We start from the raw sequence: 72089 nt of genomic DNA, 5'->3' as shown, positions 1-72089 counted from the left end.
AAGATTCTTCCTTGCATTTAGATTTAAAATCGGCTTCAACCAGTAATTCATACTTCACATCAGGAGAGTACGGTTCGACTTCGAGATCAACTGGTTTCCAATCAGGAGAATGATTAACTATATCGGAGTCTGACGCGACGCCATCAATGATAACGTGTTTTTCCTCTTCAGTCTCGAGTCTCCTTTTCTCAAGTCAACGACGCATTTATTTATATTCAACAAGTCTTTCATCCTCAACTTTTCTCCTCTGAAGGATTTCATCAGTTCTTAGTTTATTTTCCTCCAAGATTGAATATAAGGAATGAGTACGACTACATACGGTATCCATACGATTAAGGGGCATACCCTGTATTATTCAATTTGCCGAAAAGAGCATCCAGTTTGGGGTGTGCATTTCCAAAAGTCTTCATTTTTGCTATTCTAATTATTCCGTGAGTCGGTTTCTCTGAAGAATCAGCGTTATAAATATGATTTGGAGATGTCATGATCTGTTAGGAAAAAGATGGAAAAACATATTTGAAATTAATAAAAAAATACAGGTACAAGAGAGTTTTATGAAGTAACAGATAACGAGGTAAGACTAGTTTTACCTACCACAATGCTTCCGCTAACAACCGGTGGTGATGATGCAAGAATGCTTCAAGGACTTCTTGTTTGTTGCACTAAAGATGATTAAAGCACCTACGAAGACAATCGAAGCATTGAAAGTTTAATTTTTTTGACTTAAATCGTGATTAATTCACGTGAAAATATTAAAATAATTTTTTCCCATGGATGAACCACCATGTGGCAGAGAAGGAAAAAAAAGTTTTTTTTTTAAAAAAAATACCGGAGTATGGTCGAAAGTATACCGGAAGTTTAACGGCCTATGAGAGCTCCGACGAGATTTCTCTCCTGCTGGTCGGACGTGGAAGACAAGGAAGGATCAGGTGCTGCTCTGGTCGGTGCTAGAAATGGAAAGAAGAATAAAAAAAATTAAAAGGATTTCACTCCCTTTTATATGGATTATAAATTGATTCAACTGTTCGAGAATTTCATCCAACAATCAATATTTTAATATTCGTCTAGCTACCAATATTTTATTAATTCAACTGTCAATTGCTCTGCAAAGCAATATTTCTCATGTTGATTCAACCATCAATATTCGAGAATTTCGAACTGATCCAGCTATCGACATTTTGTTGGTTCATCAACCAATACTCAGTTGATCCATCAACCAAAATTTGGTTCGTTAGTCGAGCATTATTTTAATATTATGATTGAAAAAGAGGGGGTCTAACAACACCATCCAATATTCGCTTAGCAATCTGTATGGACTAACTCCAAAATACTTTCTAGAGAATCAACTAGACAGTCAGACTCAATCTAGGTAAAAGTATCTCAAGGAGTTAATATCTCTCTCTTGTTTTGATTTATTCAAGCTAATAGAAATCAACGAGTCTTTAATCAAACACAAGGAATAACTTGGATGGTACCAAAGACCAATATCCAAGGATCAATCAATGACAATCAAGAACCAAAGGTTGGATTACTCTAATTGATGATCTAACACACAACCTGTATTATTTCAATTATAAAGATAAAACAATAAAATGCGAAAATTGAAATAACACAGACACCAAAAATTTTATTAACGAGGAAACCGCAAATGCAGAAAAACCCCGGGACCTAGTCCAGATTGAACACACACTGTATTAAGCCGCTACAGACACTAGCCTACTCCAAGCTAACTTCGGACTGGAATGTAGTTGAACCCCAATCAATCTCCCACTGATCCAAGGTACAGTAATGCTCCTACGCCTCTGATCCCAGCAGGATACTGCGCACTTGATTCCCTTAGTTGATCTCACCTACAACTAAGAGTTGCTACGACCCAAAATCGCAGGCTTTGACAATAAAAAAATCTGTCTCACACAGACAAGTCTATAAAAGGATCAATCTGTATCCCACAGATAAACCCTAAAGGTTTTTTTTTCTGTCTTTTGATAATAATCAAGGTGAACAGGAACCAATTCATAATCCGGTCTTATATTCCCGAAGAACAGCTTAGAGTTATCAATCACCTCACAACAATCTTAATCGTATGGTAACGAAACAAGATGTTGCGGAATCACAAACAATGAGACGAAGATGTTTGTGATTACTTTTTATATCTTGCCTATCGGAGATATCAATCTCAAGCCAATCAATCTGATTGTACTCGTACGATAGAAGATGCAAGATCAGATCACACAACTACGATAAAAGTAGTATCGGTCTGGCTTCACAATCTCAATGAAGTCTTTAAGTCGTAAACCTGGTTTTAGAACAAAAAAACCAAAGGTTAAAGGAGAATCGACTCTAGCACGCAAACTAGTATCACACGTAAGGTGTGGGGATTATTTTTGCACAATACTAGATGTCTCCTTTATATAGTCTTTCAAATCAGGGTTTGCAATCAATGTTAGCTTAGTAACAAAGCATTCAATATTCACCGTTAGATGAAAACCTGATTTACATTCAAGCTAATATTTCTCAACCGTTAGATCGAAAACTTATCTTGTTACACACACTTGACAATGCACGCTTCTTAGTTTGTTAACCATACCCAAACGTATGCACTTGTTGGTTCAACAATAGTTAACCAAAAGGTTATCCATATGAGCATTTCATATCAACCATGTTCTTCTTCACCATAACTAGTTCAAATGACTTCAAATGAATTAGTTAAAGAGTTGTTCAATTGCAAGGAAATCTTATGTAACACACAAGATACAATTGAAGCAAAGATGATTTGATTCACTTGAATCGGTTCATGAACTTTTATAGCCACGGTTTGCAAACTACATTCCTTAGTCTTTTTAAGTTTAAGTTCAGAAATTATATTCAGATATATAACCTCTTCAAGTTCGCAGACTATGTTCGCGGACTTAAATTACCGATCAGAGTTTACAAACTCCAGTAGAAATTCTCGGGTATGAGAATTTCGCCGGTTTTCGAACGGGGTTCGCGGACTGAGTTCGCGGACTTAGCTTTATGCAAGTAGTTTGTCAACTCCAGCAGAAATTCTCGGGATTGAGAACTTCGGCAGTTCGCGGTCTGAGTTGGCGGACTTGGCTCACGCCATTCTTCCGGTTCTCTTGATCAACAAAGTTCGCAAAATTTGGTTCAAGGAATAGGACTTATACATAAATGTGTTTCCACAACAATGCTCATGTCCACCATTGGTTATGTAATCTAAACTCTCATTTCAATTATTGAAACATTCTTAGAGGACGTTATATAGTTGTTACACCATTTCTCGTCAAAGAAATTTTCAAGATGAATGAAACATATCATACTTTCGTCACATGGTAAAGATAAACTTGATCGAAGCGAAAAGATTACCAACACATATTTCAAGATATAGATAGGCGAGGTATACTCGGCTCTAAATACCAAATGTGTATAATCCAAGTCTATATATATAGCATACGACTTCTTGTCTCAAAGTATATGATATAGAGTATATAGACTTTTGAGTGATAGATAAGTTCAAGTATTCAATACCTTTTTGTCGAGAAGTTCCACCGGTTCCTTGAGTAGTTCTTCTACTTGTATGATGCATCACCATGAAGTCCTTGCGCTCAACTACACTTTCTATCCTATTCCGAGACTTAGCTATAATAGACTAGAAATCAAGACTTATAGTTTTGATCACTAACATTGATAAACATTCTTGAGATAGCAACGCATGCGAGTTCGACCGAGCAATGATCTAACAATCTCCCCCTTTGTCAATTTTAGTGACAAAACTATCAATACATATGGAATAAAAAAATATAAAGAAACCTTAGTAGCTCCTATTCCACATGTCTAATCTTCAACATTCCTCGAAATCTTCGGCACTTCCAAGTACTCCAATGATCCCAAAGGTTGTAAGTTTAGCATCACCGCTGTTGAAGATCTGTAGCTATAACAATGAGAAAACATAGTTCTCGATCATTGTTATACAGTGTCATAGTATTATTACACGGTGTCAAAGTTCAATTGTATCACAACTTCAACAATAATACTATGGTGATATGTATCACTCCCCCTTAGTCAATACTCCATCTCACATGGGAACCACTCCCCCTTACATAATGATCCGAAAACCATATGTATTTGTAGTATGAACGACATATTAATTCTCCCCCTTTTTGTCAATAAAATTGGCAAAGGTACAAGAACGGGATCATAATGAAATTTCCGAGAGAGACATTTCGTGACAAAAGGAAAAAATACATACCAACTAATTTAGATGCAATCATAAAGCCAAAGCTAAATGCATTCATCAAGGAGTTTAAAAATACAAGATAACCTCTCAAATTCCACAGCCGCACACCCCTCAAGATATGACCATTAAGCACAAGTTCAAAAGAACTCTCCCACATTTGATGTCATTCCCGAAAGAACAACAAGAGCGACCTTAATTTCAAACGAAAAGAAGGATTTTTATTGGACACCAAAAACCATGAGAAAAATTTTCTATATCCAAAAAACTCAATCAAATTAATCACAAGTAAACCCATGATTAATTTAATCGGAATACAGAATCAAATTAAACACAGAAGGTGATCAATTCAATTGATTATGCTCAGCATAAGAGAACTTATGGAGACACGAAAAAAAAAACTCAATTATATTAATTACAAGAGAACCCATAATTAATCTAATTGGAATACACAACCAAACTAATCACAAAACTAATCAATTTAATTGTCATTTTTTTTGCTCGACATAAGAAAACTTACGGAGCAATAACTGTTAGAGCATTGCTCGGTCGAACTCGCATGCGTTGCTATCTCAAGTATGTTTGTCAATGTTAGTGATCAAAACTATAAGTCTTGATTTCTAGTCTACTATAGCTAAGTCTCGGACTAGGATAGAAAATGTAGTTGAGCTCAAGGACTTCATGGCGATTCATCATACAAGAAAAAGAACTACTCAAGGAACCAGTGGAACTTCTAGACAAAAATGTATGTGAAGACTTGAACTTATCTGTCACTCAAAAGTCTATCTACTCTATCTCCTACTTCTTGAGACAAAAAGTCGTATGCTATATATAGACTTAGATTATACACATTTAGTATTTCGGGCCGAGTATACCTCGCCTATCTATATCTCGAAATATGTGTTGGTAAGCATTTCTCTTCGACCATGTTTATCTTTACCTAGTGACGAAAGTCATGATATGTTTCAATCACTTTGAAAAAAAAATTGACGATAAATGGTGTAACAACTGTATAACGTCCTCTAAGAATCTTTCAATGGTTGGAATGAGAGTTTAGATTACATAACCAATGATGGACATAAGTATTTTTATGGAAACACATATGTTCATAGTCCTATCCCTTTAACCCAAGTTTGCGAACTTTGTTGATCAAGAGAAACCGGAAGAATGACTTGTTGCCAAGTCCGCGAACTGCCGAACTTCTCATCCTAAGAAATTCTGCTGGAGTTGACAAACTTGTTGCGTGAGTACCAGTCCGCGAACCCAGTTCGCAAACCGGTGGAAAGTCTTTGCCGAAATTTTCTTCTGGAGTTTGTAAACTCTGCCCGGTTGCTTAAGACCGCGAACCTAGTGTGCGAACTTAAGAAGGTTATATATCTAAAGATGATTTCTGAACATAAACTTATAAAGACTAAGGAATGCAGTTTGAAAACCGTGGCTATAAAAGTTCATGAACCGATTCAAGTGAATCAAATCATCTTTGCTTCAATTTTGTCTTGTGTAGTACATAAGATTTCCTTGCAATTGAACAACTCTCTAACTAGTTCATTTGAATTCATTTGAACTAGTTATGGTGAAGAAGAATATGGTTGGTATGAAATGCTCATATGGCTAACCTTTTGGTTAACTATTGTTGAACCAACAAATGTACACGTTTGGGTACGGTTAACAAACCTAGAAGCGTGCATTTCATTTTTGTATAACAATCTAAGTTTTCGATCTAACTATTGAGAAATATTAGCTTGAATCTAAATCAGGTTTTCATCTAACGGTGGATATTGTTTGCTTTATGACCAAGGCGAAATCCTGATTTGAAAGACTATATAAAGGAGACATCTAGTATTGTGCAAAACTAATCCCCACACTTCACGTGTGATACTAGTTTGCGTGCTAGAATCGATTCTCCTTTAACCTTTGGTTTTATTCTTCTAAAACCAGGTTATCAACTTAAAGACTTCATTGGGATTGTGAACTAGACCGATACTACTTTTATCGTAGTTGTGTGATCTGATCTTGCATCTTCTATCGTACGAGTACAATCATATTGATTGGCTTGAGATTAATATCTCCGATAGGCAAGATATAAAAAGTAGTCACAAACATCTTCTTCTCATTGTTTGTGATTCCGCAACATCTTGTTTCGCTACCATACGATTAAGATTGTTGTGAGATGATTGATTAATCTAGGCTGTTCTTCGGGAATATAAGACCGGATTATCAATTGGTTCCTGTTCACCTTGGTTATTATCAAAAGATGGAACAAAACCTTTAGGGTTTATCTGTGGGAGACAGATTGATCCTTTGATATACTTGTCTGTGTGAGACAGATTTGTTAATTGTCAAAGCCTACGATTTTGGGTCGTAGCAACTATTAGTTATGGGTGAGATCATCTAAGGGAATCAAGTGCGCAGTATCCTGCTGGGATCATAGGCGTAAGGAGTACAACTGTACCTTGAATCAGTGGGAGATTGATTGGGGTTCAACTACAGTCCAGTCCGAAGTTAGCTTGGAGTAGGCTAGTGTTTGTAGCGGCTTAATACAGTGTGTGTTCAATCTGGACTAGGTCCCGAGGTTTTTCTGCATTTTCCGTTTCCTCGTTAACAAAATTTCTGGTGTCTGTATTATTTCAATTTCCGCATTATTTTGTTTTATCTTTATAATTGAAATAATACAGGTTGTGCGTTAGATCATCGATTAGAGTAATCCAACCTTTGGTTGTTGATTGTCATTGATTGATCCTTGGATATTGGTCTTTGGTACCATCCAAGTTATTCCTTGTATTTGATTAGTACTTGCAGTTTCTGTTTGAGGAAATGAAATCAAATCAAGAGAGAGAGATATAAACTCGTTGATGTACTTTTAATTGATTGAGTCTTGTTGATTCTATTAAAAGTATATTCGAGTTTGTCCATAAAGATTGCTAAGCTAAAGATTGGGTGGTGTTGTTAGACCCCCGCTTTTTCAATTGGTATCAGAGCATGCAAACACGTTCAAGACCTTACAAGTCTGTGTTTGTAGCGATCTGACTCTATGGACAGAGGTGTTATCTCTATTAACGTGACACCAGTTTTCGATGGCTCTAATTACTTATGGTGGAAAATTGCTATGCAAGCTTTTCTTCAAGCGCGTGATTTTAAATCATGGGTATATATTGTTAATGGCTATGATGCTCCCGTTGTGGCAGTTGGAGATGTAAACGTTCCCAAGAATATTGGTGAATATAATCATGCTGAGATACTTGCTGCAAAGCAAAATTCCGACGGTTTGAATGCCATCATACATGCCATTATCCAAAATCTTCAGCACCATGTGTCAAATTGCACTAGGTCTAAAGATGCTTGGGATATCTTAGAAACCGTATTTGAAGGAAACTCCAGTGAAAAGGAATCTAGGCTTCAAAACCTTAATTCTGATTGGGTGAACCTTCGTATGACAGATGAAGATACATTTGATGAGTTTAATCACAGAGTGTCTGAAATTGTTAATGCATCTTTTGCATTGGGTAAGACTATTCCTGAAAAGCACATTGTGATGAAAATTCTCAGATCGCTGCCATCTAGATACGAGTCTAAGAAGCATGCCATCGTCGAGGGAAATAACCTTGATAATCTTTCTAGAAATACATTGGTTGGAAAGCTAAAGATCTTTGATCATGAGCATACATCCAAAATAGGAAAGGATGTTGCCTTTAAAGCACAGAAGAACACTGAGTTACTTGATAAAAGTAAAAGTGTTTATGTCTCTGAGGATGATCAGTCTGAGGGTGATTTTTCGGATGAAGATCTTGACGAATCAGTCTCCTTGATCACAAGACAGTTTAGGGATCTTCTATTGAAGAGAAGTAAACGATTTTCAAGAGACAAACCTAGGTCGTCAGATAAACCTCACAATCGCGTTCCTCCTAAAAACAGGGATGTTAACGAGGTTGATGACGAGGATATGCCTCAATGCTTTAAGTGTAAAGGTTTTGGTCATTTTGCAAACGAGTGCCCAAATCGTAGAAAATACACTGGGAACAAAGGTCTTGTTGTAACACTTGATGAGATGTCTGAGATCTATGATTCTGATGAAGATAGGAAATCAAGTGTTGGCCTTATATGTGAAAACATTGATTTTGATAATTGTAGCAATACACATATCAACCTTGATGGTTTCGGTGAAGAAGAGAATCCAATCAAGCTGGAAGAATCAATTGACCCAATCTTTGGAAACTCTGGTTGTAATGTTTCAGGATCTACTATGTGTCTGGCTGCTTTCACACCACAGATGCCTGAATACTATCCAAGTTTGACGTGCTCGTTTTGTTTTCAGAAGGGTCATGAACTATCAAGATGTTACAAGTACAAACATCAAGTGAGGCACGCCAACAAACTTCAACGAGGATCAAATCGATTGGCAGGTAAGCTTAAACTTGCTCAGAAGACTGCTGAGGTATGTAGGATTTTGTCTTCGTCTAAGAAGTTGGTTTCTAAAGACAAAATAAGACCATTAGAGAAGAAGGTATGGTCAAATCGCTTTTATAGACAAAAATTTGAGGATTCCTCTCAAGAGGAAAATGGTGGACAAATTGTTGTTCACCGCAGCATAAATTAATTGTGTTGTTTGGTAAATCTTGTCTCATGTGCCTGATCAAAAAGAGATAAGATTGTGTACCGCTCAGGCTTTAGGAAAAGTTTGTTTTTTTCCTAGGATTTTTTTTCCAATCTATAAAATAAAGTAAAGGGTTATTATCGACAATTCTACTCTTTATAGGGTTTAGAATTGGGCGTCCACGAACCTGTTTAAAGGTTGTGAAACCTACATTCCTTTTTCCTCTCTGATATCTTTTATATCTTAAGACTTCTTGATGAGATTGTGAATTTCACTCACAAAAACCAGTTGTTTATAATTGTTCTTTAAGAATCATGTCTTTGGATGGAAAAGATGTCAATATGATTGTTAAGCCATCAATCAAGGAAAAAGAGAAATCTCCAGTAACTCCTTCCTTGAAAAAAAAGGAGGAATACAAGAAAGCCAAGGGCTGTCCCTTCTAACTCTCAGAAGTTTTCTGATGTTCTTGATGGGTTGAAGGAAGTAATAAAGGAGATTAGTGAAATAAAGGCTTGTGTTTTAAGATCTTTGGAAATTCAAAAGGCCCTGGTTCAACATCATCAACCAAGACGGTTTTTTGGTATTGACTCCTTCCTCCACGAACCTTATATTCCGATGGCTGTTGACGACAAGGAGTTCGGGAATGATAAGGAATTTCTCAAAGATATTGTTGCCTAGTATGTCTTATTTTTGGTTTAGTTGGAAGAATAACTAGTGCTTGAATAGCAATGATTGTGACTATACATAGCTATTATTTTTCATCTTCTTGTTCTTTTTTAGGTTTATTGGTTTAAATTCTAAAAATATTTGGAGAATGATGGTTTGCAGTATTTAATATTTATGATTTGTTATATTGCAATTTGTTATGGGATATTGGTGTTTGCGTCCGTGAACTATATTGTCCGATATTTTGTTAAAAGTAAAGTCGTTCATGATCGGTATTCATGTATTGATTTAAGGATGAATATACTTTTGACATATACAAAAGTTAAGCCTATATTGTCAATTCTTTGATGGAAGATAGGTTAAAAAATCTTTTGTGTTCAAGGATTATGTCTATTAAATATCGTTATGCAAATAGTGATGGAAGATAGAATAAATCCTTGTGTATTCCACATTATTGATCTTCACTGATCCATACTTTATGTAATACTGTGAGGCTCCGTAATGTGTCTTATGTTGAGCATGATACAATCAAGTTGATTACTTTTTGATTAGCTTTGTTGGTTGTTCTGTAAGGTACTTTATGTTGAGCATTCTTGAACTAAATTAATCATCCTGTTTGGTTATTTAGTTATTGCTCCATAAGTCTTTTTATGTCGAGCAAAAGAAATGACAATTAAATTGATTACTTTTGTAATTAGTTTGGTTGTGTATTCCAATTAGATTAATTATGGCTTCTCTTGTAATTAACTAGTTGAGTATTTTCATACTCCGTAAGATTCCTCTTATGTTGAGTATATGAACGACTATCTTATTCATTTTCTAATGGTTATGTTAGTCGTATGCTCCGTAAGTTCTCTTATGTCGAGCATAATCAATTAAGTTTATCACTTTTGTGTTTAATTTGATTGCGTATTCCGATTAAATTAATCATGGGTTTACTGTGATTAATTTGATTGAGTTTTTGGATATAGAAAATGATTCTCATGGTTTTTGGTGTCCAATAAAAATCCTTTTTTTTTTCTTTTAAAATTAAAGTCGCTCTTGTTGTTCCCTTGGGAATGACATCTAATGGGGGAGAGTTCGTTTGAACTTGTGCTTAATGGTCATATCTTGAGGGGTGTGCGGCTGTGGAATTTTAAAGAGGTTATCTTGTATCATTAAACTCCTTGATGAATGCTATTAGCTTCGGCTATATGATTGCATCTAAATTAGATGGTATGTATTTTCTTTTAGTCATGAAATGTCTCTTACGGAAATTTCATTATGATCCCGTTCTTGTACCTTTGCCAATTTTATTGACAAAAAGGGGGAGAATTAATATGTAGTTCACACTACAAATACATATGGTTTTCGGATCATTGTGTAAGGGGGAGTGGTTTCCATGTGAGATGGGGTATTGACTAGGGGGGGTGATACATATCACCATAGTATTATTGTTAAAGCTGTGATACAATTGAACTTTGACGCTGTGTAATAATACTATGACACTGTATAACAATGGTCGAGAACTATGTTTTCTCATTGTTATAGCTACGGATATTCAACAATGGTGATGCTAAACTTACAACCTTTGGGATCATTGGAATACTTGGAAGTGACGAAGATTTCGAGGAATGTTGAATATTATACATGTGGAATAGGAGCTACTAAAGTTACTTTATCTTTTTTATATTCCATATGTATTGATAGTTTTGTCACTAAAATTGACAAAGGGGGAGATTGTTAGAGCATTGCTCGGTCGAACTCGCATGCGCTGCTATCTCAAGCATGTTTGTCAATGTTAGTGATCAAAACTATAAGTCTTGATTTCTAGTCTACTATAGCTAAGTGTCGGACTAGGATAGAAAGTGTAATTGAGCTCAAGGACTTCATGGTGAATCATCATACAAGAAGAAGAACTACTCAAGGAACAGGTGGAACTTCTCGATAAAAAGGTATGTGAAGACTTGAACTTATCTGTCACTCAAAAGTCTATCTACTCTATCTCCTACTTCTTGAGACAAAAAGTCGTATGCTATATATAGACTTAGATTATACACATTTGGTATTTCAAGCCGAGTATACCTCGCCTATATATATCTCGAAATATGTGTTGGTAAGCGTTTTGCTTCGACCATGTTTATCTTTACCTAGTGACGAAAATCATGATATGCTTCAATCACTTTGAAAATTGCTTTGACGAGAAATGGTGTAACAACTATATAACGTCCTCTAAGAATGTTTCAATGGTTGGAATGAGAGTTTAGATTACATAACCAATGATGGACATAAGTATTGTTGTGGAAACACATATGTGAATAAGTCCTATCCCTTGAACCAAAGTTTGCGAACTTTGTTGATCAAGAGAAACCGGAAGAATGGCTTGTTTCCAAGTCCGCGAACTGCCGAACTTCTCATCCCCGAGAAATTTTGCTGGAGTTGACAAACTTGTTGCGTGAGTACCAGTCCGCGAACCGGCGGAAAGTCGTTGCCGAGATTTTCTGCTGGAGTTTGTAAACTCTGCCCAATTGCTTAAATCCGCGAACCTAGTATGCGAACTTAAGAAGGTTATATATCTGAAGATGATTTCTGAACTTAAACTTATAAAGACTAAGGAATGCAGTTTGCAAACCGTGGTTATAAAAGTTCATAAACTGATTCAAGTGAATCAAATCATCTTTGCTTCAATTGTGTCTTGTGTAGTACATAAGATTTTCTTGCAATTGAACAACTCTCTAACTAGTTCATTTGAAGTCATTTGAACTAGTTATGGTGAAGAAGAATATGGTTGGTATGAAATGCTCATATGTCTAACCTTTTGGTTAACTATTGTTGAACCAACAAATGTACACGTTTGGGTACGGTTAACAAACCTAGAAGCGTGCATTTCATTTGTGTATAACAAGCTAAGTTTTCAATCTAACGGTTGAGAAATATTAGCTTGAATCTAAATCAGGTTTTCATATAACGGTGGATATTGTTTGCTTTGTGACCAAGGCGAAACCCTGATTTGAAAGACTATATAAAGGAGACAACTAGTATTGTGCAAAACTAATCCCCACACTTCACGTGTGATATTATTTTGCGTGGTAGAGTCGATTCTCCTTTAACCTTTGGTTTTATTTTTCTAAAACCAGGTTAACGACTTAAATACTTCATTGGGATTGTGAAGCCAGACCGATACTAATTTTATCGTAGTTGTGTGATCTGATATTGCATCATCTATCGTACGAGTACAATCAGATTCATTGGCTTGAGATTAATATCTCCGATAGGCAAGATATAAAAAGTAGTCACAAACATCTTCGTCTCATTGTTTGTGATTATGCAACATCTTGTTTCGATACCATACGATTAAGATTGTTGTGAGGTGATTGATTTATCTAGGCTGTTCTTCGAGAATATAAGACCGAATTATCAATTGGTTCCTGTTCACCTTGATTATTATCAAAAGACGGAACAAAAACTTTAGGGTTTTTCTGTGGGAGACAGATTGATCCTTTCATAGACTTGTCTGTGTGAGACAGATTTGTTTATTGTCAAAGCCTGCGATTTTGGGTCGTAGAAACTCTTAGATGTGGGTGAGATCAACCAAGGGAATCAAGTGCGCAGTATCCTGCTGGGATCAGAGGCGTAGGGAGTACAACTGTACCTTGAATCAGTGGGAGATTGATTGGGGTTCAACTACAGTCCAGTCTGAAGTTAGCTTGAAGTAGGCTAGTGTCCCTAGCGGCTTAATACAATGTGTGTTCAATCTGGACTAGGTCCCAGGGTTTTTATGCATTTGCGGTTTCCTCGTTAACAAAATTTCTGGTGTCTGTGTTATTTCAATTTCCGCATTATATTGTTTTATCTTTATAATTGAAATAATACAGGTTGTGCGTTAGACCATCAATTAGAGTAAATCCAACCCTTGGTTGTTGATTGTCATTGATTGATCCTTGGATATTGGTCTTTGGTACCATCCAAGTTATTCCTTGTATTTGATTAGTACTCGCAGTTTCTGTTTGAGGAAATCAAATCAAGAGAGAGATATAAACTCGTTGATGTACTTTTAATTGATTGAGTCTTGTTGATTCTATTAAAAGTATATTCGAGTTTGTCCATACAGATTGCTAAGCGAAATATTGGGTGGTATTGTTAGACCCCCGCTTTTTAAATAACTAAATAACCAAACACGATGATTAATTTAGTTCAATATTCTCGACATAACATATCTCTCGGAACACCAACTAAGCTAATAAATCAACTTGATTGTATAGTGCTCAACATAAGATGCATTACGGAGCCTCACAGTAATACATAAATATATGGATCCGGGATGATCAATACTGCGGAATACACGAGGATTCATTCTATCTTCAATCACTATTTGCATAATGACAATTAATAGACATAATCCTTGAAAACAAAAGATTTTAACCTATCTTCCATCAAAGATTGACAATATAGGCTTAACTTTTGTATTTGTCAAAAGTCCATTCATTCTTTTACCAGTACGTGAATACCGAACACGAACGACTTTACTTTTGACAAAGTATGGGACAAACATAGTTCACGGACGTAAACACGAATATCCCATAAAAATTGCAATATAACAAATCATAAAGATTAAATACTGCAAAACATCATCCTCCAAAAAGTTTTTAGAATTTAAACCAATAAACCTAAAAAAAGAACAAGAAGATGAAAAATAATAGCTATGTGTGGTCACAATCATTGTTATTCAAAGCACTAGTTATTCTTCCAACTAAACCAAAAAGAAGACATACTAGGCAACAATGTATTTGAGAAATTACTTATCATTACCGAACTCCTTGTCGTCAACAACCATTGGAATATAAGGTTCGTGGAGGAAGGAGTCAATACCAACGAACCGTCTTGGATGATGATGTCGAACCAAGGCTTCTGAATTTCCAAAGATCTTAAAACGCAAGCCTTTATTTCACTAATCTCCTTTCTTACTTCCTTCAACTCATCAAGAACATCGGAAAACTTCTGAGAGTTAGAAGGGACAGCCCTTGGCTTTCTTGTATTCCTCATCTTTATTTTCAAGGAAGGATTTACTAGAGGTTTCTCCTTTTCCTTGATTGATGGCTTAACAATCATATTGACATCTTTTCCATCCAAAGACATGATGCTTAGAGAACAATTGTAAACAACTGGTTTTTGTGAGTGGAATTCTCAATTTCATCAAGAAGTCTTACGATATAAAGAATATCAGAGAGGAAAATGGAATGTAGGGTTCGCAACCTTTAAACAGGTTCGTGGACGTCCAACTCTAAACCCTATAAAGAGTAGAATTGTCGATAATAACCCTTTACTTTATTTGATAGACAGGAAAAACAAACCAAAAAAAAAAAACTTTTCCTAAAGCCTGAGCGGTACACAATCTTATCTCTTTTGATCAGACACATGAGACAAGATTTACCAAACAACACAATCAACTTGTGTTGTGGTGAACAACAATTTTTCCACCATTTTTCTTTAGAGATGAATCCTCAGACTTCTGTCTATCAAAGCGATTTGACCACCTTCTTCTCTAATGGTCTTATTTTGTCTTTGGAAACCAACTTCTTAGACGAAGATAAAATCCTACATACCTCAGCAGTCTTCTGAGCAAGTTTAAGCTTCTTTGCCAATCGATTTGCTCTTCGTTGAAGTTTGTTGGCGTGCCTCACTTGATGTTTATACTTGTAACATCTTGATATCTCATGACCCTTCTGAGAACAAAACGAGCATGTCAAATTTGGATAATATTCAGGCATCGATTATGTGAACGCAGCTAGACACATAGTAGATCCTGAAACATTACAACCAGAGTTTCCAAAGGACGGGTAAATTGATTCTTCCAGCTTGATTGGATTCTCCTCTTCACCGAAACCATCAAGGTTGATATATGTATTGCTACAATTATCAAAATCAATGTTTTCACATAGAAGACCGACACTTGATTTCCTGTCTTCATCAGAATCATAGATCTCAGACATCTCATCAAGTGTTACAGCAAGACCTTTGTTCCTAGTGTATTCTGTACGATTTGGGCACTCATTTGCAAAATGACCAAAGCCTTTACACTTAAAGCACGGTGGCATATCCTCGTCATCAGCCTTGTCAGCATCCCTGTTTTTAGGAAGAACGCGATTGTGAGGTTTATCTGATGACTTAGGTTTGTCTCTTGAAAACCGTTTACTTCTCTTCAATAGAAGATCCCTAAACTGTCTTGTGATCAAGAAGACTGATTTGTCAAGATCTTCATCCGAAAAATCATCCTCAGACCGATCATCCTCAGAGACATAAACACTTTTACCTTTATCAAGTAATTTAGTGTTTTTCTGTACTTTAAAGGAAACATCCTTTCCGATTTTGGATGTTTTCTCATGATCAAAGATCTTTAGATTTCCAACCAATGTATTTCTAGAAAGATTAACAAGGTTATTTCCCTCAACGATGGCATGCTTCTTAGACTCGTATCTAGATGGCATCGATCTAAGAATTTTCATCACAATGTCCTTATCAGGAATAGTCTTACCCAATGCAAAAGATGCATTAACATTTTCAGACACTTTGTGATTAAACTCAACAAATGTATCTTCATCTGCCATATGAAGGTTCTCCCAATCGGAATTAAGATTTTGAAGTCTAAATTCCTTTTCACTAGAGTTACCTTCAAATACGGTTTCTAAGATATCCCAAGAATCTTTAGACCTAGTGAAATTTGACACATGGTGCTGAAGATTTTGGGTAATGTCATGTATGATTGCATTCAAACCATCGGAATTTTGCTTTGCAGCAAATATCTCGGCAGGACTGTATTCACCAATATTCTTAGGAACGTTTACATCTCCAACTCCCACAACGGGGGCATCAAAGCCATTAACAACATATACCCATGATTGAAAATCACGTGCTTGAAGAAAAGCTCGCATAGCAATTCTCCACCATAAGTAATTAGAGCCATCGAAGACTGGTGGTATGTTAATAGAGATAACACCTCTGTCCATAGAGTCGGATTGCTACAAACACAGACTTTTAAGGCCTTGAACGTGTTTGACTGCTCTTATACCAATTGAGAAAGCGGGGGTCTAACAACACCATCCAATATTACGCTTAGCAATCTGTATGGACTAAATCCGAAATACTTTCTAGAGAATCAACTAGACATTCAGACTCAATCTAGGTAAAAGAATCTCAAGGAGTTAATCTCTCTCTCTTGTTTGGATTTACTCAAGCTAATAGAAATCAGCGAGTCTTTAATCAAACACAAGGAATAACTTGGATGGTACCAAAGACCAATATCCAAGGATCAATCAATGACAATCAACAACCAAAGGTTGGATTACTCTAATTGATGATCTAACGCACAACCTGTACTATTTCAATTTACAAGATAAAACAATATAATGCGGAAATTGAAATAACATAGACACCAGAAATTTTGTTAACGAAGAAACCGCAAATGCAGAATAACCCCGGGACCTAGTCCAGATTGAACACACATTGTATTAAGCCGCTACAGACACTAGCCTGCTCCAAGCTAACTTCGGACTGGAATGTAGTTGAACCCCAATCAATCTCCCACTGATCCAAGGTATAGTTATGCTCCTACGCCTCTGATCCCAACATGATACTGCGCACTTGATTCCATTAGCTGATCTCACCCACAACTAGGAGTTGCTACGACCCAAAATCGCAGGCTTTGACAATAAAAAAATCTGTCTCACACAGACAAGTCTATCAAAGGATCAATTTGTCTCCCGCAGATAAACCCTAAAGGTTTTGTTCCGTCTTTTGATAAAATCAAGGTGAACAGGAACCAATTGATAATCCAGTCTTGTTTCCCGAAGAACAGCCTAGAGTTATCTATCACCTCACAACAATCTTAATCGTATGGTAGCGAAACAAGATGTTGCGGAATCACAAACAATGAGACGAAGATGTTTGTGATTACTTTTTATATCTTGCCTATCAGAGATATCAATCTCAAGCCAATCAATCTGATTGTACTCATACGATAGAAGATGCAAGATCAGATCACACAACTACGATAAAAGTAGTATCGGTATGGATTCACAATCCCAATGAAGTCTTTAAGTCGTTAACCTGGTTTTAGAAGAAGAAAACCAAAGGATAAAGGAGAATCGACTCTAGCACGCAAACTAGTATCACACGTAAGGTGTGGGGATTAGTTTTGCACAATACTAGATGTCTCCTTTATATAGATTCAAGTTAATATTTCTCAACCGTTAGATCGAAAACTTAGCTTGTTACACACACTTGACAATGCGCGCTTCTAGGTTTGTTAACCATACCCAAACGTATGCACTTTTTGGTTCAACAATAGTTAACCAAAAGGTTAGCCATATGAGCATTTCATATCAACCATGTTCTTCTTTACCATAAATAGTTCAAATAACTTCAAATGAACTAGTTAGAGAGTTGTTGAATTGCAAATAAATCTTATGTACTACATAAGACACAATTGAAGCAAAGATGAATTGATTCACTTGAATCGGTTCATGAACGTTTATAGCCACGGTTTGCAAACTGAATTTCTTAGTCTTTTTAAGTTTAAGTTCAGAAATCATCTTCAGATATATAACCTCCTCAAGTTCGCAGACTAGGTTCGCGTGCTTATGTTACCGGACAGAGTTTACAAACTCCCGTAGAAATTCTCGGGTATGAGAACTTCGCCGGTTCGCGGACTGGGTTCGCGGGCTGAGTTCGCGGACTTAGCTTTATGCAAGTAGTTTGTTAACTCCATCCGAAATTCTCGGGTTTGAGAACTTCGAAAGTTCGCGGACTTGGATCACGCCATTCTTCCGGGTCTCTTGATCAACAAAGTTCGCAAACTTTGGTTCAAGGAATAGGACTTATACATAAATGTGTTTCCACAACAATGCTTATGTCCACCATTGGTTATGTGACCTAAACTTTCATTTCAATCATTGAAACATTCTTAGAGGATGTTATACAGTTGTTACACAATTTTTCGTCAAAGCAATTTTCAAGATGATTGAAACATATCATGACTTTCGTCACATGGTAAAGATAAACTTGATTGAAGCGAAAAGTTTACCAACACATATTTCGAGATATAGATAGGCGAGGTATACTCGGCTCGAAATACCAAATGTGTATAATCCAAGTCTATATATATAACACATGACTTCTTGTCTCAAAGAGTAGGAGATAGAGTAGATAGACTTTTGAGTGATAGATAAGTTCAAGTCTTCACATACCTTTTTGTCGAGAAGTTCCACTGGTTCCTTGAGTAGTTCTTCTACTTGTATGATGAATCGCCATGAAGTCCTGGAGCTCAACTACACTTTCTATCCTAGTCCGAGACTTAGCTATAATAGACTAGAAATCAAGACTTATAGTTTTGATCACTAACATTGAAATACATGCTTGAGATAACAACGCATGCGAGTTCGACCGAACAATGCTCTAACAATGATCTCTCATGACACATGGATTGAGATGAACCTTCATTATCATTCAACAATTATTTTCATGCGACTTTCTGTCAAGTGCTTGACGCACCAACATACTGGTTTATGATCGATCCATCAATCTCATTACCCATACTTATCAATCCAAACCATTCAACTATCATTGCTGATTCGGATAGCATAATGATATGTCACGATCATTAGTGACCTAATTCAACATTCATGGTCCACAAATTACTGTCTCAGAAGATACTTCATTCTTCATATATCATAACCCTTCTATTCATCTGTTAAGACTCATAGTCTAACTAGGTTAAAGATTGACCACACATAAAATACGTCTGCAAGAATTTCACATGAGACATCAATTAATGTCACATGGGGGGATATTCACTAGGTTACGTAAGAGATTTCGCCTAATTAGGTTACTCTCCTCTCCAGGTGAGTATTACGAATAGAACTACTAGTCGGTTTTCCACACTGACTACATGCACTTCATTTTTTTGATTTTATAAAGTAACAAAAGAAAATCAACCAAAATCAACTAGAAGTGAGAATTAACCAAGACCTCCCCCGAAAAAACTCTGTTAAGTTGAAAAAACAAACTTAGAATGAGAATGACTAACTAATATAAATAAACTGAGGTTAAAGTAGCTCTATCTAAATATGCTGAATGGAGTCAGAATCGTATCGAGGTCTTGCCGTGTTTTTATTGCCCAGTTAGAGCAGTTCCTATGGAATGAACAAACCATCAAGTTTGTTGATTTTGATCCCACATGGACTCAACAAACATGAAAAATGGATGTTCAAACCAACAAATTTGTTGGTTTTTTCATTGAGTTGGATGATGTAGCACGCTTGATGAAAGTCCAGGAGATCGTGTTACAAACGGGCGAGCATTGTACAAACGCAGGCGATTAAAGAACTATCGTGGCGAGCATTGTACAAACGCCAAGTACAACTCCCGATTTTTTAATACTTTTTTAACCTATTTTATCTCACCTAAATATTATATTTTATCTTCGGAAATGATATTCAGCTCTCCACTTAGAGCTCTATTCACCACTCACTGCTAGGTGTCACAAGAGTAGTGGTTCAGGGATATTCAGCTAGGACCCGCCATGCAGTAAAAGGGTACACCATTTGAAAGATGTATGGCTTAGATGTTGTTGAGCTGTGAGTAGAGTGGTGTTTTAGAGCAATGAATAGCACCACCGTTTTATCTTTATCCTACAAAACATTTTATATAAAAAAGAAATATTAATGGGCCCTGGAAACCAAAAATCTGATCATTTTGCTCTAGTTTTCCATAGTGAAAAACACAACTTGTTCATCCACGTGGCTCAACGAAAAAACTTATTTTTTTTGTTTTTTTTTTGTTGATCGCCACAAGAATTACCGTTAGCCGATGGTCTTATTTTTGCCAATTTTGCAACTTTCTGCTTGACCCTAAATCACACAAGAAGAGCTCTCACGTGTACCAAACCGAATCATATTCGTCCAAATACGTAATCAACCTTATCTGAAATCAGATCGTTGATTCATTATCTAATCAAATCACCACTTCCATGACGTCACATAGAAAGTACTATCGAGAATCCAACGGTTTAACATTGCATCAACAAAAACCAAAAAATTAGGGTTTTACATGAACAGGAATACCAATATATAAGCATTACGGTCCGAACAGCGCCATTGCGGTGCATTTTGGCTGCCCTCAATTCCACTCTCGTTAGGATCTCCATTTTTGCTCCCTCTCCTACCTATACTATCCATAAAATCTAAAAAAAAACCAGAAAAATCTACAAAATTAGGTTTACAGTAGTCAAGTTACTTATCGGAATTTCTTGTTTTGGAGTATCATTTTTTAAGGGTTGAAGTTATTTTTTCCTTCTAGGATTTGAGTCAAATAAGGAGGAGAGGGAAGAAAAAAAATCAGAAAAAGAAAAAGAAAAAAAGTTTGAGAAATGGCTGCTCAAGTGCAAGTTGTTCAACCACAACCACCACTAGCTGGACCAAATGGAGCTGGAAATACTGGACAATTTCAATCAACATCTTTGTATGTTGGTGATCTTGAAGTGAATGTAACTGATTCACAGCTTTATGATATGTTCAGTCAACTTGGTGCTGTTGTTTCTGTTCGTGTTTGTAGGGATTTGAGTACCAGAAGATCCCTTGGTTATGGCTATGTTAACTATAGCAATACCCAAGATGGTTAGTCTCTTTCCATTTTTTTGTTTAACCTAGAAATTTGTTTGGATAGTGTTTCATTGTATTGTTAGGTAATTTAACTCAATGTTGAGTGAATAGCACTTGTTTTCAGGAACTTTAGATTTTTTTAGTAGTAGATTTCATGGTTTATTATGGAATGTAGCATTGGTTTCCTTGTTGTGGTAGACTGGTAGTACTTTAATTAGACTAACTTAATTATAGTTCTGGCGTGGCCTTGTGATTTTCCTGCAGATGTGGTTATGTTGCTTATATTCTGCTATTATGAAAAGAGTAGGTCAATTTAGTTGTAGGGTATTTTTCAGTGGCTCATTATAATGCTGTCGAGAATTCGATTGATAGTGGAATTGACTGAGTGGTTTCTGGTGATTAACTTGAACAGTTACATTTAACATTCCATTTGTGCAAGGGCTAATCTATGCGTAAATATTTTATTTTGAAAAGAACAGGTCAATGTAGTTGCAAGGTAATTTTCAGTAGCTCCTTGTAATGCCGTTTAGGAATTAGGATTCAATAGATAGTGGACTTGGCCGAATGGTTTCATCAGACATTGGTGTTTTATATCAACTTAAACACTAACATCTGACATTCCATTTATGCAAAAACTATTCATTGCGTTAATATTTTTATTTTAGCTACCCGATACAAGAAATGTTTTGGTGGTAACTTAAAGGAAAAAACAGAAAATGGGGCAAGGAAAACAGAATTAGCTATGTTAGATTACTTAGAAAACTTTCTAAATTTTGAACTATCTTTTTCGAATTTTTTTCCCTGCAATATAAGAGATTATTCAGCACCCAAATGCACAAAATTGGGCATGCTTTTATGTGTTTGTTCTGACTTCTGATCAGCTTCTTCTTTTTGTTTACAGCTGCAAGGGCATTGGACGTGCTGAACTTTAATCCTCTCAATGGGAAGCCTATCAGAATCATGTATTCTCATCGTGACCCTAGCATTCGTAGAAGTGGGACTGCCAATATCTTTATCAAGGTATTTCATCATATACTGCAAGTGAATATTTAATGAAACTCGTAACGTTCTGCACTTGTGTCAAAATTTATGTAGTTATTTTTCCAACTCGTCTTTTATTCTATTTTAATAATGTTTCAGAATCTTGACAAAGCAATTGACAACAAAGCACTACATGAAACATTTTCTGCTTTTGGAAACATTCTGTCCTGCAAGATAGCCACTGATGGTTCTGCCCAGTCTAAAGGTTATGGATTTGTGCAGTATGATACTGAGGAAGCTGCCCAAAAGGCCATAGATAAGCTTAATGGTATGCTACTGAATGATAAACCAGTTTTTGTTGGACCTTTCCTTCGTAAGCAGGAAAGAGACATGTCATCGGACAAGGTAAAGTTCAACAACGTCTTTGTGAAGAATCTTTCCGAGTCGACAACAGATGATGAACTTAAGAAAGTATTTGGTGAATATGGCACCATTACTAGTGCTGTCGTGATGAGGGATGCGGATGGAAAATCAAAATGTTTTGGGTTTGTCAATTTTGAGAATACAGAGGATGCTGGTGTGGCTGTTGAGGCTCTTAACGGTAAGAAAATTGAAGATAAGGAATGGTTTGTTGGGAAGGCACAGAAAAAGAATGAAAGGGAGAATGAACTAAAGGAAAAATTTAACACTATGAAGGAGACAGTAGACAAATTTCAAGGGGTCAACTTGTATGTGAAGAACTTGGACGATAGTGTTGATGATGACAAGCTTAGGGAACTGTTTGTTGAGTTTGGAACCATTACATCATGCAAGGTCCGTAATTTGGGAATTGAATAGAAAATGTCTCTTTATTGTTATCTTTTCTTGTCTTCCTTTTGTGTCTGGGACGTATAGGCTGCTTTCTATAATTCTTTTGTTATGGTATTATTAGGTTATGCAAGACCCTAATGGTATTAGCAGAGGTTCGGGATTTGTTGCCTTCTCAACACCTGAGGAATCATCTCGAGCTGTAAGTTTTATATATTTGCTTGTATCATTCTATAATTTGGCAATTAGGTGATACCTTAATTATCTGTATGTCTATATTGTAGCTTGCGGAGATGAATGGCAAGATGATTGCAAGCAAGCCTCTTTATGTTGCACTTGCACAGCGAAAAGAAGACAGGAGAGCTAGGTTGCAGGTAAAACCTATTTTGTTGAGTGAATGCGTAATGGATACAATTATATAATTTTCTTGGTGATATATGCTGTCTACCCTTTCATTAGCAATGTGTTACCATTGTTCATGCTTCTAAGAGCTGCAATTTAATTATTCGTTTATCGAGTCTAGGCATTAAGTTGTTGATATTCTAGGGACTTGTTTTGTTCCGTTCTTTCCTTGGTTGCTTTCTTTTTTCATCTTTTAGATTTGTATTTTTCAAGTTCGAGTAGGTTCTACTCTACCTACCCATAAATGTCTTTTCTAGCAGCATGGTGCTGCCATGAACGTTTAATCAGAGGCTATTTTGGTTTGTAATATTATAACTCAGAATGTCTGAAGTTAAGGACATGTCAGATCCGTGGGCAATGACTTGTTCACGTGGTACTTTACTGCATGATGTTAGAGCTTGTGTTTTTTATAGTTGTCAACTTTGTGGGAAGGTAGCTAGGGTGGAAGGTATCGACTGATTCTGTTTCTTAGGTTATCTTGTTATATTAGGTCATGTTTTAACGAAATTTGCTAATTGCTTTCGCAGGCACAATTTTCACAAATGCGGCCAGTAGCGATTGCGCCTTCTGTTGCTCCTCGTATGCCCATGTATCCACCTGGTGGTCCAGGACTTGGGCAACAAATATTTTACGGTCAAGGCCCCCCTGCTATCATGCCTCCTCAGGTAAAACCTAGTTTGCTTCTTCCACATTTGTGACTAAGTTGGTCATTTGGTCAGTATGATTGCACAATTACATTAGCATCTGTTTTTACCTATGTTGTCAAGGGTAGATGATAGGCGCTTTAGCATACAAATAAAGGTTTCAAATGAGATGATAATTGTTGATCAATTAATGTTGTTTCCTTACTCGTAATCTGACTGGGCAGTAAAAATAAATCCTCATTCGTGCACTGTAACATGTTTGAATATGTATGGCACTGTCTGTCTGTGATGCCCTAACATCCTGTTTCCTGTATAATGTATATATTTCCAGCCTGGATTTGGATACCAGCAGCAGCTGGTTCCTGGAATGAGGCCTGGTGGCGGTGGAATGCCAAACTTCTTTGTCCCAATGGTTCAGCAAGGTCAACGCCCTGGAGGCAGACGTGGCGGAGCAGGGCCTCTGCAACAACCACAGCAGCCAATACCACTCATGCCTCAGCAGGTCCGTGGTTGTATAAAGATAACATATATTTTGCATTGGGAGTTGCAAGCTGGTAATTATGTTCATTAACGATTCTAATTTTGCATGTGCAGATGCTACCAAGGGGTGGTCGTATGTACCGATACCCTCCTGGCCGTAACATGCCTGAAGGTCCAATGCCAGGCGTTGCTGGAGGCATGTTGTCGGTTCCATATGACATGGCTGGAATCCCAATGAGAGATGCTGTTTCACAACCTATCCCTATTGGTGCCCTAGCTACTGCGCTTGCCAATGCATCACCTGATCAGCAGAGAACTGTATACCAACTGAACCTAGTACTTGTAGATATTCTTTTACATAATAATTACACTGTGCGGATTGGTGTGAAATAGTCTGTCCGATGTTTTACACTTTTACTTGTGTTTTTGTAGATGTTGGGAGAAAGTTTATACCCATTGGTTGATCAGCTGGAGCATGAAATGGCTGCTAAGGTGACAGGAATGCTTTTGGAGATGGATCAGACTGAAGTTTTGCACCTTCTGGAATCTCCTGAAGCACTCAAAGCGAAAGTAGCAGAGGCAATGGAGGTACTGAGGAACGTTCAGCAGCAACAGCAACAAGCTAGCAGTCCCACTGATCAACTAGCTTCACTGTCCTTGAATGAAACCCTCTCCTCTTGATGACTTAATTTAGAGGATGAGGTTCCAACTTTTAGGTTTAAGTACCCTTCTTGTTGGAGACTGAGATTTTAGGAATAAACATTTTAGACATGGCATTGACAAGTAGAGCTTGAGTTGCTTTTCACAGAGGGCTCTGGATTTTTGATAGACTGCCAATGTTTTTGTTCCTTGTTTCTTATCTTTAGTTGGTAGCAGTAGTAATAGGATGATTTCTGAAGCTTGTCACAGATTTTTTTTTATGACAATGTTGGGATTTGTTTAATTGGATTTTATTTGCCACTTTTAAATGTTTTGCTCTTATTTTATTTTTTTTATTATTGTTATTATTTTAAGCTAAGAGTATCATTATTATTATTTTCCTATTAACTTTCTTACAACCTTTAAAATAGAAACCCAAAATCACACATGAAGTTAACAGGAGCAAAATCTTGTTTGAGGTGGAGGCGTGAAGCTGTGGAATCTCTCCTTATAAAAGACCTAAATGCATCTGTGATGTAGTAGTCATTTTCACCGACAACTAGCAAACCAGTGATAGTAGTAGTACTCTTGAATGTAGGGCTACCCATGTGAATATGTGATAGTACTTGCACATCAACTACAACTAGTAAACCAATCACATACCTCTCTTCACAGAACTCGGAGACTTTTGTCATAACATAAGAAGATCCAATCCTAATGCGATTCTAGTTGCATTAAGTTATTCTGTTCATTTGCCCTTCTAAGGGTCACTCCAGTCTCTTTCGTGTCTTGTCAAAGCGACTCAAGCGCCTTATAGGTCATATAAGAAGAATTATCACCTACAATCACCTGCAAATGAGACATAAACCGGCCAACATTAAATTTGTTACACCAGTACTACTACTATCCCAACAACCTACACATATATTACTGTATGTGCACTGATTGCACATTAATGTTGGGACTAAATGTAATTGCACCTATAATCGTTCTTATACCTATTCCAAAAAAGAAAAAAAAAATATTCAGACACTTGTACCTCACATATTCTTATGTACTATGCTACTGTAATTTATAGTCTAGAGTCTAGACCACACTATTTAATTATTGTAAAAAGCATCAAATCTCATTAAGACGAAAATGGAGATGTGAGCACAAACGTGTGACCTCCTAAATTGGAGAAGAAATCCTCACATATACACGAGACGCAAACACCGAAAAGTTGTCATGTGATAACTGTGTGCAACACGGGCAGTTGCCATACTTGTTAGGTTCACGTAGCTTTCCTCCTCCAAGCCAATGCCAATCCAATAGTTGATTTTTGCTATAGGTTAAGCCTCACTCAGATTTAGCAGGCCATTCAATATGTTTGGTTGAAATGGCAGAAAATATCAAACATAAGCGGTTCTTATGGATGCTGTCACTGAAGTGTTTTTTTTTTGCTGTGATTTTTGAAAATAGAAAAGAACTTCGCATTCAACCCGATTCATCTACATTTTCCTTTTCCCAAACTTGCTCTAGCATGTATGCAGATTGCAGACTGCAGCTAGAGCTCTTAATGATTCAGTTTATTTCGCGTATTTTTCACATGTTTGCCATAAATTTCGAATTTAAGAATCCATCAAGAAAATAGTACGAGTAGACATTAAGGTGATCCGACCGACCGACCATGAAATCTAAAGAACTATTATCAACAGTGTAATAGTATTTGATAATTTGAGGATGCCTGTCCTCCTCCTCCTCCTCATATCAAATCATAAAATCTAACATATTATTATTCATTCTCTATTCTCTATGTCATTACAATTTGTGGTTGTGAGTTTTTACCACTTGGGGAAAGATAAGACATTTTGCCTAGTCCTTCTCCTTCCATTATTGGATTTTCCTGTTCTCTTTTTTCTCTCCATCTAATTTCTGTTTTCTTTTTTGGCATCTGATGCGTAGTAGTGAAAGTCTGGGGGTGAAGTGAGTCCCAGTGTAGTGAAAGTCTGAAACACAAACACCTATCCTTTTATTTATATATCTTGAGTGCATGCAGTGAGTGGGATATGACGTTGTTTGTTCCTCCTCCTATGCAGATGATTCCCCTACTACTCCATATAGTAAAAATACAGTGCTCTGTTTAGTCTCTTCGATCATTTCCATCTTTGTGTTTTTTCTTTCTTTCCCTGTCTCTCTATCATCTGATCTGACACTTCCTCTCATCCAAGAGTCCTTACTGATATTAACACCAAAGCCCACCACCACCACTAGTACAAGAATCCGACGGTGATGATTCTCCCTCGCTCTCTTATTCTTTATTTTAAGGTTTTGATTCTCACTCACTCTTTGTAGAGAGTGTGAAGACAGACAGAGAGACAATGGCTTTAATACGAGGTGATAGGGTTTGGTGGTTTTAGATGTATCAAAGAGGCAAATTGGCATTCTCTCCCGTAGTCTTGGATTGGACTCTTTTGGAAATTACTTCTTTTCCTTTTTATTTTACTTCTCCCTCAATTATTATTATTCCCATTTCCCACACAGCCTTTTCTTTTTCACAAAATTGGTTAAAAATAACAAAATCAACAATTCCTGGGTGAAATGGACAGTTAGATTTTGATACTGTTTAAATGGACAAAAATGTAAAAATAGGCAGGATGTAACCAGTTTCATCGTGCCCATTTTCAAATATTTTTTCTTATTTTTAATTTACACAGGATGTATCCAGTTTCATCTTTGCTATTTTTTAAATTTAAGCTAGGATTATTATTTTTTTTTGGCTATTTCACCCAAACTATTTTTTACTCGTCCATTTGAACCGTGATTGAAAAATATTTGGACAAATGACCTATTTTGCGTTTCTTTTTCGTGGTTGACATGATTCAAAATCATATTCTTCTTCTTTTTTCATCTCTTAATCACATTCAAGTTGCATTAGGAAATTGAACATTTGAATCTTTAACCTCTGGAGTTAACATACGGCCAACTCCGTAACTACGTCCTGCATTAATTAGCTTAATTATAGGATGTCTGTAGCTGACGATGAATCGACACTCGAGTGGAAAATGGCAGTCTACCCGGAAATAATATTGATAGTTATGTTCAACTGGTCTTAGAATACATTTGTAAGCTATTATGATGAGCGTGTTCATACGGAAAACAAAAAAGAAGTTAGTTGGATGTTTGTTTAATGCCAACTCGGGCAAAAGTCTCGTAATCCAATCTTCATACTTTTTATGTCGATGGCGTGATTCATGCTCGCACAAGTTTTTTTTCACCCTAAATCCTTCGTCCTTGATTAGACCCAACCAACTCATTTGGTCCCCGGCTCAGTCATCTTGACCATGCATACACCATGGTGATGATGAAGCATCCACCAACCCATGCTGCATGGGGACCATTATTCTTGGTTTTCCGTCGAAAGAATTTCTTTTTAACACAGGTGAAACTAATGAAAGGCTCTAGTCAAAGACGTTGAAACATGTAAACGTTAATTCGCAAGTTGTGATTTGAATGTCAGGTCGCTAAAATGTGGCAAATACAAAAGGAACAACTGACTGAGAAGAAAAGAAAAAGAAAAAAAGAAAAGAAAAGGAGAGATTGTTTTCGATGTAGTCCTCACAATCGAAATCGAAATCTCCATGATTTTAATTTTTCACGTGGTCCTCTCTAACTTTTTTCATGAACACACTAAACAGGTCCCCTCTCCCTTTCTGATCACACATTCACTTCGTGTATTAATTCCAATCTTATAAAAGCCGAAATCAAAAAACACAACGTCGTTGTGGGGGCACACGACAAGTATAATACCGTGGTTTTACTTTTGGCAGAGAGTTACCCGCAAAAGCTTAGTTACTTTACCAGAGGTTATCGCTGCATCTTCTTCACAGATGCTAACTTTAGCCTGTCTCATTATTATTAATTACCCGGGTAGATATTTCTCATTTTCATCTAAGAGCATGTTTTGTTCAAGGAATTCGATTCTTGGTAATCACAATTCTGGGGGAATGTCACAAATTCCTTGAACCAAACAGCCCAAATCAACTCCATGTAATTGAGAACTTTGATTCTTAGGAATCCAATTCCCTCCAAAATAATAGATTTACGCTGCATTGGTTTAGTAGTGCAATGGAATTGAATTCCAAGGTAAAAATAATAGTAATTGGACCTCAACCAAATGCTAATTTATTGGATTTGAATTCAATTCCTAGAATTGGATTACCACATAATTGAATTCCTAGGAATCCAGTTCTTCGAACCAAACGAGGTGTAAAGGTAGTAACGGTGTCTGCATATTCACATGACGGGGAGGATAGTAACCGCGGTATTAGCACCGATTTTTTATAGTTACTGTCTTCTTACAAAAGTATCGTCCCAATCTCTGTATACAAAATTTGTTATTGGCATCTATAGGAGGAAATATATGGCAGATGCACGTGTCAACATCCTAGCTTGCGAAGTACCAAGCCAAGACTAGATGGCGAAACATCAGATCTAACCCAAGGGTCTAGGTGCAGTAATCGAAATATCTACCACATCCAATCAGACGAAGGATGGATGAAGGGATCGACAAGAATCGACGGTCCTACTTGAATCAGACGACAAAGCATTAAATGCTACTAACGAAGCATGAGCAGAGACTGAAGAGTCAGATCAAGATGGGCCCGACATCGGAAGATCAACATGATACACGGATAATCGGGAGGTTTAACATCGATAAGCGAAACGACTTCAGAACACTCATATCCAGGGAAGATACATCACCAGAAGGAGAGCGTCCGAAAAACCAAGTCATAACCACCTGATAGGAATAGCAAATATGTCAGGAAAGTCCAACACGGTAGTATGGTTCTTTACTTATAAATACCCAACGAGATAATGAGAAAAAGAAGGCTCTGTAAGTGAGTGAGCAAGGAGAGAGATTAAGTGAAACCATCATTGTGTATTTGCTAAGCATTATCATCATTGTATCATCGTGAGCAAGTAATAAGATTCATATTTCACCCCCTTGGACGTAGGTAATCATGCCGAATCACGTATATCCTTGTGTTTTTGTGTTATTCTTTATTCACTTATCTTGCATGCATCTCAATGAATGTTAGATGTAGGATGTTAGATTTTCTACAACTACAACATCACTGTTCCCTATTAACAAATAGAATGTATTTCTTTTTGTATTGTTCGAAATAAAAATGGTAATGAAAACTTTTAAAAGTCAAGGGACTCGGGATAACATGTAATTAAAGAGCTCGATGGTATCCGTTTTTGTTGATTATATATGCGTAGGCAATTATACTCGAGGCTCCTTACAATTTAACTAATTTTAAACTATATGCAAATGATCATTACACTGAAATGATCTCTTCTTAACACGCCAATAGTACTAACAACAATCATGGACGTACTAAGCTTGATTAAAGGGTGAGAACCTATTGGATTGAGGTATTCCCTTAAGTACCTATTTTTTAATGAATCTTTTCCTATTGACGGATCAAAGAAAAAAGGGTGAGATCCTATTGGTAGCTGGTCCAGCAGTGTGGAAACCATGGTCCACGTAGTAAATACTACCAGAAGGTATGTGAGTTGCACGTGATATTTGAGTGGCCTGATCGGGATTTCAGAAGAGTTCGATCCACTGAAAGGTAAGCTGAATGTATGTTTTTGTATCTCAGTGTTCTAAACGAAATTTCAGCTCGTATTATTTTTAATTTTTTCTTATATAGGGAGATATTTTAGTAAAAAACTACAAAATAACCCATTTGAATAACGATATAATAGAGAAATATCGTATAAAGTAAAAAAGATCACTACACATAAATTACGGTATATGTGGTGATGCTTTAGTAAGAAGCTACAAAATAATCCACATGTAAAATAAAAAAAAGATCATCCGCATTTAGATTAGGAGTGATTCTGCAGCGATGGTCTCGACAGACCGTGGTTTTAACCACCTCCAAAACCAACCACTCAAGGAGTGGAATCTGCACCCTGGAAGGCCATCATGAGGTAGGTTGGGTCCCTCCCATATGAGAGGCGATTTTGGAGTGGTATAAAAGAACGTTTTACCAACAACTTTCCTTAAATCATTTCTTATATGTGGTGATGTGATAGTAATAAACTATAAAGTAACCCTTTTTCCCAGTCTAATTCATATGGTTCTTCAATTCAACATTTAAGATGCCAAAACAGTCGTCTTTTTCTCTTGATTCAAGTTGGCTTTCAAAGGATATCATGGACGTGATCTTGAATCAAGTTTTTTGCGCATGATGGTTAGATGCATCAAAATTTTACCTTTTGCGTTCAACTATTTGGGGCATCAACCCTAAACCACCGTATTTAACCTTATGAGTTGGAATCTAAAAACTTTCGACTCTTTTTACTCCCTTTCTCCTCTCTAGCTATCTCCTTCTCCAAAACCAGGAAAAAAAACTGCATCACCATTAGCCATTACTGCTCAGATTTCATCCATTTAGGGACGGAACTGATCAGATATTTTCTCGTTTCCTTAGTTATTTAGTAGTTTCGGTTAGAGTGGTTTAAGTTTTTGCTTCAATCTCTATTGGTTTTACAAGATTTTTTATGGTGTTTTTGTTGTTTGTTTGCTCTTTTTGTTTGTGTCTTCTCCTTTGTGGAGATTCTTTATGCGCTCTTACGGTGTTTCATTGTGATCTTAATGGAGATTTTGGGTGGAAATTTCAAGTGTGGTAATGAAGATTCAAGACTATGGGTATATTATTCTCTTTTTATGAGAAAATCTCTTTTTTTCTAGAAGAAAAACCTATTAAAATGATTGGATTATAATCCAAAAATATTTTTTTCAATCTTCAGGTTGCTCGGTACTTTTGTTGGTAGTTCGTTACTTCTCTTCACGAATTATTCTTTGTTAATACCTTTTAATTGTATTTTGAATGTTGATCTTGATGCTTTTGAAATCCATATAATCTCTATTTTATTATGAATTAAATTTTATGAGATTTATCAAAAAAAAAAAATAGACGACTCACCAATATGTGGACAACTATTAGACGCATAAACTTGGATTACCGCGATAGGAACTGATTCAAGCTGACATGTCATCAACTTGATTCTTGATTTTAGATCACCCGTAGAGGTTAGCTTAGCCTAGTGAGTGAAGAAGAGAAGCGTAAACTCCAGGTTTACCGAAAAATAGCTACCGAGAATCTCACCGACAGATACAAATACCCTGGCCAACTTTACATCCTTATAATCCCAATGCTAGAATCTTTAAACAACTGCCGCACGATTCCGTCTCGGGAATATTTGCGGGACAAAAAATCGGTGAATCTAGCGCTACTCGAAGAGAAGTATCATGTAAAGTAAAAAAACATAAAAAAATAAAAAAATTGGTCAATTAACCCAATAACGACACTTCCTGGGTGAAAAAGACATGTAAAATTTTATATTGTTTAAATTGACGAGAATGTAAAAATAGCCGGGGATGTAAACAATTTCATCCTACCTTTTTTCGAATATTTTTTCTTATTTTTAATTTACATCAGGATACATCCAGTTTCACCCTCGCTATTTTTTAAGTTTAAGCCAGGATGAATCCAGATTCATTCTTGCTATTTTTTTGGTGTCCATTTTACCCATACTAATTTTTACTCGTCCATTAAAACCATGTTTTAAAAGTATTTTGGCAATTGACCCAATTTCCGGCTATTAAATTACTTCACGCGAAACTTTGCCGAGGTGTAAGTGGGAATACAAAGCCTGTTTACTTACTTACGTACCAAGTGACTTGTTTATAGTATAAATCTCTTATTCAATATCAACATATTTTCCTGATTTCAATAATTTCATATTTCCTCTTTCTGCAAAAGAGAAAGAAAAAGGAATCCATACTAGTAGAAGCCAAAGTAGAAAAAGAGTTGAATGGTGAAAAAAATAAGAAAGTGACACAAACTTGAATGATTGATTTAAAGAAAGAAACAACCAAAGGAAAACAGTAATAATCTAAGTAAATAAAAACCTCTGAAACCCCATTGGTTCCCTTTAGTTTAGTCTAGCTGCTATTTCTGTATTTAGACAGTTGGGGATACTTTTGTTGTTGGAAGTTAATTATTTTGCACATCTTCCCTCCTTTTTCTTCAACTCCTCCTAGGTTTTGTTTGTCAACAGGATCTACACAATCAAATTGATAGATAGATAGAGAGAGACAGAAACGTGAGGAACAGTTAAGGAATAGTAAAGGAAGATCATAGAAATTAATTAGCTTCCTCATTCATTTCTATGAAAAACCCAAGAGTAAATTCAGGTTTTGATCAGTGAGGAAATACTGGATCTTTGTAGAGAAACAGAGAGGTGATTCTGTGTAAGAAGAAGTTTTAGAAGAAAGTATGTGGGATCTAAATGATTCACCTGCTAATGGAAGAGGAGGCCGAGAAGAGGAGAAAGAAAAAGGGTTGAGTAATTCCTTTATAAATAATAATGATCAGAATTCAAGTTCTTCAGTTGTGTATATGGAAGAAACAGGATCAGAAGAATTTGAAGAAGCTGGATCATCAGTAACCAAATCTAGACCCAATCAGAAAAGAACTAGTTGTAGTGATCATTATAGAAATAACCAAGATAATAATAACAATAATAGTAATAGCAGTAAGATCTTTGGTTTTTCTATGTCCTCAACACAAGAAGAAGAAGAGGAGGAGGAGGAGATAGAAGATCAAGGAGAAGAAGTTCAGTGTTCAACTGATAACGAACCATCAGATGAAGTTGCGGTCACAAGACAATTTTTTCCGGTGGGTGAATCATCATCATCGCCTGAGTTAGATCATGCACAGATGGACGGAGGAGGAGGAAGTTTGCCTAGAGCTCATTGGGTTGGTGTTAGATTTTGCCAATCCGGCACGTCGGTGGGTGGCGGTGGGAATACAGGGACTGAATTATCATCAGCGTCAACAATTTCTCAACAACAACCAGCACAGATGAATAAGAAAAGTAGAAGAGGACCTAGGTCTAGAAGTTCACAGTATCGTGGTGTTACATTTTATCGAAGAACCGGTCGTTGGGAATCACACATATGGTTAGTACAAATCTATGGATAACGTTCACTGTTCTCCTTAGTTCTTTTTTCCTTAATCATTATGATCATCAGTTCTTTCTTTTTTTTGATGCAGGGATTCTGGAAAACAAGTTTATCTGGGTATGTTTTATTCATGGGATTTACAGATGATTTTTATTTTTTGCAGAAATTGGAATGTTTGAGTTTTTCTATTTTTGAAAATTGTACATAGTCTTTTGCTTACGTTTATTATTGCGTGTTTGCGTGTGATTTTGTGGTTGTTGTACAGGCGGATTTGACACGGCACACGCAGCTGCTCGGTGTGGCGCCCTAATCTCCAAGCTTATTATATATTCACACTTGCACTCTTTTTTTCTTCTTTTCACAATCTGGTTATGTGTAAGTAATCAGTGACAGATTTTCCTTTTGATCCTTTCAGTGCATATGATAGAGCAGCTATCAAGTTTCGTGGAACTGAAGCAGATATTAATTTCAGTCTTGACGACTATCAAGATGACTTGAAACAGGTACCCATTTAGTTCATTTTTGTATCTCCTATATTTCTACCATATTACTTACTATCCCATACTACATTTTTGTTTTAATGACATAATCCAAACAGATGACTAATTTGACAAAGGAGGAATTCGTTCACGTACTTCGCCGTCAAAGTACCGGTTTTCCTAGAGGAAGCTCCAAATATAGAGGTGTTACTTTGCACAAATGCGGTCGGTGGGAAGCTCGCATGGGCCAATTCTTAGGCAAAAAGTACTTCCTTCTTGTTTCTTTGCAAATTAGTCGGTTTAAGCTCAATTATTGTTAACTTATTGATTTTATCCCATTTCTTAAAAGTTCTTCATTGCACAGATACGTATATTTGGGTCTCTTTGATACTGAAGTTGAAGCAGCAAGGTAAATACATGTTCATTTGTCGCGTTAAATTAGTAGTACTCCATTAACTTATGGCTTTTGTTAATTTTGATATAATTGCATTGAATTTATGAAACTCAATTTTATAGGGCTTATGACAAAGCTGCAATCAAATATAATGGAAAAGAAGCTGTTACTAACTTTGATCCTAGTATTTATGAAAGTAAGCTAAATCCTTCTGGTAATCTGAAATTTTCTTTCAAAATCATGTCACCCTGGTTAGCTTAATGTGAGATTTTTCTAATTATAGGTAAAGACAATAATCATAATCTTGATTTGAGTCTCGGTAGTTCATCGTCTTCCAAAAATAGTAGCTTGGAATCAAAAGATGATTATGGATCAAGTGCTAATGCTTCACCCTTGAAGCAATTTGAACAAGGAGATTGGCGAAATGGCGGTCGAGGATTTAGGTCCACGGTAAATATTGTTTTTGTTTCCCTCACTCTGGTTAGCACTTTTTAATTTAAACTAATTACGGTTCATATTCAACTCAGCTGCCGGATGAGCAATCCATGATAAGCAGCAACCCTCCAAGCCGAGAAGGTAGCAACAATGATCAGAGAGCAGCAATGAAAATGTTCAACAATACTCACATTCAAACACCACCGATCTCTCTCAATAACAACAGTAAGCAGATGAATGACCACCATCAAATGCAAAGATATGATCGTCCGTTTTTACAATCACCCTCTTTTAGACCTCCGCAATATCAAGTGAGTACATTATACGCTCAATGACTCCACCTATGTTTTTTCAATTAGCAATCAATTGATCACAATCTTCATTATCTTATCATAAACTTTCAGTTTTCGAGCAGCAATAGTCCTAGTAATGACGGAGGCCGACATATGAGTTTAGGTAGTGCAACTGGCCTTTCTCTAGCACCAGCTGGCGAACACCAACAGCAACAACAATCAGCTAGTAGTAGTTGGATGAGAGGCGGCAATACTACTACCAACGCTAGTAATATCTGGCCTTCAGGTACTACAAACCAGCAGCAACTCTTTGCAACTTCATCTGCAGCATCATCAGGATTCTCATCGCATCATCAACAAATACTAAAACCTCAAAATTGGTTGCTCAACAATGGTTTTCATCACTCTCCTATGAAACCTCCTTGACCATTCACCATCAGCTTACATAACCAGTATTAATACTACCATTAGTAATATAATCCATGTTTTCATTATGACTTGAACTCTTAGGTTGTTCAAATCATTTTTGCTTGTACTACTTGGATATTATCACTTACGTAGGGCACTAGTCCTTAGAACATTAGTTGTTAAGTAACTTCACAGCAAAACTAAAATCTATAAATAAGTTTAATTCTGTGAAATTATTAATTAGTAGTTTTATTTAATTTAATTCTTAATTAGTTATTGGTAAGTGCTAACTTGCCATTTTTAGCTGTAAGATGTAAATGTCCCAATATTGATGGCAATGTCTCTTTTTTGATGTCATTCTGAGATGAGATAGATAGGGACCATAAGGTTTGTTTCCTTGTTTGTGATTGGATTGAAATGTAAAATACTTAATCAGGTACAGTAATCAATCAGTTAAATAGTTACTGCTATATGCATGAAAAACACACACACGGCAACATCACTACAGCTCATGACTATTGATGCTAAAGAGGAGTTGGGATTTCTATTTTTTTCCCCCCAAAAAAAGTTAAACAGAGGGAGATGATGATGCTTTTATGATATGTCCTTATCTTAGGGGTGGTGTCCTTCGAATCAGTACACAGCCAACAACAAATGTAGTCAGATTTTAATACTATTATGAATGATAAGGACTTTACCTTCTTTAGGGTTTGTAGTTTTGTACATAGGACACTCCCTTCCCCACATACTGTCTTTTCTTTAAATATAAGAGAGTATGATGATGATGATATTATCATTTTTCTTTTGAAGCATGATATCATGGTATAACAGTAATATATGCTTATTAGACCTAATAATTTATTATATAAATATAGGGGGTCTAGGGTGAACCTCAAAAGGCTAGTTCAATGTTCTATCTTGGGCTATCTTTGTAGGTGGAGAATTATTAACTGCTGTGTGTCCCCTTCTCCCAATATAATCTCAGTAACTTCTTCTTTCACTGTTAAGTTGTGGAGTAATTGTGTTTATCATCTCATTCCTCTAAGCTCCATCTTGTTGCACTTCTCTGCCACTTGCATAAGTTGCTCTGATGCTTGGCTCGTTCACAAATAGTTGCCCATTTTTCAGATCTTACACACAAATTTAGAACATGCTTGTCAACAATGGATGCTGATATGCATCGGCCGATACGACAAACCATAATGAATAAGTTCGAGTGTTTACTGTGCATGTCTTTCTAGAGACGCATCTAATATTCTTCTAAAAATCAAACAAAACTAATGATAACTTTTTCACTAATTGAGGTTAAGTGCAGGCATACCAGAAAACCAGATTACCAATTACTAGTTACTTTGATTACTTGCTGCTAGCCATAGCTATATATTTGCTGTCATTAGTTCTATGTCTAGTGTGTCTACCACAAAAAGGGAAACCTGACTCTATTATTGAGAGAATCCTAGATCTATGAAAGTCTTTTCAGTTGAGTTGGCTCAATAAAATCATCTTTAATTAATTAATTAATTGTATGTGGTGATGTTCGTTGGATCATACTTACTGTTATTCTCTCTTCTTTCTACTTTTTTTTGGCCAATAAAACGGTACTATGAAACTGTGGTTGTTCCTTTACCGTCTTTATCAGCTAAGTAAGCAGGCTATGGCAGGCTCTGTTGTTGCATGCATTAACATAGTCCTCCAAAACTCATGATGATAAGGCTATAGGCTTGTGAAAACAAATAAGGGACCATTTTCTCTTCTCATTGGATCTCCGGATCTACCAATGTCCTCCTCCTGTTTGTTCTAGTACCTAAAACTGTCCATCTACTGTTTGCTTCACATCAATCTTTATGGTATTTTTGTCCCAGACTCCCTTTTTCCAAAATAGCAAGTATTATTCTTCCCATTTACCTGAGACAAAAGACAAAGAAGAAGCGATATTTACCACATGCAATAGTTTCAATAACAATATTATATATACCAGTTTTTATTTTTATTTTTTGATACATTATTATAAACCAGATTAATTAAATTCAATATTATATATATATGTGCATTCAGAGGAGTCTAAAAATTCACTCGATTTCAATTATAATGACATGTACATCATAACACTTTTTGTTCAACCGGTTTGCGGCATAGAAGATATGCTAGACCTGCTGGCCTAATTCTTGTTCATTGAACTAATATCATCTTAATTTGTAGTGTAAAATGGATCGTGCAGTACAATGGTACAAAGTACCCTACTGAATGCTTTTAAAATTATGGATTCCAGAGGGGCTGATTATTGTGTTTGGCACAAAATTATGCAAATCTCGATTACTAATTATATGCATGTGTCTCCAAATTAAGAGATAGGTTTGCTAGAAAACGAAAACGAAAACAAAAACAAAAAGATTGTCATAAACTAATTATATTGTAGAGGGTGGTGGGGAACTGTCTAGCTGAAAAGTGTCCTGGTGAAAAGAGAGATACAGTAAAGCAAGGGTTTAATTTGTAATATGCACAACTATTCTACATTATGTAGATGGGGGCAGGGCAGGGCAGCAATACACTGGAGATTCAAGTACTAATGCCAGACAATGAATTGTTTTAGTTTCCCTTTTGGGAACGGGGGGCCAGTTCCATACCAAAAACACTAGTTTGTTCCCTAGTTAGTAATTCGGGATTCGGTAAACGTATGGAACGGCAAACGTACGAGTATTTTACGGTTTTGTAAAATTCAGATTCGGTCCAAAATTCGGTCAATGGGACGTGATTCGTCAGTAATTCGGAACGGTATACGTACGTGTATGATTCGATTTATAAATGTGAGTTCGGCTCTGAAAATTCGGTATCTATATATAACAAATAATTTGTATTTATAAGGTCATAGACCAATTTTTATGCATATGTGTGAGTTGTTTAAAGAAAAAATAAACTTAATATGATGATATTAATAATATATACAACATTAGTTATCCAAGAGGACGTCGTATGGTGGTTTAGATGCTTGGTTAGTGAGTTTGAGATCTCTCTCACCTTCACCTTCAAATCTCTTCAGTCGTTTTTGTTTCATAAAAACCACAACACGTCTAATATTCGGTCGTGTATGCTCGGGAGGCAGTAAAGCCCAAAAAATGGAGTCTTTGAAAAGTAAAAGCTAAAGAATTTATGACGAATTAAACGGACGTATCATTCGGGATACGTAAAATTCGTGAATGGTTCGCAAATAATTCGGAAATGCCACATAATACGCGATTTGGGTTCGGAGTTGCAAACATACGCGAATAAGACGGTAAAATTCGTGATACGAAAAAATTCGCAAATAATTCGTGAATCATTCGCGAACTTACTAACTAGGGTTTGTTCCGGTTAATTAATTATTATCTCTAAATCAATTATATATATATATACCTTCTATGATTTCCTTTTGTGGTTTTACTTGGCTCATCATCAATCTCTTCATATATCATAAGATGAGATAAATAGATAGATACCCCATACTTTCACTTTTTCCTCTCTTCTGTCTTGTCTCTCTATTTTCTGTCTCTAAAGAGCTGTAAAGTGTAAAGATATCATCAAGTTGGAGGAAGACAAACCACGAATATTATCAACTAGTTATGTCACTCACTCACTAACGAAAATATCATATCAGTGTCCGGTGGATGAAACTCAACTTCAAACATAATCTTATCCGGACTGATCCGTTGGGTAATAGTAATAAAGACAATATCATCATTATATCATGAATGCTATAGTATACTAAGATTTCATGTGACGTATTAACAGTAATCGGATCTTGTCTCTCTGTTGTGTATACATCCGAGTGATGAGCTAGCAGAGATTTATGAGTTCATCCACATAATTTAATTAACCATTAATGATCGCTACACGTTAATAATCCCTACATCGTACGCAAAGGCAGTTGAACCACATAAAAACTCGTCTACCCCCATTAGCAGTCTTGATATTATGATTTTAGTGGGTCGGTCTTGTGGTCCATATTTGATTATTTTGCAAGCACATGAATCCTCAAGAGTGATCAGAGAAAGGTTGCTTTCTTTACATCTCTTCATTTTTGTCATCCACTGAAGACGACCATCCTGCTTGACGAGAAGTTATATTACCAAAGTTAGGCCCCTGAATTCTGAGAGGCTTCTTTCGGAAGTCCCTTTGGGATTTCAACTTTCACTCTGTTATTTATTTTATTTTTTTATAAAAATGAAGATTTTATTAGAGAAGAGAATAAACAAAGAGTCCACCAGTGATAGAAAGCAACGAAAAAAAAAGGAAATCAAAACAAAATAACGAAAATCTATGTTACAAAGGATATAGATCCCAATTAGAGACAGAATAAGCAAAATTTAAGTGTACCGTTGACCCTTTGGCAGCAACCCTTCGGCATATACCAGAGCTTACAGGCGATCTTATAGTGCAAGAAAAGATGATTTTGCGACTCTTCAACATTCCCACAGAGTACACAAGAGTTATAAAGATGTACACCCTCTCGATCCAGAGTATCAATTGTATTAAGCTTGTTGTGAACCAAACTCCACATCAGAAAGGTAATCTTAGGAGGGATAACTGGCTTCCATATGAATAAACTAGGAAGTTATCAAAACCTTCAGCAGCTGTTAATTTCGAATACGGTGACTTTACTGTAAAAATACCTTAGTTGTCGAACCATCTTCTTGTATCCAATGTATTATCCAGAGAAGGAGATGAAGAACCTATTAAAACAAGCAAGTCAGCTAATCGATTCACTCCAGCATCTTTAAGAAGATGCTTGAAATCAAATTTCCAGCTACCAGAATCCGAAATCATGTCAACTAATCTTGCAAATTTGTCTTTTACTAACTTGAAAAGACTACTAAAAGAGTGAGCCAGACTATCATTTCCAATCCAACAATCAAACAAAAAAAATATTTGTTTACCATAGTGAATATTCAGGGTTGTGTTGGAGCTAACAAGGGAGTTGGTATCAGCAATGCTTTTCCAGCAGGAGATACCATAAGTGGTTTCCCGGTATCCAAAAGGACCGAGAATCACCATATTTATCAGCAATGATTTTGCGCCATAAATGAGTTTTCTCAGAACCGAACCTCCAACACCATTTGGATAACAAACAATGATTCATGACAGAAAGATTAAGAACACCCAGACCCCCTCTCTTTCCTTTGAAACCTGAACTAACTTCCAATTAATGAGATAGAAGTTTTCGAGCCAGACACATGCTCCCACAAGAAGTCCCTAATTCTCTTTCAAGTTGCTTGATGATTGACATTAGAGCTTTGAATAAAGAGAAGTAGTAAAGTGGTAGTGAAGATAAAATACATTTTAGTAAAGCCAACTTACCTCCTTTAGAAAGAGTTCATTGTCTCAAAGTAGATAATCTGGAATCAAACTTCACAAGAATTGGATCACATATATAGACTTTGCATTTGATTTAGCTCCAAGTGGCAAACCCAGATATTTGAAGGGAAGCTTATCAGTACCGCAAGCAAATTCCTTAGCCCAAATGTTAAGAGTATGAATATCTCCAATAACTACATGTCTGGTTTTAGAGGTGTTCACTTTCAAGCCAGAAATATATTCAAAACATTGTAATGCAGAGAATAAGTTGTGTAATTTTTCCATCTATTATCCAAAAAGAAAATTGTATCATCTGCATAGTGATGATGATTCACCATAGGTGAAACACAAAATCCAAAAAATAAATTTAACTGAGCTGCTCTATTAATACTTGAAAAAGCCCTCCATAACAATGTTAAAAACCAATGGGGAAAGTGGACAACCTTGTTTAACCCCTCATCTACTTCTAAAGAAACCAAAAGGAGACCCACTAATTAGAACTGAGAAGGAAGAGGCGGAGTAACAAAACCTGAGCCACTTACATAATTTTGAACTGAAACCCATTTTGATTATCACAAATTCCAGATAGTTCCAATTCACTCTATCAAAAGCTTTTTCAAGATCAATTTGCAAATAATATCATGTTTGGTTTCTCTGATTCTTGAGTCCACAATCGCAGTGGCAATGAGATTGCCGTCAACAATCTGTCTTCCCTCAATATAACCACTTTGGACTGATGATATTAACTACACATTACTAATTTCAATCTTGAATCAAGGACCTTTGTTATGGTTTTGTAAGCAATAGTTAGGAGACTGATAGGTCTGCAATCTCTTATAGTTTCAATATGATCCGGCACAAGAGTGATAAAAGTGGAATTATGTCCACTATCAATGCAACAAGAAGCACAGAATTCCTCAATAATGCCCATGATATCTGTTTTTATGAAGTTCCAACACTTAGAAAAGAATATTACTGGATACCCATCAGGCCCCGGAGCCTTGTCATTACCTAAATCTTGAATTGCACGCCAAACCTCCTCTTCGGTGAAGTTAGCCTCCAATATAGTGGATTCAACTTCATTGATTCTGCAAAAACAATACCCGAGTCAGGTCTGATAACTTCTTCCTTGGTAAATAACCCCTGATAGAAACCCATAATATGATCTTGCAACTTACTTCTATCTTCCACCAGCTGATTGCCAATATATAATTGTCTTATTATATTGCACCTTGTTTTTGCAGTAGCCTGATTAATTTTTCAAGAAGTTTCTTCCAACTGAGTTACTCTTTCAAATTCAGCTTTGTCCTTGATATTTTCCTGTATTTTATTGTTTGAGGGTGAAACCTGTTTCTACCGGTTTTGGTAATTTGGGGTGTGTGGATGAGAAACGAGTCTAGACCCTAAACAATGCACTGCACGGGAGTACTTTTGATTCGAGAGATCAATCTGTACAATCCTGGCCTAAACCAAGAAATGTCCGTTCCAGGCTTTCTTCGGTTACAAAGTGAAGGAGAAGGGTTGGTCTTAGGGAGGGAAGCGAAGAAAGTGTTGAGACCAGAATCGTTGATTCTGAAGATGTGGTTGTTTATGACTTGTATCTGAAAGTATAACTGGCTAGCAAAATGGAAAGCTATCAGGTGATTTCTGGATACTGTGTTGTTCTCCGATCAAAACTTGTTGTTTGGTGGAAATAGGTGAAACATAGTTATACAAGTCATAATAAAACGTACCCTGATCTCGTAGGAAGTGGAAACGATTGAGTGGCAGAAGAGTGGAGTAACGTGTAACGTTAGAATTTATGCTTCCATGATGAAGGAAACGCTTACACCATTACTTCTTTCCATTACTAACCGCCCTTCTTCATGACACTTTCTTGTAACGGGCGTATTGCACGTCGCACGCTGTAAACCGCCAGACCAATACCCTGATGAGTATCCCCCAGTTTGTGACATGTTTGATGTCTCGAGTGTTCTTCGTGGAAAACATGTAGCACTTTGGCAAGTCAAAATCACGAGACTTGCAGCAGGAAAATAACATGTGATGCTATTAGACTCGTCTTGGCTGGCCGCCTGAAACTTTCCACAAGTCTATCAGTTCGGTGGAGAACTTGGATGGCTGAGATTGAATCTCATGAGGAAGGGTAGCCATTGATTATGGCTACCTTCTGTGGGCGCCTGATAATGGCACAATGGCGCCTTTAGTGCATGCCAGTGCATTGTGGCATGTGTGACATAGTTTTTGCATGCCAACGACATGATGGTTTAAGTGGCGCCTGGCGTAGCCATGGCCACATGATTTAGGCGGCTGGTCGCCTAAAAGTTGCCACAAGTATGTTAGTTTGGTGGCAAACTTGGATGGCTGAGATTGTATCTCATGGGGAAGGGTAGCCGTTGATTGTGGCTACCTTTCGTTGGTGCCTGACAATGGCGCCTTTAGTGCATGCTAGTGGCTTTGCGGCATGGTTGGCATAGTTTTTGCATGCCAGCGGCACGATGGTGCAAGTGGCGCCTGGCGTAGCCACGGCCGCTGGATTTTTGGCACGCCGGCGTTAGATTCAAACGTGGTGTGACAACATCAGTTTTAATGGCCACATTGATCCCCATGTTCTGTGGAACATTGTTTGGCTCGGTTGGCACGACAACTTTTCCTAAGTTAGGGTTTGGCATGTCTAAACCCTAATTAGTGTATATGGCATGTAGTATGCAGTAGGTGGCACGTTTGGCATGTGCACTTGGCATGCCTGTTTGGCGTGTGCGATTGGCATGCTTTTGGCATGTTTGGCATGCCGTTTGGCATGTGAGCCTGGCATGTGCGCCTGACATGTTTGTTTTTGGTTTGTTTGACATGTCGTTGGCGTGTTGGCATGGTTTTGGGAAGCCAACTTGGTAGGGTAACCTTTTGACAATTTCCACCCTTTTTGAAGCCGTGGCAGGTTTAGAGAAACCTGATTGGTTAATGAAAGCAGGGAGCCGGCCAAGCATGGGCGTGGCCACCCTTTTGGAACGCGTGGTAGGTTTAGTGCGACCTGATTGGTCGATGGGAAATAGGGCCGACAATTATGGGCCCAGCCACAAATTAGGTGCGTGTGGCGAGTTTAAAGCGACCTGATTGGTCGAGGGAAATAAGGTCGGTTTAGGATGGGGCGTGGCCGATGGAAAATGGCGTCGTTTGTTCTAAGGCATGGCCACGCCTCTCTTTGTTGCTGCTCCTATCCTGCGGCTCCTTGTTTTCTGATTCTGGGTAAGATTTTGCATCTAGTAATCCATGGCGGATTAATTACCTAGTTTGCCTAGGCTTAATTTCGACAAGCAAGTATGATAAATTGCACAAGGCGCAAAACCCTAACTTTTGCAAATTAGTCAGGATAATTGATTGAATTCTATGTGTTGCCACAGATTTCTTATAAGTTCGTTGCCAGATAGCAGCATGCTTTCTGATTGAATACCTTATGCAAAGACCTTATCCTTGATATTTGGAAATTCGTGCTACTCTGCTGCGAGTGAACACAAATTTTCATGCCATATCAACATTAAAGGTTTAGCTAGGGAACATAGCACAGAAAGCATTCAAAGAAACTTATATTAATTGAGTGTAGGAAAGGTGCCGAAATTTACAGAATGCCTGGGATTGTTGCTAAATGCACCATTTTGGGTAAATTTCATAAGAAAGTATTGAGTTGCTCAATAAATGTGCCAGTGAAGAGGTTGACACTCATGGCTCCGTTTCCTTATAGAGTGACGTCACATCAGATGTAAGGTTTTACAATTGTAACCCTAAGCTAAAAACCACCATCAACATTAAGTCCCCAGCTTAGCTCGTAACAATGGCATTATTGCGGGGTAAGCATGAGATGGTGACAGACAATGATAAAATCGAAACGGCAAGTCATGAAGAGATTTTCAGGAATGTTTGGCTAACCTTTGACATGAGGTATGAAGAATCTGTGATCTTTGCATTGGCGGCTTTGCGTAACTCTGGCTTGGCCATAGGGTGTTGGCGTCAGCGCTGAAACTTTGGCTACTGATTGACAGAGATGGCACTGCGATTTGATCCGCGGAACTGGCGCTTGATAGCTAAGTCACGGAACATGTGGGGGTGACGCTTGGCTTGAAATGGTGGAGATGGCGCTGCTTTGGCTGGTGAAGATGGCGCTGCTTTGAACGACAGAGATGACACCTCAATCTTGACCGTGCGGAGATGGCACTGCTGACCTTGGAATGGTGGATAGCACTGCTTTGGATGGGTCACATAACGTATGGAGATGACGCTTGGCTTCAGTCCGTGAAATGATGGGAACTGGCTTCAGTTCGCGGAATGGTGGAAACTGGACTTGGAACTTTGGCTACCAAACAGTAAGGGTGGAGATGGCTAGGTCACAGGATTGGTGGAGATAACACGGCTTTGATCACGAAGTGCTGGAGTCATGGCGCTGCTTGCTAGGCTGTGGAGCGGGAAGATGGCGCTGCTTTGGCTGGCTGTGGAGCGGGGAGATGGCGCTGGCTAGGTCATGGAATGGTAGGGATGGCTGCTGACCCGGATGCCAAACCATAATTATCTGTACATTTAAGTATCTAATCCAGCTAGTATCCCACATTTGGAGCCTTGATACACGGCTGGTAAAAGGGTTTCCTTTCTCAGGATTTATCAATCCGCTCAATATAAGAGGCGATCTTGACCCTTTATTTCATATAGATCACTATAGAATTGCGTCCATCCTCTTCGCATGTACCGTCTCTTCTCCTAGTTCTCTATTTTGTCTTCTTCATCATGTAGATTGCCGATGCAGGCATAATGTAAAAAAAAAAAAAAAAAAAATTTTAGTGCACAATGGGATCTTCCAGTGATGATCATACCTTTGAATCCTCGGAGAAAATTCTTGAAGTTGACAAACCCAGGTTTTCTTCACATGAGGAGATATTAAACCAAATCAACCCTTTGTTCCATGCAGCCGATCAGATTATACAAGGCATGTCTCTCACCCATCTACGCATCGTGCGGGTGCGTGCTCAGGCTTTCATGGCCTTGATGGACATGGAGGAGAAATGGAGACATGATGAAGCGTCCCAGAAAGTCGGGAAATCTCAAAGTGATGAAGCTTCTCCACATCCCAATGCAGAGCTAATCAATTCGCTTCTCGATTGAAACGGCGAAGGACTGGGCCCAAGAAACTTCTGGGCGAGAGCCAGTTTGATTACCCCGTCCATAATGGTATCATAATCCTTGATTCTGACATGGACGAACTGGAGCATCCTCAAGGGGTTGATGGAAAAGTTCCAGAGAAAGATGTTGACGCGGTTTACAAGACTGAGGGAGCTTCCAGAGTAGACGCCGAAACTGCTGCTGGGGGAGTTGAAGCGATCGCTGAGGATGCTGTCAAGGCAGATGGTGAGGCGGTGGAAGCATATGTTGGAGCCTTTGTCGAAACGGATCCTGGACGGGATGTTGAAGCTGCTACTGAAACAGATTCTAGATGGTATGTTGAAGCTGCTGCTGAAACGACTTCTGGATGGAATATTGAAGCTGTTGCTGAAACGACTTCTAGATGGGATGTTGAAGCTGCTCTTGAAATGGCTTCGGGATGGAATATTGAAGCTGCTGCTGAAACGACTTCTAGATGGGATGTTGAAGCTACTGCTGAAACGACTTCGGGATGGAATGTTTGCTGTCGGAGAGGGTGCTGGGGCAAGTGCTTGAAAAATCTCCGATGGAGGCGTCATTGACCAAGGTGTCTAGTCATTGACAACTGGTTTTCCATTTTGTGATTTCCTTCTGCAGAGAAAACAATCTTTTCGTAGATCGTAGATGTTTTTGATACTTCAGTTTTTTTTCCTTTTGTTCGTGCGACTGAAACCATGTTTCACCAAGTGATATTCTTTCATTTATGCTTCTTTGATAATTTCACATCTTTGATTGAATGAATAAAATCTCCCGGAAGAGACCTAAACCCCTTTTGCGAAAAACAAGTTCTTCCATCCTTCCAAAGCGATTCAACGGACGGGAAGCCAAATCACATAAATGACGCAGCAATAATGCTAGTAGGCGTGTCACATTCTCTCCGTTTATCTACTTCCATGGGAACGCCTCGCATGCCGTTGGCAACAGTAACTCAAAACAGGGAAAAACAGTAGCAATGATTAAGGATTTTGAGCAAACTTTTATTGGATTTTCCCTCGCAAATTACACAGGACGTCTGTGACATGCCTCCTGGGTATGTAGAAGTGTGAGCCGTGACAAGCTAGGAACCACATCGTGAGAAGTAGAAAATCCTCGTCGGGAAAAAGTTGAAACCAGATGTTCTTGAAGGGAGGTGTCCGTTGATGTAATTTTGTAGTGGTAAGTAAAGTGTTCGTTTCTCGGACTTGTTGAGACTGATTTCAGATTTAAAAATAGAAAACAATAAAAATAAAGAAAATATATGCACAAGGTTTGTCACAATGTCGAGAGATTTCTGAGACTCAGGATTCCACCAAACCTCATATCATATGGTTCAAAAATCAATTCTTAGACAATTATAGCTCTTGTTTATTGACTCTAATTCTTTTCCAGGGTAGATTTTAAAAATATTAACTGTAAATCACTAGCATGATGCATCAAAAGCACTTAGACCAAGCATACATCATCATACGACTTCACAACTAATTAAGAAAAATCATAAAACGATTAAATTAATGCAAAAAGTCATAAAAAGAATTAAATATAATTACCACACGCATGAAATCTGGCTTTCTCCGTCATCCCAGTGTTGGGGTTTAGCTCCTCATATTAATCACTTGCTCAAAATACATGTTTGTTGCTCAAAAGTTGATTAAAAGAGTGAAAGGTGTAAAGCAGCTGATTTGCAACAGCGTAAAAGTGTTACAGATCTCTGGTACAAAGAGGAACAATGATTAACTGCTGTATATAAACGTTACTGCTCTTCTGCTGTTGAACAACGATACTGTTCTGCGACTGTTTTTCGTGCGTTGTATGTTCTTCGTGTTCTTGAGCTGTGCAGCAGCAGCAGCAGCAGCAGAAACAGAGTTTGATAAAACTCCGATTTCTTCTTTTCTGGCCCTCCTCAGGTCCCCCAAACTCTAGACTCCCCCTTATTTGGACTCTCACCTTCTTATATATCCACCACGTACGATTATAACTCGCTAAATCTTTCTTTTCTTCACATGAAAGTCTCAGATTTTTCTTCCTTTGTTTTCTCTGCAAGTTACGTACTTTCCTTCCCCTTTTAGCTTATCTCTCACACGATTTCTACAGCTGTTGTATCTCCCCTGAATCAGGGAAGATATTTTCTCTTCAATTCTTCCAAATATACAAATAAAATCCCGTCAACTTCGTTTCTTCCCTGTTTTATCACATCGATAAACTTATCCCTGTTTTTCCGAATCCAAGAGAGTTACCAAACCTGCTTTGAGGTCTAGTGTTAATACCAGTCCATATCTGGGTCCAAATCCAAGAAAATATCGACCCAAAATCCTTCCAAAGTAACACACGGTGACTGTATGGTTTACGCAGGTGAAGTCGTATTTTCCCGCCAAATTTCAAATGGGAAAAGATGAAGTGCCCCTATCCAACCCCAGGGTGCCTTTAACACTTGGGGTGTCCTGGGTGTAAATAGAAAGTGGTTTCCCCTTAGTAATTGAGGTGTCCCTTATCCAAATAAGGGGTGCCTTTAGTGGTTTTCTCCCACGAGCGCAAATACCACTTTTCGAGCCAATTTTTCCACACATGTTTATTTCTCCAAAAACACCTACAAAAACACAAAAAGCCATAATAAATACAAAATCGAGCACTAACAATATATATAATTGAGATCAAAATAGACACATAAATGCATCTAGTGATGTGTAGTAGAAAGTGGTAAGAAAAGTTTCGTTCAACTCGGACTTGTAAATGTTTGATTTAAGAAAACACTAAAAACAAAGAAAATATATTCACAAGGTTGTCACAAATATCGAGAGGTACTGAGACTCAAGATTCCACCAATTCTCATATTCATGTGGTTCAACTATCAATTCCAGACAATTATAGCTCGAACAATAATAAAATATTGACTCTATGTCCTTGCCAGGGTAGATTTTTAAATGATTAATTATAAATCACAAGCATGACGCATCAAAAGTACTAAAACTAAGCATACGTCATCAAACGAAATCACAAATAATTAGTGAAAATCGTAAAACAATTAAATCAAGTGCAAGAAGTCATACAAGAAATAAATAGAATTACCACATGCATGAAATATGGCTTCCTCCATCGTCCAAGTGTTGGGGTTTAGCTCCTCATATCAAAAACAGGTTCAAAATAATAAATCATGGCTCAAAAGGTGTTTTTATTGGAGAAATTAAATAACTCGGCGAATATGCAACGATGTATTGGTGCTACAGAATCCACTGTTACAAGAGGTGTTGCTAACTTAAGATGTGCGTGGCTAATGGACTATTACAGAACTGTTGATTATATGACCCTGATTGCGACTGTTCTGTGCAGCTTAATTTTCTCCAGATTAGGGTTCTTGAGAACGACACTTCTGCAGTGTCGTCTGCAACTCCTTTCCTTCTTCTACACCTACTGTTTCCTTAACTCCACCTGCAGCGTGGTTCTCTTCCTCTATTCTACCCCTAACTCCCGACACCCTTTCTGAAACTCCCCCCTCTCTCTTTATACACGGCAGCTTAATAAATCTCCCGAAATACTCGAGATTTCTTCTCCTTTTCTTTTACTCCAAGTCACGGCAATATCTCCCTTTCTTTTCTCATACGCGTTTCCAGATTCATTCAAACTCTCCTATTATGCCTCCACAAGCAAAATCCTCGGTTGATAATGCATATAACTTCCATATTAATTCGAACAGGACCAAGATTACTCCCATGTTTCCGTAAATAAGATATTCTTCCATGTTTGAATCCAACTGATGAAAACTCCTCTTTTACCTCCTACGCGGCTACTTTGGTTTTTCCCGGACTCTTCCCAAAGATAGAATCAAATCAACATCACATATTCTTTACACGCAACTTAATCAGACCGAGATATTCTTCCTTCAAACAAATCCCGTAACTCTCCCTGTATAGAAACTACGTGACTTTTCTTTCGACTTTAAACCCGAGTGCCAAGCCTGTTTCATCATGACATACTATTACTAACCAAAGCCCATGGGTCTCTGCTAAAATCTACCCAATAATCGATCGGGAAATTGTTGCAGACGAGAATCAACTTTCCCGCCATAATCTAAGTATTTTAAACAATGAAGAAAGGTTCCCCTTAACCAACTGCCGGGTGCCTTTAACACTGGGGTATCCTGGGGTGTAAATAACAAGTGGGTGTCCCTTAGTAATTGAGTGCCCCTTGTCCAAATAAGAGGTGTCTTTAGTGATTTTCTCCCACGAGTGCAAATACCACTTTTCGAGCCAATTTTTCCGCAAAAGCTTATTTCTCTAAAAACACCTATAAAACAATAAAATAACCAAATAAATACAAAATCGAGCACTAACAATATATACAATTGAGATCAAAATAGACATATGAATGCGTCTATCAAATACCCCCAAACTTATTATTTGCTAGTCCTCGAAAAAATCAAATATAGAAAATAAAATCCTAACTCACTGTCGCAGGCATCGTTGGTTGCATTTAGCGTATGAAATAAGCCTTTAAACCCCTAGGTGTCTCTAGTGGCGGAGTGTTGTCTTCGGAGGGCTTACCAGAGGTATACCCACAAAACCTTTATACTCCATACCCTAGTTATCTACACAGAACCTTGGAAGGCACTAAAGAGTCTCTTTGGTTGGCATACTTACTGACTACAGGAGGAAGTATCCTGATGCGAAATTCCAATTGTTGTACACGAGTTCGCACTCAAGCATACTAAAATTCATATAAAGTGACAGAGCTCTACTCAGGTAGTCGCATCCAAACTCAGAATCAAACAAATCACATGGATAGATTAAGAAGATGGATATAGAAAAACATAGATGGTTTTGATGTTGACTAAGGTGAACGGTGTTTCTCATATCTGTCTGAAGGCCACTGCCATAATGAACCTATCCTAATGGACTGAGATACCGGTCTGACTAATATCAACACTCTGGCATATACAAGGGTACCAGTGGTCGATAATCCTAACTCTAGGTCAACACATCTGGCATATACAAGGTTTCCAGTGGTCGAATTTATTGAATTTATTCCAGTTGGTCTGATGGCCTGGTCTCAATTTCTCATTTTTTTTTTGTTTTTTTTTTGGCTTTCTCAATCACTCTATTTCACCCTAGAAATGGTAACAACTTGAATTGTGAGCCCCACCTAATCACTTAGAGAAACATATTTTTAAAAAGAAAATAAAAAATAAAAATAGAAGTGAAAAGGACTCAATGAGACATGGCGAAACTACCATGTTATTTCTAACACCTGAGCTCTGTGCTTTTATGAATAGACTCTTTAGATGTTTCCATCTAATCAGATTGGTCCCTCAACTCCTACAACCAAAATGCTTCCATCCACTTAGATTGGGTAGTGCCATCCTTAATAAGCATAAATTTCTAGGCTCTGGAGTTTAATTATGCAACTAAAAAGTTTCTCCCATACCCCCAAACTTAAATCTAACACTGTTCTCAATGTTCTAAAGATAAAATTAAAAGCATGAACAAGGAGAAATTGTTCCCATTTGAAGCAAAAGATTTAAGGAAAGATATTACCGTGTTGCATGAGTATTGGGATACCTCCCAAGAAGTGTTAAGCTTAAAGTCTTCAGCCATACTAAGAAAGGATTAGTCACCTCATAAAATCATAAAATAATAGCCGAAATATCTGTGGGTCAGCAAAACCAAATAGAGCTATCACAAGTAAAAGGAATATGCAACATGCCAAGAAAATGAACAAATAAATCACACCCTTGTCTAGTTTCCTGTTTAAGACGACTACATCTAGTTGTGGTTCAGGTTCAGGATCTATAACTGGGTCCAGATAAAATATTTTCATGGGTTGCATTTCCTCATAGGTTAGATCCAAATGTTCAGGTTCTAGAGTCTGGAAAAATTCAAGTAAAAGCTTAGAAGCACATAATAATAACTTGAACAATTGCGGATCTTTAAAGTCAATCAGTTTTGACTCACACATTTGACCACGATGAAAGTGATGGTCAATCTTAGGCAAATGTGTCGTTTCTAATATCCTAAAGTACTTAGGTTTAGTCTCAAAACTCAGTAACTGACACATTTGAAATTCATACATCCCCACATTTGGAAGAAAAATATTTGGTGGGAAAACAAAGTCAATCTTGGTATCATAGCCTGGGCAAACCACATCAACCAGAGGACGGGTTTCTAACAACTGAACTTCCTTATGGACATCACTAGGTTCAGGAAAACGTGTATGAAGATAATCTTTTAAAATGATTGAGGCACATATGTCAAGTCCCAAGTGAGGGATCTCTGTAAGAGCTAAAGGTAAGGCACAAGGAGAATGATAATCACCCCCAAACTTAGAGTTTTGGGTGTCTCTAGATAGACTAGCTACAATTTCCCTAATTTCTAGATAATCAGAATCCTGAAAATGGTCAATTTCTTCGTGTAGATTATACTCAAGTGATGCATCCTCACTCATATTTAAAAGCTCTACGAGTTCATCTTCTTCATCTAAGACTAATGTTTATAAGTCCTGGGACTCTAAAACAATATTCTCAGAATAAACTCGTTCCTCTAAACCATTATCGACTTCGTAAACAGGAATTACTACATCGTCTAAAACGGGGGTATCTCTAGTCAAATCCTCGTCCTTTTGAATAGGTGAATAATTATTAAAATTATTTGGGTTTGAACTAGAAATAATATTATCATCGTAAAGCTTAATTGGAGTAACAAATTCCTGATCACTATGCCTACATATTTCAAATTCTTCATCAACATTATCCTCATCATAATCATCATTATAAGAACATGAAAATGGTTGAACCTCATCTAAACAAGTAGTGTAACCAATTTTATCCTCGTCATCCTGTTTATGCAAATAACTATCCTCATTTTCAAGGGTATTATTGGAGACACTGTATTGAAAATTAAGATTATTTCGAGCATTTCTTTCGTTCGTCTCAGCTATCAGCTTGAGGGATTCCTCTATAGAAAGTTTTCTTTCGTCATAAACTAAGTTATTCATCTCAGCTATCCTACGTGTCGACTCTTCTAATTTCCTGAGAGACTCTTCTAAAGGAGAAATATAAGAATTTTGCTCATATGACCGGTGCGTATGTGGATAGTAATTGGGCTCACCATGGTATGGACCATAATCTTTAAAAGGCTGATGTTCCCAACCACTATTCACACTATGGTCAAAGTAGTAACGTCCATTTTGAAACTCAGTCGGATATTCGTTGTATTGGCTATTGTAATACCAGTTCGACATTCTACTGCAGGGGTGTGAGTTGTCACACAAAATAAAACCCACTGACAGGGGATTTGTGGGTGGATAGAGTCTTACCTCCCGTACCAGACGGGCGATGAACCGTTGAAGTCGACTCAGGCCACCGACTCCAATGTTACTGTACGAACCCGAGGGGCCGAGACAGTATCGTAACTGTCGTCCTTCCCTGCAAACAGTTTATATTTAATTTTTAACCCTTCCTTAGAGTTTCAAAATAATAATAATGTCCTGTCCAAAAATAAAGTCCAAAAATAAAAATGTCCAAAAAGGAAAAGAAAAATTACAAAAATAAAATCCTATTTACAGTTTCTAAAAATAAACAAAATAACTATATAAAAAATCTTCTTCTTCACTCCTTTCGGATTCCTCTTTTCTTTCCTTCTTTGGCGATGCTTTCCTTTTATAGCACTTTTTCTATCCTTGTAGCTTCGCTCCAAATCTGAAAAGAATCGAAAAATACCAAAACGCGTAAAAAAGAACAAAAAAGAATAATAAAAATAAACCTAAAACAAATCTAAATACAAATCCCGGCAGCGGCGCCAAAAATTGATGTGTAGTAGAAAGTGGTAAGAAAAGTTTCGTTCAACTCGGAGTTGTAAATGTTTGATTTAAGAAAACACTAAAAACAAAGAAAATATATTGAAAAGGTTGTTAGCGAGAGGTACTGAGACTCAAGATTCCACCAATTCTCATATTCATGTGGTTCAACTATCCATTCCAGACAATTATTGGTCGAACAATAATAAAATATTGACTCTATGTCCTTGCCAAGGTAGATTTTTAAAAGATTAATTGTAAATCACAAGCATGACGCATCAAAAGTACTAAAACTAATCATACGTCATCAACCGAAATCACATTTAATTAGTGAAAATCGTAAAACAATTAAATCAAGTGCAAGAAGTCATACAAGAAATAAATAGAATTACCACATGCATGAAATATGGCTTCCTTCATCGTCCCAGTGTTGGGGTTTAGCTCCTCATATCAAAAACAGGTTCAAAATAATAAATCATGTCTCAATAGGTGTTTTTATTGGAGAAATTATATAACTCAGCGAATCTGCAACGATGTATTGGCGCTACAGAATCCTCTATTACAAGAGGTGTTGCTAACTTAAGATATGCGTGGATAATGGACTATTACAGAATTGTTGATTATAAGACCCTGATTGCGACTGTTCTGTGTAGCTTAATTTTCTTCAGATTAGGGTTCTTGAGAACGACACTTCTGCAGTGTCGTCTGCAACTCCTTTCCTTCTTCTACACCTACTGGTTCCTTAACTCCACCTGCAGCGTGGTTCTCTTCCTCTATTCTACCCCTAACTCCCGACACCCATTCTAAAACTCCCTCCTCTCTCTTTATACACGACAACTTAATAAATCTCCCGAAATACTCGAGATTTCTTCTCTTTTTCTTTTACTCCAAGTCACGGCAATATCTCCCTTTCTTTTCTCATACGCGTTTCCAGATTCATTCAAACTCTCCTATTATGCCTCCACAAGCAAAATCCTCGGTTGATAATGCATTTAACTTCCATATTAAGTCGAACAGAACCAAGATTACTCCCATGTTTCCGTAAATAAGATATTCTTCCCTGTTTGAATCCAACTGATGAAAATTCCTCTTTTTCCTCCTACGCGGATACTTTGCTTTTTCCTGGACTCTTACCAAAGACAAAATCAAATCAACAACACATATTCTTTACACGCAACTTAATCAGACCGAGATATTCTTCCTTCAAACAAATCCCGTAACTCTCCCTGTATAGAAACTACGTGACTTTTCTTTCGACTTTAAACCCGAGTGCCAAGCCTGTTTCATCATGACATACTATTACTAACCAAAGCCCATGGATCTCTTCAAAATCTACCCAATAATCGATCGGGAAATTGTTGCAGACGAGAATCAACTTTCCCGCCATAATCTAAGTATTTTAAACGATGAAGAAAGGTTCCCCTTAACCAACTGCCGGGTGCCTTTAACACTGGGGTATCCTTGGGTGTAAATAGCAAGTGGGTGTCCCTTAGTAATTGAGTGCCCCTTATCCAAATAAGAGGTTTCTTTAGTGATTTTCTCCCACGAGTGCAAATACCACTTTTCGAGCCAATTTTCCCGCAAAAGCTTATTTCTCCAAAAACACCTATAAAACAATAAAATAACCAAATAAATACAAAATCGAGCACTAACAATATATACAATTGAGATCAAAATAGACATATAAATGCGTCTATCAAGTGCCGCCACTTGATTATCTTCTTCCTTGCACATTCCCTTCTTCAGTATTTCTTGTAGGGTTTGATTTGTTTTTTCTGGTTTTTAATTGATAGGTAATGACTTTATGGGTTTGCTGGATACTTTTCCCTTGAGATGATTTAGGAAAACTTATATTGAAATAAAGATGCTTTTAATTAAAATCGAAACCCTAATTATGAATGCAAGCAGTGTAATCATTTTGGAGGGATTACAAATATTGCAGGGAAAAGGGAAATTACTGAAGGAAATATTTAAAAGGAAAACGCTGGAGGTATTGAAAAGGTAACACAACGTTTACTGAAGGAAATATTTGAAAGGTAAATAAAAGATGCTTTTATTTAAAACGTTTACTTGATGATTTACTGAAGGAAATATTTAAAAGGTAACACAACGTTTTAGGTATTGAAGGGCTTGAGCCATCGCGAGTGAATTGTCACGCCTTCCAGTTTGTCGGCATTGATGAGTTTGCAGTAACCACCCAAGATAACATCTGCCACCAGGTATGGCTCGTCTTCCCTTTCTTTAGGCAAATCAGATTGAGCGGTTAGCTTCACTGTTACATCTCCAACTTGAAACGCGATCGCCTTGACTACCATATCTCCAATTTGAAACGGGTTTGGGCGTTGTGCAACCAATGTAGTCAATTTCGCTCGTACCGGCCGAAATATCGGCGGAATTTCGTGTACCAGTGTTAGAGCGAAACGAAAACACAAATATCGCGGTACGATATTTAGCCGATAATATCGGCCGATATATACGAAACGATACAATGCGGTTCTCCCGATATGTGACAGTTTCAGAATTTTTTGTGAGCGTCAGGGCAATTTAGAAATTTAAATGAAGGAAGGATTAAATCCCTAAATCTCATCGAAATTTTTGGCAGAAAAATCTTCAGAAACCCTTCTTGGCAGCCAAATATTTTTTTCTTCTTAATGTTAATGGCGTGATTCAATTGATGGCCGTTCTGTTAACAAGAGGTTAGGATTTTGATTGTTAATTTCTTCTTTTGCTGTGATTTGTATCTAATTATTCATTGATGAATTTATTTGTTAAATCTTGATATATTTTTGCCTTAGATTTCTTAGATTGTGTTCCTTTACACTGGGCATCACACACTGCAGTAACAGTTTTTCTTTTCACTCAGGATGGGATTAGTAGAGTTTATTATCGTGACATCCTTTTAAAGCCTTATGTTATTGATAGTCACTTTCTAGAACATATTGAGTAAGATTTAACTTTTCCATCCTTTAGAAGTATATCATGTAGGCTGGTAGCTCACTTGGAGGTGGTTTAGCAAGTCCCTGTTTTGGTACTACAAATTTTGGTGGTTTTTGGTTTGCAACATGAACTACTTGGTGGAGATGATGGAGCTACGGAAGATTATGATATTTACGATGAATCAAATAATTTTGATTAAAAATGTAATGTCCCTGTTTAATTATCATTCTAGATAGTGAACTTCATATGACGGTTCTTATGTTCTGAATGGACTTGTTTGTTTTTCTAAAATTGAAGCATTTTCATGTTGTCTAATTTTGTGTGAAACAATATAAACTATAGATATAAATTTGGAACCGATATTGCACCGATATTTGAAACCGAAATCTCCCCGATACAATGTTGTACCAGTGTACCGGTTCTCGGCCGAGACAAACCGGTATCCGATATTAACTACATTGTGTGCAACCACTTGATTTTTGAGTTCGTTATCTTTGACTGAGGCAACTTTTAAATTTTTGACAAAGCATTTGAAAGGCCCGGCATCCCGTTCACATCTACTAATGACGCCCGAGTTGATAACTGGACCAAGTCCCCATGCCTGACCGAGAGGAGAAGTGGCTGGGTGCAGAAAGGGTTGTTCAATAAGACTTACTTGTGTTTGGAATCTTCGGATGAACGTCGACGGGAATTCTCCAGGTAATTGAGTTACCTTGGTAAGTTGTTGATACGACAACATGTGATCTTCAGGGTTGGATGGCTTGTTGGAAATTCTTTCGGGTATCGACACTGACAAAGGGGATACTCTTGATTTCACTTTATTGCCATGTACCCATGAGCGCCCCAGAATCATGTCGTAATTTGAGAGTTGTTTGACAATGTGGAATTTGCCATGTGTTAGAGCATCTCCCACCTTAATTTAAAGGTTGACGTAGCCATACGCGTCTGTTGCATCTCCTTCCAAGTTTTTGACCATTATTGGGGAAAGAGTAGCCTCCTGCTTTGAAATTCTCGCAGCTCTTAGAGTCTTGATGGTAACGATGTTAAATTCATAGGCCACATCGATCAATGTGCTATCAAGCTCGGCGTCCCTCAGATAAACCATGGTCAGCAGTCCCCGATTGCATTTCCCAACACCGCTTCCTGAGAGAGCTTGGGATTCTGGTATGATTTCTTCAATAGGAAAAAGTCGCTTGCCCGACACAATGTGATTAAGTGATGCGAATATATCTTGACGTTGCACCTTGGAAAAATAGAGAATTTCGCATACACGCTGCATCATGGATTGCACGGTTTTGTGAACAGAGTCCCCAGAGAGCATGCAACTCCTGACTAGAAGAGGATCTCTGTGAACTCCCTCATTGCCCAGTTGAAGTTCCCCTGCCTCCACCTTTTCTTTGAAGATACGCTTTAATCTATTGTAGTCATTAGTCGGATGATGGACAAACCTGTGATAGCGGCAATACTTGGGGTTTGCCATTTCCTCTCCAGTTGATGGGCGCCTGATAGGAAGAAGCTTGATGGCGCCATCTTGGATCCATGATTCCAAGAGTTCAATTACTTCTTCTATTGGTAACGGGAAATCTAAGGCCCTTTCTCCGGCTTCTTGATGCTGCGCAGGAGACTTAGCTGTGTTCTTTTGCGTGGAGCCGCCTGATATACTGGCATTGCGCGCTTGGATTGTTGTTCTTCCGCAGGAGCCTTCCTTTTTCCTTTTTCACTTATCACGCTCACAGAGAGGCCAGTTTTATATTTCTTGTTGATGAGACGTCTATTTCCTCGAGTTTCGCGTGCGTCTTCAACCTTGGATGACCTGGTTATTTCCAACAATGTTGGTGCTGTTGTGGTCGGCCGTTTAGCATCCTCATGAAGTTCAGAGAATGTCTGGAATCGCAGATTCTCCAGTAAGGAATGGTAGATGGGAACCATGCCATTGATGCAAGAATCCACTAATTGTTGTTTGGTCACATTTGGGTCGTGACAATCCGGCGCTTGAATTCTGAATCTTTTGACATAATCATTTGGATATTCATTGTTTCATTGAAACATCCTTCCTAAATCTGAGAAGGTAATTTGCTCAGACACAAATAAGTACTTTTTGTAGAAAGCCGTGACCATGTCACCCTAGTTGGATATGCTATTTGGTGCAATGCTGTTGTACCACGTGTATGCTCTTCCGGTAAGTGACTTCGAAAACTCTTTCAAACGGAGAACATGATTGTATTCGTGCTCGCCCAAGGATTCCAAAATAGATTTACATGTTCACGCACATTACCGGTGTCGTCATACAGGGAGAACTGAGGAGAAGAGTATACTCTCGGAAGAGGAATTATTTGTACTTCAGGAGGATACGGGGGTTGATGCTGATGCATGTCCGCAGAATCGCTTTTGTCTCGGTTCTAAAGAAGTCATTCCAAATCTTCTCGTGTGACAAAATTGGATGGTTGATTCCTCTCCGCTGGAGCTCCTGAACGAGTATCTTCATCTACAAAGGTGTGCCCTGCGGAGTTGTCGACGCCAGGAGTATTGAAGGTGTTACACGTCGACTCTGGTTGACGTGATGCCTATGGTAGCCGCTCCGTCAGTGTCTTATGGAAAATAAGCACTTCTTTCTGAGTCGAAGCCATGTCCGTCTGAGCTCTAGCGAGAACCTCCTGTCTTTCCATCAAATCATCAATGGTAATATGGGATCGGCTTCCTCTGGCTCCCACAGTTTCTCGTCCTGATGGTGGAGTAGCAGCGGCTCTGGTGACAGTTGGAGGTGTCACACTTGAAGAAACATTGGCGGTGGCGGCAGCGGCTCTAGCTCTGGTGACCGGAGGTGTAGCGCCTGAAAAAACATTTTCCGCGCCGCTGGTGTTGACAGGTGGTGTATTAATGTCACTGGAAGGAACGTTAATACCGAGTATGATTTCAGATCTAGTATTTTCAGGTTTGTTGCTGATCCGGACCTGATTTCTACCATCTTGATATCGGGATTGAAAAATGAAATTGGAAATTGATATTGCAACCGAGAGATCAATCTCCCACTGTGGTCGCCAATTGTTTGAGGGTGAAAACTGTTTCTACCAGTTTTGGTAATTTTGGGTGTGTGGATGAGAAACGAGTCTAGACCCTAAACAATGCACTTCACGAGAGTACTTTTGATTCGAGAGATCAATCCGTACAATCCTGGCCTAAACCAGGAAATGGCCGTTCCATGCTTGCTTCGATCACAAGGTGAAGCAGAAGGGTTTGTCTTAGGAAGGGAAGCGAAGAAAGTGTTGAGACCAGAATCGTTGATTATGAAGGTGTGGTTGTGTACGACTTGTATCAGAAAGTAGAACTGGATAGCAGAATGGAAAGCTATCAGGTGATTTCTGGATATTGTGTTGTTTTCTGACCAAAACTTGTTATTTGGTGGAAATAGGTGAAACCTATTTATACAATTCATAATAAAATGTACCCTGATCTCGTAGAAAGTGGAAACGATTGAGTGGTGGAAGAGTGGAGTAACGTGTAATGTTAGAATTTATGCTTCCATGATGAAGGAAACGTCTACACCATTACTTCTTGCCATTACTAACCGCCCTTCTTCATGACCCTTTCTTGTAATGGGCGTATTGCACGCCGCACGCTGTAAACCTCCAGACCAATACCCTGATGAGTATCCACCAGTTTGTGAATGTTTGATGTCTCGAGTGTTCTTCGTGGAAAACATGTAGCACTTTGGCAAGTCAAAATCACGAGACTTGCCGCAGGTAAATAACATGTGATGCTATTGGACTCGTCTTGGCTGGCCACCTGAAAATTTCCACAAGTCTATCATTTCGGTGGCGAACTTGGATGGCTTAGATTGCATCTCATGAGGAAGGGTAGCCATTTATTATGGCTACCTTCTGTGGGTGCCTGATAATGGCACAGTGGCTCCTTTAGTGCATGCCAGTGGCATTACGACATGGCTGGCATAGTTTGTGCATGCCAGCGGCATGATGGTGTAAGTGGCGCCTGGCGTAGCCATGGCCACAGGATTTAGGCGGATGGTATGCTAAAAGTTGCCACAAGTCTGTTAGTTTGGTGGAAAACTTGGATGGCTGAGATTGCATCTCATGGGGAAGGGTAGCCGTTGATTGTGGATACCTTCCGTTGGCGCCTGACAATGGAACAGTGGCTCCTTTAGTGAATGCTAGTGGCGTTGCGGCATGACTGGCATAGTTTGTGCATGCCAGCGGCACAATGGTGCAAGTGGCGCCTGGCGTAGCCACGACTGCTGGATTTTTGGCACGTCGGCGTTAGATTCAAATGTGGTGTGGCAACATCAGTTTTAATTTCCACATTGATCCCCATGTTCTGTGGAATATTGTTTGGCTCGGTTGGCGCGATAACTTTGCTTAAATTAGGGTTTGGCATGCTGAAACCCTAATAAGCGTAAATGGCATGTAGTATGCAGTAGGTGGCACGTTTGGCATGTGCACTTGGCATGCCTGTTTGGCGTGTGCGATTGGCATGCTTTTGGCATGTTTGACATGCCGTTTGGCATGTGCGCTTGGCATGTTTGGCATGCCATTTGGCATGTGCGCCTGACATGTTTGTTTTTGGCATGTTTGACATGCCGTTGGCGTGTTGGCATGGTTTTGGGAAGCCAACTTGGTAGGGTAACCTTTTGACACAATTTCCACCCTTTTTGAAGCTGTGGCAGGTTTAGAGCAACCTGATTGGTCAATGAAAGCAGGGAGCCGGCCAAGCATGGGCGTGGCCACCCTTTTGGTGCGCGTGGCAGGTTTAGTGCGACCTGATTGGTCGATGGGAAATAGGGCCGACAAGTATGGGCCCAACCACAACTTATGTGTGTGTGGCGAGTTTAAGGCGACCTGATTGGTCGAGGGAAATAGGTTCGATTTAGGATGGGGCGTGGCCGATGGAAAATGGCGCCGGTTGGCCTAAGGTATGGCCACGCCTCTCTTTGTTGCTGCTCGTATCCTGCGGTTCCTTGTTTTCTGATTCCGGGTAAGATTTTGCATCTACTAATCCATGGTGGATTAATTACCTAGTTTTCCTAGGCTTAATTTCGACAAGCAGGGTATGATATACTGCGCAGGCGCAAAACCTTAACTTTTGAAATTAGTCAGGATAATTGATTGAATTCTATGTGTTGACACAGAGTTCTTTTAAGTTCGTTGCCAGAAAGCAGCATGCTTTCTGATTGAATACCTTATGCAAAGACCTTATCCTTGATATTTGGAAATTCGTGCTACTCTGCTGCGAGTGAACACAAATTGTCATGCCATATAAACATTAAGGGTTCAGCCGGGGAACATAGCACAAAAAGAATTCAAAGAAACTTATATTAATTGAGTGTAGGAAAGGTGCCAAAATTTACAGAATGCCTGGGATTGTTGTAACATGCACCATTCTGGGTAAATTTCATAAGAAAGTATTGATTTGCTCAATAAATGTGACAGTGAAGAGGTTGACACTCATGGCTTTGTGTACTTACAGAGTGACGTGACATCAGATGTAAGGTTTTACAATTGTAATCCTAAGCTAAAAACCACCATAAACACTTCTCTTCAGTTAGGATATTATCCTCAGCAAAATAATCAATATCCTGAATTTCTGACAAGATGAAATTGAGTTTAGTATTTACATGACCAAATATAGACTTGTTCCATACCTTTAACTTCTCCTTCAAAGCCTTGAGTTTCAACCATAAGATTGTACTTGATGTACCTGCAAAACAAAAAGACTGCCACCAGTCTTCTAACAATTGTAGAAAACCATTCTCCATAAACCGTATTATTTAAAACCTAAAAGGGTGTAATGATCTTCACTACAAAGGATAAAAACTTAGAGATATCTAAGGTGAAGTTGAGGAAGAAGAAGAAGAAGTTTAGACAGAGAGAGAAGAGATAAGATTTCAAAGGAAAAGGAAGACAATAATTCAATAATTTGCTAAAGAGTATCCAAGGAAAAACATGGATACTAATACATACTGTCAAGCATGTAAACCGTGTGACATGAGTTCTAGGCACCCGATGACAAGCTAAGGGCACCCTAGTTCAGAAATAAGAATTTAAAAGGGACACTCTTAAGGGTGGTATATGAGAAATACCTCTCACTTCAATTGATTCTCGTCCTTAAGAATCGCACCGGGAAATTGTTGTTTTATAGCTGCCTTGTCTTCCTAAGTTGCTTCCTCAGCAGTGGAGTGAGTCCATTGAACTCTAATCTGATCTAATAATTGTTGTTGTTTCTTGCTAAATCTGGTAGACAAGACACAGAGTGGAGTAATATTCATACAACCTTGAGAGTCAAGAGCTGGTAAAACTGTTTGAGGAAGTAACCCTACCCAAATCTTTGGATTAAGATGAGAGACATGAAACACCGGGTGTATTCTGAAGGTAGCAGGTAGTTGCAATTTTTATGCCACCTTGCCAAGCCTTGCAATGACTTGGTATGGACCAAAAAAATTAGCAGATAACTTTAAACTCCTCATCAACTGAACTGAGCTTTGCCTGTAAGGTTGAAGTCTCAAGTAGACCCAATCACCCACCTTGAATTCTCTCTCAGATCTCTTCTTGTCAGCCTGTTGTTTCATCCTGTTTTGTGTTTATTCAAGAGTGGACTTAAGTATGATTCCCATGGCCTGCCTCCTTTGTAATTACTCTTCAACAGATTCATTAGTTGATGGGTGATAAGAGAAAAAACCAAATTACTGGGGTTGATATCCATACAAGGTGTAGTCTTCAAACTGGAGTGATAAGTAGAGTTGAGCCACCACTCTGCTAAAGATAACAAACTAACCCACTTGGTAGGCCAGTAACTTGTCATACCCCTCAAGTAAGACTCAAGACATGCATTCACCCTCTCAGTTTGTCCATCTGTCTGAGGGTGATATGTTGTACTCATGTTGAGAGAAGTTCCCATCTTAGTGAATAGTTCTTGCCAGAAGTTACTAAGAAAAATATTGTCTCTATCTGAGATTATGGTGGCAGGTAGCCCATGTAATTTGAAAATGTTGTCTAGGAATACCTTTGCTACAGCTGAGGCAGTGAAAGGGTGACTTAGGGGAAGGAAATGGCTATACTTGGTGAATCTATCCACCACAACCATGTGACCTCTCTGCCTTCTGATTTTGGGAGCCTAGTGATGAAGTCCATGGATATATGCTTCCAAGCCTGATCAGGAACTGGAAGTGGCTGAAGCATCCCTACTGGTGATATGTGTGGTACCTTGTGTTGTTGGCATATTTCACACTCTTTAATGTACTGGTACAGGTCTTTCTTCATGCCAATCCAGTGGAAGTTTTCTTTGGATCTCTGGTAACTAGCCTGGGTACCTGAATGTCCTCCCATAGCTGAAGAATGAACTGCATCTAAGAATTGTTGCCTTAAGGTTCCTTTGGAGCCAATATAAACCTTATCCTTGTATCTTAGGAGGCCTTGTTTCAGTGTATAAGGAGGTCTGTTAGCAGGAGATACAGTCAGTTGTGGTATCAGTTCTTGTGCCACTTTATCTGAACTATAACTATCTTGCACTTCTAGTAGCCAAGTAGGTTGCAATTGTGAAATGAGCTGGTACTGTGAAGAGTTATAATGTGGTACCCTTGATAAGGCATCAGCCACCTTATTCTCAGCTCCCTTATTGTAACAAACTGTGTAATCATATCCTAAAAGCTTGGAAAGCCACTTTTGCTGAGCCATAGAATGTAGCTTCTGCCCCATGAAGTACATCAAGATCTGGTGGTCTGTGAACATAGTAAAGTGGTTTCCCATGAGGTAAGGCCTCCATTTAGTTACAACCATTACTATGGCTAATAACTCCTTTTCATAAGTGGACATGGGAAGAAATCTGATTCATATGCCCTTACTGTAATAAACAATTGGTTGCTTCTTCTGCATCAAGAATGCTCCTATTCCTGTGTCACAGGCGTCAGTTTCAACTTCAAATGGCAGGTTGAAATCTGGTAAGACCAATACTGGAGTGGAAGTTACAGCCCTCTTGAGAGTATCAAAAGTTGTTTGAGCACTTGGGTTCCAATGGAAGTTTTCCTTCTTTAATAAGTCTGTCAAGGGCTTGCATATCATCCCATAGTTTTGCACAAACTTCCTGTAATACCCAGTCAACCCTACAAATCCCCTTTGCTCTTTCAAATTAGTAGGAATAGGCCACTGTAACATGCATTCAATCTTTTTGGGGTCTGCTGCCACTCCTTCCTTAGAAATAATGTGACCCAGATAGTCAACTTTATCCTGACCGAAAGAGCACTTGTTGAGCTTGGCAAACAATGTGTGTTGCTTTAAGGTGCTGAGAGTGATCTCTAAGTGTTTCAAGTGAGTATCCATATCAGGACTATAAACTAGGATATCATCAAAAAATACAAGTATAAACTTCCTGAGGTGAGGCTTAAAAACATCATTCATCAAGGCTTGAAAGGATGTTGGTGCATTGGTTAATCCATAAGGCATCACCATAAATTCATAATGCCCTTGGTGAGTCTTGAAAGCGGTCTTGTAATTATCTGGGGGGTATACTCTAATTTGGTGGTATCCAGCCCTCAAATCAATTTTAGAAAATACCTTGGAGCCAAATAATTCATCCAATGGGAATAGGTCACTTATACTTAACTATGGCTTCATTCAACCTTCTATAGTCAACACAAAATTTCCAACTGTCATATTTCTTCTTAACTAGGAGAATTGGTGAAGAAAAGGGGCCGTGGCTGGGTTGAATTACACCTGACTTCAATATTTCTTGTACAAGTTGCTCTACTACCTCCTTTTGGATGTATGGAATTCTATATGGTCTTTGATTATGGGGGGTAGTGAGTGGCTTCAAGGGTATGTGATGGCCATGAGTTCTAGAAGGAGGTAAAGTTTTTAGGTTTTTGAAAGATAGAATCATATTTCTGTAACAATGGTTTGATGGGTTCTGGTATCTCAGCTTCTTTCTCACAAGAAGTAATGGCAAAAACATTACCAGTCAATCCATGTTTGTTCTTTTTAATCCATTTATGTAGAGTACTTCATGTCATCATAGAGATTTGAGCTGTGGGATTGTTACCTTGTAATGTAATGCTTTCTCCATCTTTGGTGAAGTTCACAGTTAGCTTGTTGAAATCAAACAACATGGGGCTCATACCTTCCATCCAATCAACACCAAGTACCATATCATAACCACCCAATTTCAAAAGCCTCATGTCATACTGGAATTCATTCCCTTGCATTTGCAAGGTGAAAGACGAGCATTTAGCATCACTGACCATTTTAGTTCCATTGGAAACAACTACCAAAAGATGAGTTACAGGATTAATGTTCACTCCACACCTTGCAGCAGCTCCAGGATCCATGAAATTGTGGGTGCGCCCACTATCAAAAATTTTTAATGATTGCTTCTTGCTAACTCCTTCTATTCTTATGGTGTTGTGTGAAGCATTCCCAGCCAAGGCATGAACTGATATCTCCACCTCTTCCTCAGTACCAGGTGATAGTGGAGTATCACAAGGGGATTCTTCACCAGACTGAGTTGTTTCTTCTTCATCTGCAGCTAGCATATAAATATGTTACTTAATGCATTTGTGACCTGCTTGAAAAACCTCATCACAGTTATAACATAGTACTCTCTCCCTTCTCTTCCTCATTTCAACATAAGATAATATCTTAATGGTTGGTGGGGAATTGTTAGTATGGGATTGATAATACTCTAGTGAAGTTTCTGGGACTTGTCATTGGAGATGTGATATTTCTTTGAGGGTGGTTGCTGGGCACAAAGAGTGGGGGTGGTTTGTAAGAAATTCTTGCTTTCTTAGCTGCATTTTCAATGAGTGCCTCCTGCATTCTTGCTAGGTAAATTGCATTGGTTAAAGTTTTAGGTGAAAATATTTGTACATGTAGTCTCAGTTCATCCTTAAGGCCACTGATGAAGCTAGAGGTAAAGTAGATTTCTGTAAGATGAGGATATTTAGCTAACATCAAAGCCTTCAGCTCTTCAAAAATTTCCTGATAATCAAGGACTGAGACTAATTGTTGAAGCTTGTTAAACTCACCTACAATGTCATCATGTCCTCATTCTTGAAAACGAAGACATATATCACGAAGAAAATCCTCCCACATCACCACAGGTTTTCCAATCTGATAATCCTGAAACCATACATCTTCCTTTCCCTCAAGATACATAGAAGCTAAATTCACCATTTATGGATCTGTCATATTATGCATAATAAAGAACTTCCTACACTTGCGTATCCATGATCGAGGATTATTTCCATCAAACCTTGGAAACTCAACCTTGAGTTTAGGATGTTGAAATTGATTATGGTCATTAACACCAATTATATAACGAGGTGGGATTAAAGTATTTTCACCAATTATTAACACCAATTATATAACGAGGTGGTCATTAATGACACTCATGAGTTCCGGAGTGGGTTTTCCTTGAGCTTCTTTGATCTCTATAATTGTCTTCATCACAACATCATACTTAACCGATGAGTCACTCTGAGACTTTTCAAGGTCATCCATCTTCTTAGTATAATCTGCTTGTGCTGAGGTAAGCTCCTCGATTTTCCTGGTTAATTCTTCGACAGCTGCTTTGTTATCCATGACAGGTCCAAAGGATAGATGCTACTGATACCAATTTGTAGTGATCTTCACTACAAAGGATAGAAACTTAGAGAGATCTACGGTGAAGTTGAGGAAGAAGAAGAAGAAGTTTAGACAGAGAGAGAAGAGATAAGATTTCAAAGGAAAAAGAAGACAATAATTTGATAAAGAGTATCCAAGGAAAAACATGGATACTAATACATACTGTCGAGCACGTAAACCGTGTGACATGAGTTCCAGGCACCCGATGACAAGCTAAGGGCGGGCACTCTTAAGGGTGGTATATGACAAAGGGATATGACCCCAAGAAGGATCAGAAATATCTAAGAGTCAGGGAATGTGATCTGAGATGGGTCTGGATTTTTCGTTTTGGGAGACAAGAGGGAAGTGAGATTCAAAGGAATGGGAGATAAGGAATATGTCTAGCCTACACATGACAGTATTGTTTTGACCATTAGACCATGTGAATCTAACACCTTTTATGGATAAGTGAATTGATAAACGGACAGTTTGGTACAATTCTTCTTCTCAACACAAGTTTTCACAGTGTTGAAATCTCCACCTATGCACCAAGGTAGATCCCAGTAACTACAGGCATTATCCAGTTCAACCCAAAAGTCATCTCTATCAATTGGGTTTTTAGGTCCATATACATTTGTAAGGGCCCACGCAAAATCATCAAATTTATTGACACATGATATTGGAAGAGTATAATCACCAACTAGAGAATCTGTAACCTCCAAGAAGTCGTTATACCAATGTATTAACATGCCTTCTGAACTTCCAACAAATTGTAGGAAAGTCCATCCAAATTTACTATTACCACAGATTTGCATAACATCAAAGCTTGTACACTGCATCATCTTTGTTTCTTGAAGAATAATGATAGGTGTCATTATTAACTGGATCATCTTCTTCACAATGATCCTTCTCTTTCTAGAGTTGAAACCACGAACATTCCAGGATAATATTTGAATACTCATTTAAAAACTTAAGAGGCCCTAAGAGAAGAAGTTCTTTTGGTTTTGGGAGTAGGAACTAACATAGACTCAGAAGTGATGCCAAGTCTTCTGCATTCTTTGATCAAATTTTTTGGGATGCCCTCTTTAAATGGTGATTCCCTAGAGCAACCATTGTTATCCACTTCCATATGTGAGTTCAAATCCAGGAGGATATTGAGTTGAACTGGAAGATGAAGTACAAGATGATTCTTCCATGACCAAATCAGCAATGAAGGACTCTTCAATACCTAACAACGGTAGTGCTTTTGATTTCGGTTCGTGAATGGGAATATCCTGTAATTCTTCAAAGGTAGTTAAAGATTGCACATCAAAATATTTACAAAGATCTTGTTTAATCGGGAGTTGAATGATAGGTTTAAAGACGAGACCATCTTTAGTTATTTTGGAAACAATTTATTGAGTTGAATGTGTAGGCATTGAGGCGAAGTTAATACCGAGAGACCCTCCCAATTTGAACAATCTCTGAACTTCACTAAGAACCCAGTTGGGGATAACAATCCTAAAACTCTTAAGATTCTGGTATAGAGGGGAACATGGTAGGTTATGAATAAGAATATTAGACTTGCTGTGAACTGGTGGAGTGAAAGGATGATTTTGGATGGGGTGGAAAAAACTCGTACCACTGGTGTTGTTTTAAAAGAACCTACAACTTAGACCTGCAAGTATACAGGGTCAGTTGTAGTGAGTGAGGTAAGAAGGGGTTTGTCCTCAGGGACAAGGAGGGTGTAAAGCTGAAACTATGGTCTCACTTAAACTGATTATAAACAAGAAAGAGTAACCAAAATGGGGGTTGTTTTGATGTGTCGATACGACAAGGTGTTGGTGAGTAACAGAAACAGTAAAGTAATATGCAAAGAAAGTAAATAGAGCAAATGATGAGAATGGTATTAGGGCCTTTGAGTCCACCACTAACTTACACTAGTTATTCTGCTCATAACACTAACCTTGTCCTTATATCTGATAACAAAAGGGATGTCAATCCTCTGTATATCTAAGGTCACCTTGATATGAATGATTCAATCACAACTAAGGTATTTCTCCTAAGCATTAACTGTCTTTTCAGGGAATAACTAATCAAAAGATCAATATATGGGATTAAGTATGAGTTGTAGTTCTTCAGCAAAGTATTATTCTAACTACAATGGATACATGGCATACACTGTGAAAGTAAAGTACTGAAGTCCTAAGATTGAATTTTATTCTAAAACAATTAAGCACAACAAGGTTACTGCCATTAACAGGAATAACTAGTAGCAAACTAGGGATTCATCTAAACCCTAGCAGGTGAATTTAGAACATGATGAAGATGATGAAATCAAACATGAACTACTACTTGGTGCACCAGCTAATCCGGGCATGCCCCCTACTCACACCCACACACTCAATTTATAGTTAAAATGAGTTCTAAAAAAAATACCTAATTTCAAAAACTAGGGTTTCGAAAATTACCTAACCAATTCGTACCACTCATGCTAGATAACTGCTCTATCACTTCGACCCATGCTTTTTCTGCTACGAACCCATGCCTTCTTGGTCTTCTTTGCACTCCTAGTGAACCCTAGCTTCTCACTGCCGAATTCATAGCATCTAGGAATGATGCTAGGAATGAGAGAGAGGGAAACTAGGGAGATGGGTTTCTGTCGGGGGAAGGTAGTGGTGGTGACGCTCGAGGTTTGGGGTGAGATGGAGATGGTGGCAGTGATGGAATGGTGGTGGTGATGGAGTTGCAGGCGGTTCTGCATTTTTGGGAAGAAGGGTAATTTGGGGGAAATAAAATTTTGGGAGAAGATGATTTGGTTAAGGTCGATGGGTATGGGTGATAGGGTGTGATGGAGAGGTATCGAGGTTTGATGTCAGCAGCTGAAAGGTGATGGATCATCAACCTAGATGGAATCGGACGGCGCCCAGGACACAGGATTAAGCGACCGTTGGATTGTGAGATACAACGAAGCTAACGGCTCAAGATGGAGTTTGGTGCTGTGGTGTGAAGCGGTTGTAGCAAATTTGATGTATCGACGATGAAGCGACCGTTGGATTCAGCTGAGGATCCAATCTGACGGCTACAGGAGAAGTGGGCTATGGATTTGGGTTTTGGTTTGGGAGATAAGTTGGTCTTGGGATAATTCTGAGCCCATTTCTTCTTTAAGAACAATTTCTTCCTTGTTAAGCCCATTTCTAGCCTTTTGGTCTTGCGCACAATATTCTTCGCAGCTTCCTTGCGTGATTCCTCTCGGCTTCCACCACTTTTCTGCTCTTTTCGCTCCGTAATTCCATCCAAACTTTATTTATAACCTAAAAATGCAAAATTAATTAATAAAAATATTTATTCTTGAAAACAACGAAAACACAGAGTATGGGATAAAATGGAGCGTTAGTGCACGAATGATGAGTTAAATGCCAATAAAAAGGTGCAAACATATACAATATTTGGCACTCATCAAATACCCCCAAACCTGAATTTTACTTGTCCTCAAGTAAAACAAAATTAAGGAAATCCTACCTATACCACTGTCGCTGGTCTCTCGATTGCATTTAGCGAATGCAAAATCCTTTTAAACCACTAAGTGTCCCTAGTGGACGAGTTGAAGTCTCATGAAGGTTTTCTTAGAACGTACCTACAAAGTTCTAGGACAAAATATAATCTCAGATTCCATGAAATGTGACATGTGCAAGACAGTAGAAGCTCACAGCAAATTGGAGATGTCAATCTAGCTATCAAAGGCACAATCCTAGCACTGATAACAAACAAAGACATGTGATAAGAGTGTAAAGTGTATCTACACATGTGTAAAGAAATATCGGATGTTATGACTACTAATCACCAAGAGATAGTTTCTCAGGCTAAGGACCGAGGTCGAAATCTGGCTAGCTGTCCGGACTTTACGAGAATTGTGAATGAGTTGGAGGTATTTCATAATTACTCGCGTTGTACATCAATGGCATACACCCTTCCTTGCTTATAACACAAAAACACAAAAGATGACTCTTTACATGACTCTTATTTACATTGACTACTCTCTTTTATTTTTGGAACAAGAGAGGATGGAATTGATAAATACTTGATTTTTTTTAAAAATTTACAACATGGTAACTCTTTTGATACATAAGCAAAAAGAAACAAAATTTACATGACACTTTGCAAGAGGTAGCCCTTTTTGATGCACCC

At 38.0% G+C, this 72089-nt stretch overlaps 3 protein-coding genes across 4 annotated transcripts; 2 read left to right on the top strand and 1 right to left on the bottom strand.

Annotated features, from left to right (window-relative positions):
* Positions 1-20609: 20609 nt before the first annotated feature.
* LOC113289119 (polyadenylate-binding protein 8-like) lies at positions 20610-25419 on the top strand. The gene is made up of 9 exons (XM_026538300.1): positions 20610-21139; positions 22026-22144; positions 22265-22918; positions 23037-23114; positions 23197-23286; positions 23842-23979; positions 24290-24460; positions 24553-24756; positions 24871-25419. Exons 1-9 carry the CDS (start codon positions 20893-20895, stop codon positions 25117-25119), a joined length of 1950 nt encoding a protein of 649 aa, XP_026394085.1. The 5' UTR covers positions 20610-20892; the 3' UTR covers positions 25120-25419.
* Positions 25420-33085: 7666 nt separating this feature from the next.
* Positions 33086-36471, top strand: LOC113289118 (AP2-like ethylene-responsive transcription factor AIL5). 2 transcript variants are annotated; one of them, XM_026538297.1, is made up of 10 exons: positions 33086-34102; positions 34197-34222; positions 34371-34401; positions 34521-34608; positions 34704-34849; positions 34934-34993; positions 35101-35174; positions 35262-35428; positions 35506-35724; positions 35818-36471. In XM_026538297.1, exons 1-10 carry the CDS (start codon positions 33417-33419, stop codon positions 36130-36132), a joined length of 1812 nt encoding a protein of 603 aa, XP_026394082.1. In that variant the 5' UTR covers positions 33086-33416; the 3' UTR covers positions 36133-36471. The 2 variants fall into 2 exon arrangements, with proteins under 2 accessions (XP_026394082.1, XP_026394084.1); XM_026538299.1 differs by having other exon boundaries at positions 33087-34102; positions 34949-34993.
* Positions 36472-68380: 31909 nt separating this feature from the next.
* On the bottom strand, positions 68381-68797 carry LOC113291422. The gene has a single exon (XM_026540958.1). It carries the CDS (start codon positions 68795-68797, stop codon positions 68381-68383), a length of 417 nt encoding a protein of 138 aa, XP_026396743.1.
* Between the last annotated feature and the right edge of the window lie 3292 nt (positions 68798-72089).

Source organism: Papaver somniferum, chromosome 6 (assembly GCF_003573695.1).
Source record: "Papaver somniferum cultivar HN1 chromosome 6, ASM357369v1, whole genome shotgun sequence".
Taxonomy (NCBI): Eukaryota; Viridiplantae; Streptophyta; class Magnoliopsida; order Ranunculales; family Papaveraceae; genus Papaver; species Papaver somniferum.
The sequence above is the reverse complement of the archived record's forward strand: the minus strand, read 5'-3'. Positions and strand labels throughout refer to the sequence as shown.

Excerpts from the sequence above, each read along its gene's own strand:
- LOC113289119 (XM_026538300.1), top strand. The coding sequence starts at position 20,893 with ATGGCTGCTCAAGTGCAAGTTGTTCAACCACAACCACCACTAGCTGGA. Across the intron at positions 21,140-22,025 it reads CTATAGCAATACCCAAGATG|CTGCAAGGGCATTGGACGTG; the intron begins GTTAGTCTCTTT and ends TTTTGTTTACAG. Across the intron at positions 22,919-23,036 it reads GAACCATTACATCATGCAAG|GTTATGCAAGACCCTAATGG; the intron begins GTCCGTAATTTG and ends TGGTATTATTAG.
- LOC113291422 (XM_026540958.1), bottom strand. The coding sequence starts at position 68,797 with ATGACACCTATCATTATTCTTCAAGAAACAAAGATGATGCAGTGTACA.
- LOC113289118 (XM_026538297.1), top strand. The coding sequence starts at position 33,417 with ATGTGGGATCTAAATGATTCACCTGCTAATGGAAGAGGAGGCCGAGAA. Across the intron at positions 34,402-34,520 it reads ACGGCACACGCAGCTGCTCG|TGCATATGATAGAGCAGCTA; the intron begins GTGTGGCGCCCT and ends TGATCCTTTCAG. Across the intron at positions 34,609-34,703 it reads ATCAAGATGACTTGAAACAG|ATGACTAATTTGACAAAGGA; the intron begins GTACCCATTTAG and ends TAATCCAAACAG.